This window comes from Diuraphis noxia, unplaced genomic scaffold (genome assembly GCF_037042655.1).
Source record: "Diuraphis noxia isolate RWA-SAM2 unplaced genomic scaffold, SU_Dnox_SAM2 contig0004, whole genome shotgun sequence".
Lineage (NCBI taxonomy): Eukaryota > Metazoa > Arthropoda > Insecta > Hemiptera > Aphididae > Diuraphis > Diuraphis noxia.
The window spans coordinates 38,371,227-38,432,174 of NW_028301714.1; the positions used below are offsets into that span (position 1 = coordinate 38,371,227).

A 60,948-nucleotide genomic window follows, 5' to 3' on the forward strand; every position below is an offset into this window, starting at 1 on the left:
AATTACCTAAGTAAGTAATTCTGCAATTTGTATAATAGGAATATTTTTTTTTTATCATGAATTAAATTTACTGTACTTAATACAAAATTAAACAAATTAGTTAATTCAACTAAATGCATTATTAGAAAAAATGGCATCCTTCAATAATTTTAGCCTTTTAGGATTATAATATATTTATTTAAATAATTTAAGACTACAGATGTTGGTAAATGAGGACAAGAACTGTGACTGAATTCCTCAGACCTATATAATATCTATGAAGTAAACATTTTTAAAATTTTAATAATGTAATATTATAATTCTAAATTAATAGGTATACGGGTGGTTGAATGGCAATTTAAATTACAGACGCGAGGAAAATGTTTCGCCAGATATTTGTCATTTCCAAACACCACGTGTATCTTCGATTTCCGACTATCTACGGTTTTCAGCCGACAGACTCAGTGCAAGAGTTTTAATTGATAACCATAACGTTTGGAAAACGTTCTTCTCTGTCCTTGGCCATTCACACCCTCCAACAGCAGGCTGTGGATGAAGCATCAATCAATCCACACATTCAAAATGTAATACATACGGATTTTTACTAGGACGACGTTGCAACTGATGGAACGAAATATGAAGAATCGGCGCTATTATGCCTTCAACAAGTTTTGATTAATGCATGTTCAAGAGGAGAGGCTTTGATCTACAAAAATGGTCGAGCAATTCCGTTTCCCTACTAGCAACTTAAACCACTTAAACAACGACAAACCGAGGCAGTGACTTTTTACCAGCCAGCATTACATTATTTAAAGGTACTGGAGTTAAAGAGGGAGCCCAAAAATGACACAATACCTTACAGTAGGGGTTCCCAACTTTTTTATCATCGATTACCACCAGGCACTTTTATAATCAATACGCGTACCACCTCAATTCTTATAAACTAAACACTAAACTAAACTAAATAATATTATAAATGCAAATAGTAATAAGACATTTTTTTCGCGTACCACCTACGAACTTTCCGCAAATCACTAGTGGTACCCGTACCACAAGTTGGGAACCTCTGTCTTACAGTATCATCCTTACCCGGTAGGGTACTTTACCTAATAGTGAGCGAGGGATTATGTCATCTTTTATCGCATCAATGGTACAGCGCCGCTGTTTGACTTCTGGTAAGCACTGCTAACGTTCAGCACAAGTTCGATTAATGATGAGCAAATTAAAAGTGTCTTCGGCGAGAAAAATATTGATTACCTACTACGATTTCTACACTACAGCAGAGCGTCACCCTCACATATCCGCTTTTAAGTTTTATATGTCTATAAATGTCAAAATGTTTTGAAATTGTATGATCTATATAAAATTATAAAAAAATTGGTTAAAATTTTAAGTATTTCGAATAATTTTTGGATTACATTAATGAGAAAAATATTTTGTATGATAATTTGTTAATTTGTGATGGGTAAATATTCAACGTCTAACTTCATATTACGATCATAAATTCGACTAAATGTAAGAAAAATTATGAAAAATATTATATTTCCATGAATTTACGCTCAATTGTTTTTTTTCCACTAACAATAACAACTTATGGGGAACGTTGTACTAATTTTCAAGTTTTTTGATGTAGCAAAATATTTTTATAATAATTTTAATATTTTTCGAAAACTGATTCTGAGTAAAAGTCTTAGTTTTTTTAATTTTTACGATTTTGAAAACTACTGGGAGTTTTACTTTTTATTAAATTAGATTAGAATGATTAGATTCACTTTCCCACCTGAATAGATGCTGAAGTAGAAAATCGAAACATATTTTTACTGCCCCAAAAAGTAATGACCGACAAAAAATAAAAAAACGCATGTTGTAAAATCAGTGTACGTATACATCGCTCTGTTTAAAATTTAAAATTTTAAAAAGTATTTGTACACATAATTTTTGTATAATGAATTGCAACGTATAATTAAAAATCAAAACAGTTAAAATATACAAAAAAGCAATACATTGTATCAAAATAAATACAATATAAAAATATTTATATCTTAAGAAATGATAAATAATCAATTGCTTTGTAAGCGTAACTTTTATAACTTATTCTTTCTTTATAGGTATAGTAGTTGATAAATAAAGACCGGATTTCGCATAAAATTAGGCATGTTGCTATATTTACAGTAAATGAGTGTCCACAAATCATTCATTGATTGATAAAATATCAAAATTTTATACAGCATACTTATGCATATTCTGACGTTATAGTGCATTTTCTGCATATTTTTGCATATTTTAACAAAATACCGTACAAATATACCTAACGATCCAAAAAGGTTTTGAGCAAATGATCTTGTTTACATTAGAGCACATTCTTTATGTATCGTTAAAAGTATCAAAAAGCTTGAAACCTCTAATTTATCCCTTGTAAACTCGTTAAAAATGTTATGATAAGTAGAAAACTCGTCAATGAACTTTCTGTTAATGCAAATAGTACAATAATTAAAACAAAATGTAAAAACAGCGGATTAATGGTTTTGAAAGAAATTTTGTAAATACTTCAAGGTGTTAATTTCAGCGATTTATCTGTTCCAAATTATTTACTGGATATAATAGCCAATTTTAAATATGCTCCAATAACCAGTGTTGATGTTGAACGCAGTTTTTCATCCCACAAGTACATTCTTTCAAATCTCCGTCATAATTTCACAGAAATAAACATGGAACATACTTTGATAACTTACTGTTTTTCCGATTAATATACTGCATTAAATTGTTTATACTTTTCCTCTATTTATGTAATATATACAATTTCATTTTAATAACATTTATCATACAATGTATTAATGATTAAAAACTAAATTACTATATAACAAATTACATTTTTGAATTGCATACTTACTATATTATACCTACATCTTACTTTTTGGCTATAAAAATTTTAATTAAATAAATAAATAATTATCACTGCACAATTAAAATTAAATGTAAAATGTAATAAAAATTGAAATTTATTTTTGCATGTTTTGCATACTTTGACTTATTTTAGTGCACAACTTACAATTTAAAATGCATATAAAACCGATCTTTGCTGATCAGGTTTGTTATCCATTTTTACTTATTTCAAATTTAGCATTTATAAGATAAACACTAGAAAGTTAATTGCAACTACGATTTTTATCTATTATCTATAATAATATCATCTAGGTATATAAGTATAATAAGTGCATACAAATTAATTGAATAACGCATCTAATTATACAAAATATGGTTGCTTTTCAATAGTTAAATTGCTCAAAAATGTTCATGTAGTACCAAATTATAGATCAAAAATCGAAACATAAAGTGTAAGAATATATATTATTAAAATGATGGAGTTCCCGTTTTCTAGAATACCATCATAAAAAACTCCTAACATGGAACCGTTTTAGAATGTGATGATAATCGCTTAAAAATTTAATGTGACAACACATCAGTGGCATATCTAAAACACTAATCTACTAAATTTAAAGTACGAATATAATATAATATTATTAAACTATTGTATATAAAGTATAACTTGCTATACACTTGAAAGACAAAGTAGGTTACATTTTGTAATTTTACCTATCTAGAAAGTTTAATTTCAATTTAACTTTTTAATTTTGTAGATTGTAATAATGTATACTATACCATATGAAATACTCTATCAGACATCTGTTAATGAAAATTCATAACCGTTAATAAAATATTGTCTATTCGATAATAATATAAAAATTAGGATTGACTAGAAATCACATTTTTTTTTTCTTATTGTAATTCTTAAGGTATTAAAACTGATTTCAAATGCATGATTGTTTTTCCTGACTTCTAAAATATTAGTTATATGTGTGTTCAACTAACTAACTACAAGACAATAAAAGAGTGCTACAATACATTTTTTACTTCAAGATACTACTTAATTAATAGCTTAAGAAACAAGTGCATTTTTAAAGTGATTCATATTTTTTTTGTTTTACAATTTGATATACACAATCTATACAACAACATAGCACAGTAAACATGTGTGATATTATAATAATAACATGAATATTTTGAATTAAGAAATCACCCATTGGTGACACTTGGCTGAGAATTAACGATATCTAGAATCTAGAATTTCGTTCTGTTTTTTTTTTTTTTTTGTAATCATATTAAATTCATATTATTAAAACTTTAAAGTTAGCAATAATTTAATTTAAAATAAAAGCAAATATATTATAGGTACCTATTAAAGTATTAATACTATTAATACAATTTATGTTTATCAATTCGAGTACCTATGTATATTATGAACGATGTACGTTATTGTATATATAATACAAGTTTTACCTCACATTGCAATAATAACTTTTTTTAATATAATTTTTTTTAAATAAATAAATAAATAGAATGTTATTTAACAAGAAATTTAATAATTTCAGTCAATTTTTGTAAAAATTATGTGGCACATATAAATTACACCGGAAAAGACGGGTCGTAAAAATGTTGTAAGAACTCCACCCGAGAATTTATTTCCATAGTAAAGGTCAGTAGTAAATTCCGCTTCTGATATTCATGTAATCGACAGTAATTATTAGTAGTTTCGGCTTTCATCTTCGCTCCGCTTTCTATACAATAACACTCGATTTGTGATAAAACATTCGACGAGTAGGTCAACAATTTAAAAAATAATTTTGTTTTGAAAATGGATTATATTTTTAGCAAATGTAATTTATCGTTTAACAGTTATTTTGCTAAAAAATAAATAATATAATATTTTGAATTATCTATAAAATTAAAATACAAAAGTTATAAAAGAAAGTTTAATATAAATAAATACATGTTTATATATAAAATATTTTGTTCCTGATGGTTCATCGATTTTTACGATTTTATTTTTAGAGATACAGTTTTTATATTTTGATATATTAATACATATTATTGATTTAACAATATTTCGGTATAGCAATAATATTATTGTAGTTACATGACTTTTTATACATCATACTTAGCTTAAGAAATTCTATGAATAATAATAACTATTGTTTTAATTTAACAAAATATACTATTTATACTTATTATTTTGGTACATTAGGACTAAGTACTAAAATCACAGTTAAAGCTTATAACTCTTTGTTTTATACCCTTTTAATTATCAAAATGTACATAATCAATAACATTTTTATAGTTATAAAATTGATTTTTTTACTAGGGGTAAAGAGTATAATAAATTGATAAAATTATGTATTAAGAACATTGTCCTCATATCAAACATCACTGATAATAGGTATTACGTGTGAACTGCAGCAGCTGAGTTTATACAATATATAATGAAAATAAATTAGAATGAAAACTAACTTCATTATGTTATATTGCTGAAAATCTCCGGCATGATTCTTGAAATATGTTTCATAACGTAAAAATCATTATGAACATTTTAGAAGAGGAACAACCGAATAATTGAATTGATAATATACATTAATAATGTGTAGAACAATGAACGATTAATTTAATCAATTGCCATTGATAATTTCACACGAATGTGCAGTGTAAAGCATAAAGATTATCAGACATCAGATAAAAGCAAAATTGCTCATTTTTATACTATTATAAAATAATATTCATTAGTTTCTTGACATGGTGTGTATAGTTATTATTAATCATGACAATATGGTTCTGCTACAGCTTTAATTTATATTTATTTAAATTAAAATGTTTTTCACTATAATATATTCATTTTTATTAAAATAACGACCATACAGTTCAGTTTGACTAAATAAATAGAGTTTCGTTCGTTACATAAAGGTGCCTACTACTCAACAATTTTTTAAGGTTAGATTTATTCCATTATAATTTTTATTCGAGTCCATTACATTACGTCGATTACCTCAACAGATCACACGTATTATAGGTATGTACTTATTCAATAGATATCAAACATCTATTATATTCATTAATGTAATTTGAGTAGGTATCCATTATTTATTTATTATTATTTTTTTTTTTTTTTATTTTAAATGAGCCTCAACAACAAAGGTTATTGGCCTTTAACATAAATATTTTTTTTTAACAATAATATATACAAAACAAAGGTAATAATATAAACAAAAAAGGTTGAGATATATCTAGGTTAAATAATTTGGTATAGTTTGGTTTGTTTTAGATAACTGATTAATTTTTCAACGTTGCTTGGCTGGGGACTTAGAGCTTCTTCCAGATTATCTTCTATGTTGAGCTTGGTTCTGATGTCGGTGAATTTACGGCAGTGGCATATTAGATGTTCAACCGTAGAAGTTTCACCGCAAGTTTGACATTGGTCAGGATCTGATCTGTTCATAAGATGTTTATGGGTCACCCATGTGTGACCTATCCGTAATCTGTTTAAAATTACTTCCTGGCGTCTTGGTAATGAGAAGAATGGCCATGGAGAAACTGTAGATTTTATTTTATTTAGCTTGGTATGAAGTGATGACCACGAGAGTTGCCATTGGGTTAAAATGTGTTTGTCGATGACGGATTTTAGATCGTGAAGAGTATAGGTGTGAATTTTGTAAGAGAGATGGGAGGAGATGGCTTCTTTGGCATACGTATCAGCCAATTCATTTCCCTGGATTCCAACGTGGCTGGGTATCCAGCAGAGAATGATGATCTGTGAATTGGTTTTGAGACGGTGTATCTGATTGTGGATTTTTCTAGATATGCTGTCGGGTTGGTGTAGATTTAGAATACCGGTTAATGTGCTGAGAGAGTCGCTAAAGATTATGGCTTTGTTTATTCTATTTTCGTATATAATGTCGAGAGCTTGGGAGATCGCAGTGGCTTCGGCTGTAAAAACTGAGCAGAAATCTGGTAGCTTGAACATTTGTTTTATTTCATTGTATACCACTGCGGCTCCCACACCCAAGTTTGTTTTAGAGCCGTCAGTGAAAAACTTAGTATACTCTTGGTGGTTGTCCGAGAATGCGTAAAATTCTTTCCTGTATACACTGGGCAAAGTATCCGCTTTGGGGAATAGGGATAATGTGGTGTTTATATTGATATCCATGATCCATGGGGGAATGTATGGATATTCGTGTCTGATAATTCCGGAAAGATCGATATTTGTATTTTCTAGCAGATTTCTGATACCTTGGTGTGAGGGAAGATTGTTTTGCGAACGCCTAGCGGCTAGAAGCATACCATTCTTTTTCCTTATTAGGCAGATGGGAGGGGTTTGAGTAATGTTAAGTAGGCTGGGAATTGGTGATGAACGAAATGCTCCGGAAACTAACCTTAGGCCGGAGTTGTGTATTGTTTCGATCATTTTTAAGTTCGAAGGTTTCGCATTGATGAAGAGAAAAGATCCGTATTCCAATTTTGACAGTATGAGGGATTTGTAAATCATTTTGAGTGAAGACGAATTTGCGCCCCATGAAGTGTGAGCCAACATCTTGAGAATGTTTATTCTTGTTATTGTTGCTTTTCTAATTTCTTTAAGGTGGGCGCACCAATTATTTCTAGAGTCGAATACGATTCCTAAGATTTTTAAAAATTTGGTGTTGTTGATTGGAACATTGTTTATTTTGATGTCTATTGTCTGATATTTTTTTTGGAGGGAGAAAATGATGCTCTGAGATTTTGAGGCAGAGAAACGGAAACCGGATTTAGTTGACCATTTTTCTAGTGATGAGAGAGAATCTTGTAATACGGGTTGTATATTTTGGGAGTTTTTCCCGCAGCACCATATGTTTAAGTCGTCTGCGAAAAGTGTTGATTTCACAGGGAATTTGATTTCTTCACAAAGGTCGTTGATTGCGACAAGAAATAGTGAGACGGATAAAGTGGAGCCCTGAGGCACACCATTTTCTTGTTTATATACCTGAGAGAGGTGGCCGTTGACTTTGACCTGGAAGGTTCTGTCCAATAAAAAGTTTTTAATAAAGTTTAGCATGTTACCTTCGCACAGTATTTTATGTAATTTTTGTATTATGCGTGGACGCCATGTGGTGTCATACGCTTTTGCTAAATCTAGTGCGACAAGGCCTAGGACTTGTCTGGTTTCAAAAGTTTTTATTATATCGTTTTGTATGTCATGTAGGTTATTATATGTGCTTTTATTTTTGCGAAACCCATTTTGGTGAGGGGAGAGATAGTTGGTTTTTTCCAGGAACCATCTCAGTCGTGTGTCTATGATCTTCTCTAGTATTTTGCACATTGTATTTAACAGGGATATTGGTCTATAGCTATCAGTGTCAAATTTGTTCTTTCCAGGTTTTAGAATTGGGATCACAAAGGCATGTTTCCAATGCTCGGGGATTTGTCCGCTTTCCCAAATTTTGTTGAATAAGCGGAGCATGAAGTGGATTGCTGACGATGGTAAATTGTGTATGAAGCTATATGGGATTTCGTCTGGACCGGGGGAGAGACTGGAGCAGTTGGATATGACCCAGTTTAATTCGTTCAAACTGATTGGAGAGTTTAAATATTTTTGTTCCTGGTCTGTTGGGTTAATGTTGGATTGAAATTCTCGGGGGTCGCTTGTGTTGTTCATGTTTATAAATGTCTCATCGTAGTTAATGTCAGAGCTGTTTGCGTAGAAAATATTTCCGATGAGATTAGCGACCTGAGTCGGGTTGGTGTGGAGGGTGTTATCTTTTATAATGTGGAGTTCTTTTTCTTTGCTGTGGCCTCGCAAGGATCTGACTTTGGACCAAATTATGCTTGGGTCGCTTTTGGGCCCTATTGTTGATGTAAACATCTTCCATGAATTTTCTTGGCTTCTTTTAACTAAATAGCGCGTTTTTGCACGAAGTTGTTTCAGAAGGATATGGTCATCGATGTTACCTGTTTTTATGAACACTTTTAATGCTTTATTTTTATTTTTAATAGAAAGTTTGATTTCAGGGTTCCACCAGGGTACTTTGGAATTTTTTGGGTTGGCGTTTGTTTTGCCTATTGATAAGTTTGCTGCAGTTATAATTGAGTTGGTTATGTGGGAGACATCATTGCTGATGGAACCGTCTGGAGGAGGGGGGTTGGAATGTAGGTATATTTCAACCATCTGTGAGAAGAGATTCCAATCGGTGTTTTTGAGTTTCCATCTGGGGGTTGATTTATTTAATGGAGCTTTACTTGAGAGTAAATCAATTTTTATTGGAATATGGTCACTTTCATAAATTTCAGGTAGGGTCGACCAATTCATACGTTGGGCCAAGGACGCGCTACACAGAGATAAGTCAATCGTAGAGAATTGACCATTGGTTGAATTTAGACGGGTGGGGTCACCATTGTTGAGAAGGGTAATGTTGTCCATTTCAGCGATTTTTTCAATTTGTTTTCCTCTGTCATCAGTTTTATCAGATCCCCAGTAAGCACTGTGACTGTTAAAATCCCCGGTTAGAAGGAAGGGAGTTGGAAGTTGTTGAATTATGTTTTCAATATCCGATGCATCAAATTTTTTTTGATTTGGTATGTAAATATTGCAGAGGGTAATTTTAGTCTCTAGTTGGACAGAAATGGCGACCACTTCCAGTGATGATTGGACTGGGACCTGAGAGCTTGGATATTCTGAGCGAACCAGAATAGCAACCCCTCCGCTTGCTCGGAGGCAGCCTGTCCTGTTGGTAGTGTAGGTGTTAAAGTTATTAATGCGGGGGGTAAAGTTACCATTAAGGTTTGTTTCTTGTAGGCATATAATAGTTGGATTGTGGTTTTGTATGATTAATTTAATATCGTTTAGCTTTTTAACAAAGCCGTTTATGTTCCATTGAATTATGTTTATACTCATTATGGATTTCAGTTCTGTGAGGGTGAGGGTGCTACTTGAAACAGAAGGTTAGATAATTTTGTAAGCCTGGCTTTAGTGGTCCTATCTTTTATTTCTTTTTTAACTTCATCGATTAAGTCCATAAGTACGATATTATCTATATTGGCTTCTTCGCATAGTGAGTTTATATTGATCGATTTGTTAGTAAAATTTTCAAGTATATATTTGAACTGGATAAAGGTTATCGGTGTTTCTGCTTTGGAAGTGAAAAAATCCTCTGCTGGTTTCAGAGCGATATCTATTTTACTAGCCTCAGCCTGTGTTATTACCATCGAGTTAGATCTGGAGCTAATTTTTAGTTTTTTTTTATCAGGTTGTGCGATAGGGAAAATACCGCTTGAAGCCGTAGGGGAGGTGGGGGACATTGGTGAGTTTGTGTCAGATAAAGGTCTCTTGGTAAGATTATTGATTGCGTTTTCGATTGGTGTTTGAGATGTTATATTACAATCAAAATTATTTTCGCAGTCGGAAGTTTTGGTTTCATCTTGTTTGTCCGAGTAACTTTGGAGGTTGGTTTCATCAATTAGTGGAAAGTCTGGAGGTTGTACGTCATCCAGAAGAAATGTGGGGTGCTCATCAATAGTATTATCTTGGTTCATCATCGCTTGGGACAGTTTGTGTGTTTGTATATTTTGAGGGTTGTCTGTAGATGTATGTTTATTGCAAGATGCAGATGTGTGTCCCACTCCTTTACATAAGAAACAAATGATCCTGTCGTCAGTGAAAAATATTCGAAACGATGTTTGGTTGTTGTTGATGACCAAAGAACCAGGGAGTTTATTTATGTCTTCTTGTTTGATAAACATTTGTCGACGAAAGCTCCGTATGTGTTCGAAGCCTGCAATGTTTATTCCGGCTTTTATATGATTAATTTGAGATACTGGGATTATGTCGATTTTTTTTAACTCGTTAAGAATTGTCTGGTTTGGTATAGAGGGGCGAACGTTAGATAGAGTGATCTTTTTTGCTGGATTAATTAACCTTCGCATGGGTATAGTGTGCTCATTTATTGAAATGGTTTCAGATTTTCCTAGAAGTGTTTCAAGGATATCCTTGCTTGAAAGAAAAACGCAAAAACGGTTGTTTGAAATTCTTGATACATATATTATGTCTTTTGGAGATATCAGTTTTGCGATTTCTAGAATGTATTCAACTTGGCGGATGCCATCGATAGAGTTAAAAACTAGTGCTTGTTCTCTAGACGGTGTTTTTTCGTTCGAAGTGATGGTGGCGAAACTAGGAGGTTGGTTGTGATTGTGATTGTGAAGTGTGTTGCGCTGAGTGTTATCGATGTCGGTATCGATTTCATTTGATTTATTATTGACGGTGGCGGTTTCATTGTTGATAACGGTGGCGATAATCGGGGAATCCGTAGAAGTGGTAGACGGTGAGTTGGTGTGGTGGGAAGTTGCGGTAGAAAGTGGCGTTGTGCTGACATTGTTTTTAATTACGACATTTGAGTTTGACTTTATGCTTTGTCTTGAGTTTGATGGGGTATACATATGGGTAAGTTTATTTGTAATTTTGTTCGTGTTTTTAAGAGTTGTCCCTATAGGAGTTGGGATATTCTTTCTGTATGAAGGTTTAGTTAAAGGCAGATTGCCTGTTTTATCTTTGTTATTCATTACGCAGTTTGGTCGATATTAAGTAATCGTCAAAAACATATTACCTGTTTATCGGCCGTCGGCGTATATAACGGAGCACTATACTGCTATCGGAAGCTATATAAATGCGCACAATCGCGAGAGCTATACACGTGCTTAACTGTCGGTGGTCAAACACGTACTGTTATTATTATTATTATTATATTATCATGTACATTGTATGTATAATATAATGTAGTTCCTAATAAAGGTTAGGTACACAAGGGGTGGCGATTGTAAACTGCGCCCAAGGTCCAGGTAAACCTAAAATCATGAATGTAAACTGCGCCAAAGTTTTTATCAAAAGTAAAAAGGTGACATGTAAACTGCACCCAGATAAACTTTTGAAAAATTAGACTAAATTATTAATCTAAAATTACAATCTTAATTCGTTACATCCATATAATATAAATAATTAATAGAATTAAATTAAATTAAAAATTAAAAAATAAATATAATTTTAAAAAGTACAATATTAGAACAAATATATATATATATATATTATATTGTTGATACATATTCATCAATTGGAGTTTGACCACTGTTATGAAATAAAATGTCTAAAATATAATTGAAAAAGTACACAATCATAGTGACTTTAATAAGTCAAAAGTTTTATATATTTTACAAATGGGGCACAGCTTAAGTCGTACTTTTTTAATATATACAGTAGAACCTAGATTACAATTTGAGTGCAGCTTACAAAAAAAAGGTCATTTGGGCGCAGCTTACGTATGCCCTAATAAAAGGAGTTACCAATCTGGAACTTTGGAATGTTCCAGATGTACCGGCTCTGTGACAACAAATATAAAACAAATTATTTAAACATTAAATAGGTAATAATTATAATATACAGGGCTCAATTGTTCAAAATTTCAAATAAAATTGAATGACTCTTATAAAAAATAAATTTCTTTAAAATCTTAAAGTGAAGTTTGGGTATATCATATCATCGTATGAATTTAATATAATGGTTTATGCATTATACTAATAAATTAACATCAGAGCATTAGATATAATTAAATATTGAAATTCGATAATAATTATTGTCATGTATGGTATTTCCACTTATTCATACTTTCTTCGACTTTAAGATATTAAAAAACCCATCGGAGAGATTCAATGACAACCGAATACTTGGAGTCATTCATATTGTTGGTAATTAAAAAACAAATTCTGTATAGTTTAAATAATTATATGATTATAAAGTCGATGAAGAATCTAAATAATGTTCTTAAATACTCTTATAAGTTATAGGTTATTAAATCTGTTCTAAGTAATGTATAAAGAAGAACAATTTTATATTCATTTATTTAATCTCTGGAACTACTTAACTGATTTTAAACATTTTTGATACCATTATAAAGCTATACTATACCAAGGATCTATTGACTATAATTTATCTCGATAAGTGGACCGTAATGTCTTTTAATACAAATTTAATAGTTTTTATAAAAATAATAGAAGTAATAATAAATTATAAAACCACATTTTGGTTTATTTTAGGCGTGAAATTGGTTACAACATTTAGGATAGATGAATAAGAAATATTAGTAATTGGTTATGAGATAACGGTTTTTAAAATTTCTATACGTATACAAAGTACACAGGATCAACTATTATTAAATTAAATAATTAGGTATTAAAATACACTTTATGACGTTAGTACGCGTACTTTTATACGAGTATATAATTTTATTAAAAGAAAATATTTAAACAAAAAATGTATTTGTTAATTTTATAAGTTATTATTAATATATTAGAGTATAAATTAAAAAGGTTTAACTGTTGATGACTTAGACGCAAAAAAAGATAGTGGAGGTAGGAGGTTGAGCACTTAACCTCTCCTTTTACACGGTTCTGAGACATATTATTTTATTGATTTTTCTTCGCATTAAGTTCCGATCCCTGCATAAATATCGATTCCTATAATAACTAACTATTGTATCAATTAGTTACGCAATTTAAATTAAAGTTCACAATTTATGTAATTGCTTAACATATTTATACTTACGATGAAATAAGCAAAGTTACGTTTAAGATTGAATAAGGATGGGAAGAAGCTTCGAGTGTTAAATTTTAAAGAGAATACATAATATGTGAAATGGTTTATATGGCCAAGTTCAAAACATAACCAATGTAAATCAGGATAAAGGATAGGATTATAATATAAATTTATATAAGTACTTAAAACTCAGAAGCCTTAAGAAGTAGTTAGGTATCCAGGGTATCCTGATAATCATGGTGTAATCACAATAGTAGTTGTATGTATCGTGCTATATGTATGAATGTACGGTCAAGCACCTTAAATCATTTTATTCAAAAACTATATGTTTTCAGGAATTATTGTTTGCAACTTTACAAAAAATATCCATAATTTCAAATAAAGCATAATATTGTGAAAATGTTAACTTATTGAGAAATTTGTTTTAACGATTCAAAAATGTAAAAATCGTGATTAAAATAAAGAAATAGAGTGTACATAATATTATAAGGATATTCATTTTGTTTTATATATAGGTACCTAAAAATAATTTTATATAGGTACGTCGTAACTGTAGAAGAATATAATATTTTACTGAAACGTATTAACAACAGATAATAAATGTGTAGGTATTTATAACAATTTGGGCTCCCACACACAATTTTGAATTAAAAATAGTCAATCTATTAATATATTCGTTAAAGTTTATAATATGGTGATGTATTATATTTTCAACAATATTTTACAATAAAAGCTTCTATACAAAACGTTAATTCATCTGACCCGTATAGGTACCTCTACTGTTACAAACTCTATAGTCGCACATCACATCGCTTCGTGTATCAACAAATTAGTTGTACCGTTTGAATAACAATCGTCATCAGTATTAAGTCTTGAATATGCAGAGGCGTATTTAGGCACAGGCCCTATAGGTCCGGGCCTAGAGCGGCAACATTGGAGGGCGGCAAATTTCAACAATTTTTTTTTACAAAATTAGAAAAAGTATTTTTCATTTGATGAAATCAAACTTAACTAATTTTTGTTCGCTCAAAATTAATCATGCTAGTTTATCTACATATATCTCAATGTATATTTTTTAATATAATATTATAATATAATAAATTGTATATTTAAATACGTTTTAGAAATAATTGTAGGAAGGATGGTGGTGGGAGGAAGGCGGCGAATTGGAAAGTGCCTAGAGGCGGAAAAACCTTAAATACGCCACTGTGAATAAGCCATACATATCTCAAGTGTCAACACGTAATAAATATATTATACGCCTGCTTCAACATTTTTATACCGTTGTTAACAGTTTGATTGATTATCAAAATTAATATAAAGTAAAAAAATACATTATAATGACTAGTGGGTGTTCAACAATCACAATTTTTATAATTTATCGGTGATCACTGATCACTTATATTCGTTTTGTATTACATTATACCGATTTGTATCATAACCCTAATCATATGATAATAAATAAAATAAAACACACACACACACACATTTTGTGATCACGCAGTTTTCAGTACGTTAAAAAAATTTATCTAACCAGTAAAATTTTACACAGTCAATTTACGGGACTCGCATCACTAAATGTCTCATCAAATATTTCCCACCCCCCTGAAAAAAAAAAAAATGTTTCTCCAAGTTAAGTCACTGGTTACACGTATCTTAATCATTATCTCTGTCGTGTCTGTGCATGTATCATTATTGTATTACATTATAATATTATTGTTTCCTCCCGCGAATAGTTATCATCAGTCACGACGCGCGCGCGTGTGTGAAAAAAATCACGATGTGTGCAACTATAGAGTGCCCCTATAATATATAATAATCATAATAATAATATATTATATTATATTAGGTATATACGCACAGCATCAAGCGTACCTCGGTATTAAATATTCTGACGTTCGCGTCGATCGGTTGAGAACTGCAGCGCGTACGACCGTTTTTCTTTTCCCCTTATTTATTAATTAACGTATCCGGCAACGGAACGGATACAACTACGATGAATGATGATAGTAATATTATTATACACAACAACGCCGAAAATAATAATAATAATAATAATAATAATACGCAGCCGTGTAGCGATATAATTATTATCATCGTTATATTAATAATAATAGTAACGTATACTTGTGTGTCCGTGTAAAAGTACAAAAATAAAAGTTTTTAATTATTGCGAGCTAACCTTCTCTCCCGCACACACGGCGGTAATAATAATATTCGTATGATGATAAATAATAATATAACAATATATATGATACATCGTACTACATGGGTATATACATACGTCCGTCGCACTCGTTATTATATTGTTATTAGGTGCAGTAGTTAGAACGCGGACTCGTGCGTAACGCACCTTTCTTCGAGTATAATAATATACATATATATGTACCTAACTATACATTACACATATCGATGATCAAATGGACCGCTTCTACAGCCTCCGTCGAATCGTCTTCCTAGCTCATCGGCACCACTGCCGCTAATGTCGCAGTTCCGGTCGAGGCCACTATAGGCACATATATAGGTAATTAATATCATATAATAGTCCCGAATCCTACACATATTTTGTGCTTATACAGTGAAACCTCTAAATACCGGGCACTCTCGATCACTGGAGTTTTGTCCGCTGTTTGGAGGTATTCACTGTTCACAGGTTTTGATATATGGTAGGTATATATGCTGCAGAGTGACCACGCCAAGAGTGCAGGATTGGTAAATTGGATCCTAGAAGACCCTTACTCGGTAAATTGAATTCCGGGATAAAACAGGTAGTAGGTAAGTTGAGTCCAGGGAAATAATAAGTAGTAGATAAGTTGGGTCCAGGGAAAAAATAGGTAGTAGATATGTTATGTCCAGGGAAAAATAGGTAGTAGGTACGTCGGGTCCCTGGGAAAAAAGATTGTTGGTCCCGGCTACTCGGGCCCGTCGCAAGAAATTTTCCGCCCCTTTCAATCAAAAGCTAAATATATTACAGTATACTGCAATTTTATCACATTATTAATATAATGAATAACATTTTACAAATTTAATTTTAAATTATTGTTGTATTTAATAAATTTCAAAAGGTTAATACAATATTGTTGTTTCCATAAATTAATAAACCAACGTCTTATACCTATACCTAATGATAAAAATAATAATCTTATAAAGTTATAATATTAAATAAATAGTTAATATAAATATGTACTTCAACTTGAGTTATAATGTTTACAATTCGCAGTCCACAGAAGTGTACTAAACTAAAAATTAACTTTCCTTGCTTTTTTTGAAGCAAAGTCTTGGACGATGTCTTCTAAATCCAATTCTTGCGCCAAGTCGGACTCAATGGATAAAAATAGCCGGGCTACTAATTAAAAAAATAAAAAATAAATTTAATTATTATAATTAATAGATATATAACGTATTCTATAAAAGTAAATTTCATTCTATTACATTACTACGAGAATGTTTTTCCCGTCGATGACTTTTTTGCGACAAATGTAATAGTTTTGTAATATGATTTATATAGATCGTCATACTCCACTGCAATGGGATGAACGCATTAGTTCATCACGTAGGTATCTGTATACCAAGTGATCCATTTAATGAAAGACACGCACTATTTCAATACTATTAACTTTTAGTAATATTTTTTACATCATTTCAAGTCATTAACACACAAATTTTTCTAAAAAATATATATTCTTTACTATTTTTTTATCGTCATCACTCATCATGTATTTTAATTCCTCATTCAAAACAGAATATTATTTAGAGAACTTAGACAAATTTTGAATTTCAGACTAGTATTTCATGAGTTAGATGTTTTTTCCAAAAAATATTATTTTTCAACAACGTAAATGTTTTCTGAAATAACGAGTGTCTTACTTTGAATGAATCATCCAATAAAATATATACTTATAGTTATAGGTATATTATAAGTATATGTCTATACTAACTGTTATTAACTTCAAAGTAATTAATATGCATTTTTTTATTTCTCTACGTTGAATTAACAATTATTATTATAGATAACCCATCCATTATCGTCGTATAAAACATAATATCTATGAGTACCTAATTTATGCAATGTACTGATAGAATTTATAACTGAGGTGTTGTAAGCTATACCTATAACTAATAAGCATCTATAACTTGATATACCTAATTTGGAAATCTATCTAATAAAATCAAATTTAAAAATCTGTTTGTTTTATAATGACCAAAAATCATTATTTTTAATATTGTTAATTATTTCTTATTAAATACTTAACAGTTAGTTTTTTGAATAATGTAAAATTAATTTGAACATTTTAATTGTTTTTTAAATTTTGGTTTGGTTGATGCAATTCAGATTTTTTAGTGAATAAAGTATGGTTTGTAGCACCATATTTAGATTATATTAAAAGTTGCATCAATTTATTACTTCCATCGAAAAGTATTCGTAGCTCCATTCGAAGTTATTTAAACTTAAGGTTTTGAGATTATTTTACTTTCTAAGATCCAGTAAGTGTTCGAATAGCTTCTATTGAAAATATCACGAAAGAGGGGAAAAAAATCATCTGCTACAGGGCCAGTAGGTACATATACTGCATATGTATTGCAATATAAGATACGTTCGTGCGTGCGAGTATAAATCTGATGCGTAATGACAAAATGAAAGGGATAATAAGCAGGATTAATGTGATTTTGGAAATGGACTCGCGGGCCGGTTCCCACGTGTCCCCGTCGGCCGTCTACGCGGCGGGTCGCTGGCGGACGAGCGACGGGTGTCCTGGTAGGGGAGTGCGGGGAGCAAGGGAAAGCATCTTGGGCGGGAGGGGCGGTCAGTCTGCATTCCACCGGGCAGGTCGGCCCCGTGACCTACTTATTATCTTCTTCTCGAATATCTCTATATATCTATGTACCTGAAGCAGCAGCTATGTAATGTTATATACCCGCGCGCGAGCACTATACGCGCTCCGGGCTTAATTGCCTCCCCTCTGTGTACTTTTTATTTCTCCGTGACACACACACACTCATAAGTCATCGTCATAAGTGGAACCCCGTTTTATGGGAACTGGATAGAGTATTATACATGTATAGGTATGTGTGCGTGTGAGAGAGTGTGTACGCGAGCCGCCACTCAGTGGTGTCGGAAGCGAAAGGAAGCCGCCGCCGCCGACAGGGGCTAACCGAATAACTACTTCCTCCTCTTCCTCCTATCGTGTGTTGTGCACGCGTATATATAACAACACGCCATTTGCGTACGAAAAAATGTTATGGAAAGTAAAATAAAAAAAAAAAAACCTACTATTAATGATCCATTGATATTATTATACGCACACACACACACGTTCTTCGGGACCACACGTAGGTACTATATATGTGTAGTATATATAATATGGATACAAGTTTATAAGTTAATAATACGCACAGGTTTAGTTCATTTTACGCGTACGTTATTAGCATGCCATTGATTAGCGTGGTGTGTATAATGTATACATACATAGAATGTGTATACAGATCAAACAAACGAGATCACCGCGGCATCTGTGGTCCTCGGTATGAAATAATTACTATCATTATATCGCATAAATACATCCACCGTTTTTCCGATAAAATCGTCGATCGAATATTTTATACACCAGCCAGATTTCACATTAATTTACAATAGGTACATATTGCAATATTATTACCTATATGCAGTTTATTTCGTTCGATTTCGATGTGAAACACCGGAAAAATCAATTTCACGCCATATTATTGTGTACTTCAAACAGTTAGTAAAAACTACATTGATATGCCGATCACCATAAAAATTATTAATAATTATATAAAAGTACTTGATTGTAAAACATAAAAACGCAAGCAAGTAGGTATATTTTTATTATTTGTTCAGATAGTATTCATAATCAAACATATTATTTGTATTGGTGTGACAAGATCATAGTTGTTAAATGCCAGCCAACTATGCGCATATACTATTACATTATATTCAAATGGCTTGTATAATGTTTTAAACGGTCTAATTATTTTCATTACAATAAAAAGACACACGCGTCATAAATAATTCAAATTTTTAGGCTGGCTAGTGAAAACTAAAAGTAATAATAATGTGTTTGCATTTGAAAGAATGCATAATTGCACGTTGAGGTTAGCCTAACCTATATACCTGACTCATTTTATTAATAAAATATGCAACTATATTATACAGCAGTGGATTACTGAGACCGTAAAAATATTCTCGTCGCGGAGAAACGAGGAGTTTGAAAAGTATAAGTTTTCGACCGCGGTAAATTATATTTGTTATAATGCCGACGACGCGCGACGGTTAACTGTAAAAAAGAGAAAGAAAAGGCATGTTTTTAAGTATAAATAGTTAATAATATGTTAATGTATAAATGATAATATAATATCGATCACTCGTCTGAGCATAATACACACTTGTATTTTAATTTAACCAAAATATGTTAAAGTAAATCGATATTGATGATAACAACACGTTATCAATTATAATTGAAATCGGTATCGATTTCGGTTTGCTGTTTATTGCCACGGTCGTTGTGCAACATGGGGTGCTTGAAATTGTTACTTCCGGCCCCGGTCTTCTTGTCTCCGGCTGCCACCGTTTTCGTACCGTAGTATAGCGGGATGACTGCGGGACTGCAGTCGTCCTGCACCATCGGGAACGTGTACTCCAGTTGGACGCCGTACTTGGGAAGTTTGTCGTGTACGTAACTGCGTACATTTACCGGCACTGTCCTGTTCCTGGACAACAGGATGCTAGAAAGATATCGCGGGCTCGACGGTTTCTCAGCGCAGTGTAAAAGCACTGCCCACGTGTCCTTACAGTCCAGCACGAACGTGTTGTAAACGCCTTCGTCTAGAAAATCACAAAGTTATCGTTTTTAAGTAACAAAGATTTCAAAATTACTTTGACGTGTGTTTATCGCAAGTGCAGCGCAACTAGGAAAATATATTTTCAAGTAAAATTATGATTAGAAAATAATTTATGTGTATTAATTCAGAGTATAGTAAAAAAAAAGGAATTTCATCATTAATATTTTATATTAATATATATATTGTTTACCAGATTTTTTTTTTTTTATTAAACGTTAAATTAAAATTGTTTATCTCCAATATATAATATTACGTATATATAATAATATAGCAAAATATACACCTCAGTCATCGGTACTTATTATGTACGAATGTACCACAATTTAAACTATATAACTTTGAGTTTCGTCACTAAATATCAACTTTAACCTTGTAAATGTAGTAGGTATATTATTATTATTATGTAATTCAAAATTATGCTATAAACGAATAATGCACGTATTATAAAATACTCTTTTATCAATTATGTAATATTATAATGTGCCATACATGGTGTTTCCATGTGAACCCAATGACCGGGAAATTCGAAGCTTGGTATATTCCACGTGATGTTTCCGGTTAGCATCTCGTTGTCCGGGTCGTCCGCGTAGCTGTACGTAAAGTCCATGGAAATCTCCGGCGTGTCCGGTGATAAATTGAACGTCGACCTCATGCATCTGTAGATTTCCACCTCTTCGGAACTCGCATAGTACTCGATCACGTTCCACGGACCTTTAATCTGAAAATCGGATTTCGTTTCATTTATATTGTTAAGCATTAATTTATCATGAATAATTCGACATAACATGTGATGTATAATATCGATATACGTACTCATATATTATGTTATTTTCGTAGCGTATCCCATATACAGATTTATTATATAATAACACAATTCGTTAGAAAGGATTGAGGTGTGCATTGTTTTGGAAAAAATAAGTAAAGGGTTGATAAAGATGTAAACTAAAATATAGAATGAAATAATTTCCCACAGTTTCCCCTCCACTTTGATCATTGTGTTTTATATTCTATACGAATATGGCTATGATGATAGAAAAAATAATATATCATTTTACTGCACACACCACAATAAGTAACGGTTACATGAACATTTGAATATCAAATAACGAAATTTATACGCACTTATTGGTACCAAAATGTATTACAAACATTTTGAATGTACGTAGGTACATATATTATTATTATATCTTATCTACATTTATATATTTGATTAAAACGATTTTATAATAAAATATACAAACATATTATCAAATATGTAATAATAATTTTTTTGCTTGTGACGCACCTAAAATTATTTTAACTGATTTAATAAGACACTTTTTTACGGGCATGAAATTAATATTCTTACAAAAATTAAATGTTGTTTAATATTATATTCTATCTCATATGATATTGAATAGTTACTTTCTGTTCCACAGAAATTGGGAGTTTTATTTTTAGAACAGTTATTTTTATTATTTAAATGATTTTTAACTGCCTAAGCTAATTTAATCGAAGATAAAGTATACACAAACCACATGTGCGAAAACATATATTAAAATATCATACTACATAATCTATTTTGTCTTTTAATTATTCAAGAAGCTAAGTACCAAATAATTAACTTAAGTTCAAACTTAATCGATGATACTTATACTTAAACTTCCTAAAATATAAAAGTGTTCTTAAAACGTATCACACTATTTCTTAAATAGTCACGGGTAGCAGAAATGTGTCAGATGACATTCTTTAAAAAAACAATGGTATTAATTAGTGTAATACTTATACTTACTTTAAAAATATAATTGTTTACCACCTACATAGAAAAATCTTAATCAATTATGCAATTATAGCGATAATTTATTTTCTATAAATTATAATAGTTGGAACTTGATGAGTGATTGGTAAAACTGTATGTTTTAGATTCTGAGTGGAGCGATTAATATATTAATTTTACAATTATATATCAAATAAAATTTTTTTCACTTTTTGGATCAGTAAAAATGCTTAGATTTTCAAACGTTTCTGGTAAGAAAGTGAATTTATTTGGTGATTTGGGAAGATTGATACAAAAATATTCAATTATTTTTTTTTTTAATGACCGGATAAAATGAAAATAAATTTTTACCCAAAACCAGTTTTCGTCATAATTGATTTTTATTTTATGGTAATTCACATTCAAAAAACCGTGGGTACTAGAAATTATACCATTTGAATAGTGTAGCTCTTGGATATATCAATAAAATATCATCATTTTCTGTTCATTTTATAATTTCATGATTTTATGGTGTTTATCGACATGTGAAATTTTTAAATTTTTTTTTAATATAGACAAAATTCGTTAAAATTGTGAAACTTTTAAAATAATTTTGTAGTTAATAATAAAAATATTGTTTTTGAGGACTTAAAATTTTTACGAATATAATTGTTATTGAAACATTTAAGATTAATTTAATAGTATTTCTTATGATGTTATTTCGTTATAACACAAATCCATAGATTTCTAGTGAATATATTCACTCCGTTTTGCGGTAAGATAACGTCGCACCACATATAATATATTGTCGCCGTCTAACTTACGCATAATATACCAACATTTACTTCCAGTAGTTCCAATTTTATATTGGTAGGTAGCTTAAATATTAGAGTGAAATGACCTAACTATTCTCCTATGTCGATGGCTCGAAACTTTATCCTCAAATAATACCATTCTAATTAAAAACACACTTAAAAATGTATTATTCAGTTAAATATAAAAATAAACCTAATTAGTATGACCTTTACACTCACTGCATTACATTGTTTAAATATAATTGTTATTTATATTTTCGCTTTGTTTCTTATACAATTTATGTTAGTATTTAATTAAATAAAAAAATTGCTTTTATTGTTTTTATTTGTATAATTTATTTGCTATTTCATAGTACACCTATATAGACATAACTAAAAACTAAAGTTTTTACAAAACAAAATATTTTACAGTCCTCTTCATTCTGGCATTGAAATAATAATCATAAGCTCAATAAATACCAAACCAAATCATGGGCATACTATATTATACATTTAAATATTAACATATTATGTGATTAACAGTAAGCGAATAAAGTAATGTTTTTTTATGACAGACACTAAGACACATTTACAAAATTTTAAGCCCTCAACGAATATTATATTATCATTACTACTTACTGTACATACATGTACTTTGTTTTATATAACTATGTTTATTAGTAGTGAATAGGTATACTATATCATATACAGTTCTTACTGCGTCTAGATCACAATTACTTCTGGCCCTGACTTCTGGACACTTCTCATCGTTTTTCGATAGTTTATAACACGATGTCGAATGACTAAGACCAAAAATAACACAAAACAAAACTTTTATCACTTTAGAACACGCCATAGTAATAATATAATACGACGATGAATAATATGCACTTGTTAAATTGTATAATTCCTGAAAAAACTGGTTCAACAACGGCGAACGAGTCGCTGTAGTGGTACATAATATTATGTTTTATCAGTTATCTCCCGATATCCGGTATTCAAATGCGCACAATAATTGTAAATAATAACGTCGGGTCGATAAATACAAATATTTATCACCGAGTCTACATAAAAATTTCGACATTTTGTGTATCTGATCAAAGTTTTCAGTTGCACCGATAGTAATATGTCATAATTATTCAACAACAGTTCTGGAAATGTATAGGCACACGTTGACCTAGTTTTCATAGTGCCTTAAAATGAGAACTGGAAACGAACAGGATGAAATTAATGGTATTGGTCTATGAATAGTATTGGTGTGTATGTGTGTTATTTTTTCGGGAGGCCTCTTTAAAAAAAAACTGGTTCTGCGTTGGCCATTAATTAGAATACTCGTTTAGAGCACTGGAATTGCTGTGATTCATTTTTTTTATTTAAAGTTTATTCCAGCTCATTGATATCGTAGTCGGACACCAGTTTAACACCCATTATTGTTAATAACATATTGTAACTATTTAATTTTAGTATACCTAATATTGGTTTTAATCAGTAGTACTGCATGCTGCATCCGCTGCACCACGCGGATCCCACAAACAATACTTTCGTGGTATTTTTATACTTACAGGTGCATATAGATATGTTTTACAACGATGGGCTGAGCTGATAAACTCAAAGAAGAACTACAAACAGTACAAACACCAAGCAAATAGGTATGTGTATGTCTCATCGGAGAAAGCTCAAAAACGTTTAAAACGCGCAGTGCACACGCACGCGTGTGTGTACTCAAGAAGTTTTGTTATATGAAGGCAGTTCCCGAATAATATATATATATTTATTTGTGCTCATAATATTGTGGACAAAAGGTCATGACAAAGATGCAGACAAGTAGTCTCATCAATTCGAGATTGTTACAAACATTTATAATGATATACAATAATTTATGATCTTATTGTATATTATGTACCTATGTCCTGTATTACACATATGCTATGGTGGTCATTATTTATTGAACAAAATTAAAAAATTGTGATGTTATTGTAATTTGTTACATCGAATACCAATTAATGCACGTTTTATAGACACCTTAATACATTTTAGGAAACAAATCAGATTAAGAGATAAAATATTTCTGTTTAAAATATAGAATGACTTAAAAGTTCTAATTAGTAAGTAATTATGGTAATTACAGTACCTATATAATCATTAATTTTAGTTGCAAATGCGAGATTACATTAATAACATAAGCATTAACTATGGCTTTTGTATTTTGGAGTAGGTTCTTACTAGATAGGTACCTAGCTAATATATATATAAATATGTTAAACTCAATGAGTACTAAGGTTATTCCATGCTATATTTTAACTAACGTTTTGAATTTTATTACAAAAATCAAAAATCGCGATTATTCACGTGTAAACTTGTAAAACTTTTAACAAGACATTTTAAATATCCATTTAAAGTAAATAAATTCTACTCTAAAAATAAAAAAAAATTTTTACAACTCTTCAAATTTAAATAACAACAATAATTATACTTACCACATTCACTGGTCATTATCATACCCGAATATATCAGACTAAGTTTTTAAATTTATATAAGAATGATTGGCTGTTCATAACGTCTACCTGAACATTTTAACATCTAAACATTTTATTTCAACTTAAAATATTGTTAAATCTATAAACAATAAAATATCTATTATCAATATAATACACTAACATTTTTGTCAATAAGAAAACGATACGTTATCAAATTACATCATACGAGTGCCTAATTAATGAGTCCATTTGTTTTATTTGATAATTTATTAATGAATCGTAGTATACTAATACCATATCAATCATATTATATTTGTATTATATTAAATAAACTAAATTATAAAAATATTTTTTAATTTAAGTAGCCTAGACGTATTTTAAGGGAAGTGGCCAAACTACTACAATTATGTCCCACTTTCTCAATGATTCTACTAAGGATGCAAGAATGCTCCGAGTAATTTGTCCCCTTTCTTTTTTACTAAAATTGTATTTAAACGAAATTACATGTTAACAACTATTAAATAAACATTTTGTTAGTAAAATCAGTTTAATAAATTACCGTATTTGTTTAATGTGTTTACGTATTAGTTTTTATTATTAAATCGTATCCACTATGCAACAATATAAAAAAAATCATAATGTAGGCAAAAAAGTATTAAATTAATATTTATAATGAAATAATAACTAAAATAAATATGATACATATTAAAAAGTGTTCAATATTTCAGCTTTAATTTGAAATTTAAAAGAATTATCTTTTAGTATTTTACATGTGAAATTTAAGCGATACTAAATGCTTCAAATTATTTTTATCATACCTCATAAAAATAAAATTTAGTATTATGAGTAATAATATAATATTATAATGAAGCTATGATATGGATAGCTTAGATTAGGTTTTGCAATATTTCATAAAAAACGAACCACTACTGATAATAAGACTAGTCTTTCACGAGTTCTTTATCAATATACAATTAGTTTTTTAGAAATAAAATAAATATTATAATTTTCGTTAACTTAAGTCTAAAAACAATCTATATATGACGAGTGTAAGTTCTACATTGATAGAAAAAAAGTGATTCTAAATATTAGTATAAAATAATGAATATAAAAATTCAAAAACAATAAATGTTGCAAAAATTCTGAAAAATATTATTGTTTGAATTTAAATGTATATTTTGACTGAAAATAAAAATTAATGTTATTAGTTAAGATCGACTTATTCTTATTGCTATCTAAAACAATTTAAAAATTGCATATTTGACCTGGAAATGTTTCATGATGAACTCGAGTTCTAGGTAGGTATATCCAAAAATATACTACAGTCTAAAACTATAGTCATTTTCATATATACATTGTAAATATTGTGTATACCTATATACTTACAATTTATATTAAATCTAATATATATTAGATGTTATTTAAATAATATCTTTGTTGCGTTATCTTAGTTTATGATTATAAGCTTATAACTTATAGCTTATATAGGTGACTACAAACTTATTAAAATTGATTAGAACATAAATTATTTATTTGATTTTAGAACCATTAAGTGTAAACCACCTACGTATATAAGCATGCTGAAATATAGATTGCTTTTCCCTTATTTTGTTTTTTATACCTACATTCCTATGCATAAAATACGTCTAATTTAAAATAGACAACTAATAGCAATAATACAATATTACAACTACATCTTATTTCAAAGCACTAACATAATCTAAGGAAAAGTGAATTCTTTTTTAGTTCATGGTGATTATAGATACATTCGTAGCATATATTTTTTATTCATGAATGTGGACCATGGGTAATAGGTAGGTAGTTATATTAATATATACAGTGGCAACTGGTATGAATACGCAGATAAACAACTTATGCTTAGTTAATGTTCTTTTTTTCGGTCAGTTCAAAATTGTTTATAATTTATAACTCCTGCTTAATATTTTTCTTTTAATTTGAAAGAACATATTTTTAAATGCATATAAAACATATATTAACATAAAATATAACATGATATATTAATTTAAATCAAATTTGGTCACTGTATAGTTCAGGGTTTCCCAACCGGTGTGTCGCGGCACGAAATAAAACTATAATAGAGTTATTATTATTTATTTTTTATCACCAACTGTTATTGATCACCACTTAATACCATTTTTAAACTCAAATTATTTATAACTCTAATTAAATTGAGAAAAAAACATTTTTAACCAGCCGCTGTGTATTACAAACACATGTGCAACACACTATTTTTTTTAGACATAATACGTACCTAAATTGATATTTTAGCACGATAATTTAGGTGTTATAAAGTTTATGCAAGTTACATAAGTACTTGCAATAAAAATAAAAATAACAAACATAAACAATTTACTATGGTGAAAATAATATGAATTGTCGACGTTAACATATCCTAATATATATAGGTAACTGATTTAGATAAGCACACAGATACAATAATTACCTATATTTTAAATCTACAGCAGTATTCTTGAAGAACCTGCGAAGCTGTTGTACTTATATTTCATAAAAAGCACAACTTCTAAATTTAATGTACAAGGTTTTTAAATTTTCACTGCATAACACATAAGTACTTAGTATCTACCTAACTATGACAAACGTGATATTAAAATTTAAAGTATTATTCATGATACCATGTAGAATGGAAGTAAGAGGTAGATATTATACTACAGAATGCCAATACACTATAATATGATGTATTTAACATATTTATGAAATGTCAACATTTTTTTAAGCAATAAATAAACTTTATAATTTGACATAACGTTTCTTAAAACTTGTTTTTAAAAATAATTAAAATTATTGAAAGTAAAAAGTTTCGATTTGTTATGATTGTTGATATTATGGTATTTATTTACTGTTCATAGTTAATGTACATAAAAAATATGCAATCGAGCATTAAGCACACTCGCAGATTGAGCTTTTCTAACTTGTTTAGTTGTATAGTAATTTGAGTTTAAATTTAAACAAAATTAGATATACCTATAACCGAAAAACAACGTTTTAGTTAGAGAGACTTGAGACTTTTTGGCTTTTGCCATCACTATACTATATTATTATTATTATTAATTATATACACAATGATATTATCAATATATTAGTGTGCTATGTACAGTATAAGTATTACTAATAGAAAAATATATACGATATCTTTAGAAATATAGGATAACAGACCGTCTACGCTCAGAATCGTTTTCATATACAATGATAATATATCATTATATCCATTACAGTGACCTACACAATGACGGGGTGCAGAGCTAGTTTCCTGTTTTATAAAAAAAAAATATACGCTGTAGTTGTACTACGAAATAATAATAATCATAGTTAATATTATTATATGATTAACGTATAAAATATCTGAATTACGGACAATTTCCCCCCAGACATTTTCTCAACAATATATTTCCGATGCGGACATTTTCCCCCCCATTTTTTTAAGTTTCCTATTTAGAAGTATAATATTATTTATTATTTAATAAGAAATTTTTTTTTTTCCATAAATATAATCAATAATTATGCTATAATTACCTATTATAGGTACGATTTTTCATACAAAAAAAATAAATATTACCTAAGATTACGAAATATGTAGTTTTATATAACAAAAGAATTAAAAGTTAAATGTTTTTACAAAATATATCATTTTTATGTTGAAATTTTTAGATTATATTAATTTGTTAATACTTTTTAACCTATTTTACTTATATACACAATTTTTACGTTTTATTAAATTTATGAAAAAAAATTTAGTTATTTTTATTTGTTATATTAATTATATTTTATATAAATACCTATATAAAATTACATTTACAATTAAAATTTACTATTTTTATGAAAAAAAAATATTTTTTAAAAAATTAGGGGGAAATGTCCGCAACGAAACATTTTCGGGGAAAAAATGTCCTACTACGCCAAAAACAGCCGTGAGGAAATTGTCCGGTTACCAAAATTATAGTAATTTTTATATGGATATTAAGAACCCCATTAACAAAGATCAGAGAATAACTGTTATGACGTTATATTACGTAAACAAACGTCTACATTTTAAGTAATAAAACGAAAATAATACCAATATTAGATTTACATACTTAGTAGGTATGTTATTGCTCTCTAGTAGATAAATATCCAACTACAGCATGCAACTTGTTATAATTTACACATTCTACATTACTAGGTTGCAGCAATGCAACATGTACAGAATCATTAAAATATTTGATTCAGTATTTAAGTGGCAGATAAATTATATAATATTTATCATACTATATTATAATAAATTTAAATACTAGGACAGGCAATGCCCAACAGTGAACTTAATAAATGATTCCTATTAAAAAGCAATTTTATAATTATTTATGTTATTTTTAACTTACAGTTATTCAGTTATAACAATTTAGCGTACTATAAATAGTAATATGTCCATTTTTATGTTAACTATGGATGATGTTTTATTTACCGGATTTTCTGATTGTATTTGACTATTTCGTTGTCTTTGACAATGTTTTTCTGGTAGGTTAATAAAAAAGCTTCAAAACTTTTGTTTCACTAATAAATGTAATAAACAACAAATTATATTTTAACGATGCAACACAAGTTACTCTGTTGTTTAAGTGTTTTAACTACTCCTTGAACCAGCGACTGGGACCTTCATGATTTTATCGGTTTCGTTTACTACCGGTTTTAACACTTATTATTTGAATTTTGCTTTTTATTTTATTTTTATTAATTTAATAATATAATATCATTACAATACACGCCGATTCGTTTAGACTTTTATGGAATATAAAATAGTAATGAACTGTCGACACACTTGGGTGACCCATGTTTCAAATTTCAATTTAATATTATTACACTTTATACTTTATACACTACAGTTTTATACGTTATAAAAATATAAATTTTAATTTTTAACAATAAACATAACGGAAATAACATTAACCGGTAACGGAGAGGGAAGAACAGTTCAGTAGACAACAGTTTATACGGGTATAGCCGTTTTCGACCAAAAACGTATCCTCCACTTTTCGGCCGATTCACTTTTCGACCAAATTTAAAAAAGGTTGATTCCCTTTTCGACAAAATTTAAAAAAGACTGATTCCCTTTACGACCAAAAATAAATGTTTTTATAAAATTATGGCAATTATATAATTATGTAATTTTGACAAATTATTTAAAGTATAAGTTGGTACTGAATAGTACCAAGAAATTTGAATTCGATTTGAGAAACCTTCAAAATTTAAATAAATGAAATAATAGGGATCATTTTTAGAGTGTGTGTAAAATTAATATCGTTTTGTAAATAATTTTGTCGCGAATTGTATTTTTACGAGTATTGTTATTTTACAACATTTTATGCAACTTATAAAAAACTATATTATGTAGCAGTAATTATTTTATTTGTTTTACATAGATTATATAAATTTTTGTTTTGGCCGAAAAGGGAATCAGTCTTTTTTAAATTTGGTCGAAAAGTGAATCGGCCGAAAAGGGAAGGGTACGTTTTTGGTCGAAAACGGTCTCATACAGAGCATAAAGTAAAGAGTAATTAAGAGTAACATTATACCTAGCTATTTTTAGTGGTATCAATTATTATTAACGACGCCGACGGGCGATAAGATGTCAATAATGCAGCTGTGAAATTTTCGATAATATATTTATATCATATTATATGGTTGTTACTATAATAATTGTTTATACAAATAGTATTAATGTATTTTAATAATGGATAGATGAGGGAGTATCTTGCTCAGATGTATAATAACAATAAGACAGTATATATTTATGTTCACAATATAAAATATCTATTGGATTTTTGAACCGAAAAGAACCGTAAAAACGTCTACATCAAAATATAGGTTTCGGTTTCGGTTACTAAAAAAATATATTTAAGGGTTCCAGTCCGGTTTCGGTCCCAAGTTTTTCAAAAGGTTTTGGTTCAAAACCGGTCCATTTCGGTACAATTCCAGTCCCTGCCTTGAACATAAATTTCATTACATTAACATAATATAAGATACATGCATTTTTTGTAATAATTTCTAATTAGTAAAAATTTGTGTAGTAAAGATCGTTTGATTAGAGTTATGTTATGTAAACCGAGAATACAGATATATAATAATTAAAACATAAAAAATATTTTTTTTTTACTTAAATCAACATATCTTCATTAATGAATGCTAAACTCTAGACTATCAATAATTTATGTAAAATATGATGTGTATTTTTTTATTCGTTCCATCGCTTTATTATAAATAAAGTAAACTCATACAGCAAAAATGATTTCTCACGTGTTTCCTTTAAAAAAATAATAACGTATTTTTTCTGTGATGTTATGATATAATATCATATAGGTGCGATTACGATAATCTTGGTGATTCGTAAAAAAAATGTTTAGATATTTGAACTGCTTTTTATATAATTTGCGTTAAAATAAAAAATACATATAATTACCATTGAATAAAAAATACTTAATGCTATCACTAATTACTGTATAGAATATACATTATACATACAAGATATACTTACAATTAAATATTATGATACACGAATACAATAAAATGAATTTATAAAAAAAATCATAGGTAGTTCCAAAAGTACAAAAAATGTGACAAGTACAAAATAAATTAAACGAGTTGATGGAAATTTGTCTTGCAACCAGTAATTATAAATTTTCCGACTGTCAATATTGTCTGCTACAGAACAATACAGAATTCGATTTAATTATGTCATTATTTTCATCATCAAAAACCACAAAATGTATTGTGTGAGCCAAAATCATAAATCTTATATTGTAATTTTAAATTAAATGTGACATCTACTTGAATTTTATAACATTGACACAGACATTTTAGACTTTATAATAAAAACCTAAACCTTAATTTAAATACAAATTAATGCTTAATATACAATAGTTATGAGTACCTATATTAAATATTGACAACTTTATGAACTTTAAAATGTCTATTTTTAATATAAACATATTAAACACATAATAAAAAAAAAAAAAACTATTATAAGTACTTGCTTGCTACTGTAATAATAGTAGTTAGGTAGTCTTATAATTTTTCAAATAAAATATCTTCAAAAGTACAAATTATAAAATCTTAGATAATTAAAACATCATTCATAGTAACTAATATTACATATTAAGTAGTATAAAAGTTTCTACGAGCAAGAATATTGTTACATTTCTATAGTTTATTAATTTAATACTATTTATAATTTTCTTATATTTCTAGAAAATATAAATAAAGTAACATTTAAGTATTTCAATCTTCAAAGCTTCAATACAGTAGGTGTAGCAAAATTTAATGAACCTATGTATTTGGATCCCTTAAATGTAGTTGAAACTATAATTAAATACTCGCATTGTGGTTTTAATGAAAATAAATCAAAATACGGCACCTAAAACAATATTAAACGAACATTATTAATTTGAAATACAACTAATTAACATATGATAGTATTGTATCATAACATTAAAAACCTTAAATAATTTACTCACTCGAGTTCTCGCTCTTAATGGCTTACTCTCATCATTGCAATCTTTTGATGACCACGACAATGAGTAATGGAATTTCTTTAATGTCATAGTAACTGGTCTCCAAGATAGTCTAGCGTTAATTAAATTGCGGCTGTCAGGATCTCCTACAACCACAATTTTAAGTCCTGTGATTTGTTTAGAATTTAAATGTTTTTTCCCTGAAACAATAAATCAAAAATCGTTTGTTTTCATAATTTAATTATAATATCATATTTTAATTTATTAAAATTTGTAGAATAGATATTAATTATTTAGTCTAACCTCCAATTACATGTCCTAATTTAAAATATTTAAACTATTTAATGAGAACTTAAGAGTATATAATGTTAAATAAGATCGATAGTTCTAAATTTTTTTGATTGGATTTCAACAAATCGTTACAAGTAATTATCACATAATGTACCTATTATTTAATGTATTTTGATTTTAGGAAACAACATAATTATGGGACATATTGAAGCTCTCTAATAAACGGAATTTTTGTTCTAACACATTTACGATACTTTAAAAACAATAGTTCTACTTGTAGTTGCACACTTGAACCATCACTAAAATGTAGGCACCCAATACAATTTAAGTAATAGTTAATAAAATGAACATTTATTTTTTCGAATAATTGAAACAAATATATAAGAATAATTAAAAATATATTATTTTTTTTAATTGGTCTTGAAATTTATACAATTTCTGCTTCGACTACTAGGTCATTAGCATATCACTATAAACATAAATTAATTATACTTATAATAAGGAACAGAGCAAAGAAATAAGAGAAAAAACAAAAAAAAATTAAAAATATAATTCAGGTGATAGTAAATTAAGGTAGTATATTTTATGAATAGGGTATTATTTTTTCACTGTAAACCGTAAAATAGAACTTAAGTTAAAGTTAAATTTAATTAAACAAATTTACCTATTAAAAATTTTTTATTTTTATTTTTTGATAATTTATACTTCAATATTATTGTATTAAACTTGATTTGTATTAACGATATGTCGAATTAAAGTTATGAGTTCTAGCACATAATAAATTGTATTTTAATAACAGAACTATACGCCTGTAACAACTATGTTGTATGTACACTATAACAACAGATTGAAAAATAAAAATAATAAAAATGCATTATATTAGGCTGATAAACCTTAAATTATTAAACTATACAAACACATACTATTAAAGTGTATAATATGGTTAAATAGGTACATATATTACGTTTTCATTCACCTTTGGTTTTCAGGGTTGTCGAAGCCTTTTGACCAGCGAATCTTTTTCTTCCGAATTCGCTAATGGCTTGCACTTGAAGAAAATATTCGGAATTTGAGTTCAGCTTTTTGATTGTAAACCTCAAAATATCCTAACCCAAGGGGAAAAAAGTATATAATATAATGTTTTTCATACAGATAAATGACGTCATCGTGCGACAAAATAATAGTTGCAAAACACCTATCTTGTTACGTGGTCCATTAGGATAAGTCGAGGGTAGTTCTATTGTTATATATTGTTAAATATAATACTGTTCTATTTATAGTGGAGGGATAGTTCACGAGACCTCAGTACATTCATTTCATTCGAACGATGCATGTTGTCTTGGGCAGTATTTCGATTTGGACATTATACGTAAGTACATTTTTTAGGTAAATTTTATAAATTGGTTATTTTAAATATTTTAATTTCATTCAATAACTACTAGATATCAACAACAATTAAGCTCTAAGAAAAAAAATCAACCCTGAGTACATTAATAAAATATTAGATTTTATTCATTTAAATAAGGATCTTAACTTTCCAAAACATACTACTTAATTAAAAAAAAAAATTCTAAACAAGCACATTTTTTATACCTGCTGAATGTAGTTTATGAATTTCCCGAATTAAGATATGTATCTATTATGTCATGGCGTTCATTGAATGTTCTATACTCTGTATATAATATGCTGTATACAAATTTATAATTTCGTCCGTACATTAGTTCTTTTCTTACTCATAATAAATTATTATTAAGCTTTCAAAGTGACTAATAATATTTATATTATTTTTTTTTAATAATAAAATAAAGTATATAGATATTCATGAATATATTATTTCCATTTATACCTATACGATTCTATGATGGATTAAAAATAAAATAAAATATTTTTTAATGTGTCTGGATCATATTCCTTTGATAAAGACTATACTATATATTGTTTTCCATTAATTCAAAGCTATTTCAATGCAACGTGCAATTATTTTATTTTTTTACCACGACTAGCAGTAAACGTATAATATATTTTAATATTCTGGAATAATGAAGTTGGTTGTGGTTTTAATTTGACTTCATGATCACCATATAAGATTGATTAAGAAAATGCCTTTGGTGCAAAAACATTAATAATTATTTATCCTGATCAAATATTATCTTTAATTAACAAATTATATTTTAAATAAACGTATCAAGTAAAGTTAAATATAAAATGACGAACATTTCCGAGAAGTTATAGATACGTTCCCTACAAAAACAATCTTAATTTTTTACTATCAATCGTACTCACGTAGCGTAAATGAAACAAATAGATATGTGTAATTTTTTTCGACTCTTAATTTTCTACCTGGTAACTTAGTAGGTACTTAATCTACCTACTTAAATCAAAGCACTATTGCGTATTTTATGTTTTTATCTATCTATAACATTTACATTTTAGGTACTGTGAATGTGTTGGTTTTATGAGTTCTTTAACATTAGAAAGAAGTATAAAATATAGAAGTCAACGTGGTAAAAATGTTGTCATCTATTGAGTGAAATCAGCTCAATTTATACTTTTCGGAAGTTAATTAATATTTTTAATATTGCTATGTAACTAATGTTATAATTATATTATTGCAATTTTACTATTGAAGTTACATTAATATGAATTTTTTATAGTTCTGCCCTTATTGTTATATCGAATCATTAACACAAAAAGTGTATTAACAAGCTAACGTATATAAATAAGATTATTTATTTTTCGTTTTCACAATAAGAATTTTTCCCCTCCACTCCTGAACACTAGTACCTACAGCTTTATAATAATATAATGTGTAGGATTATATGGATAATGACGGTAGATATCTGTGGGTGGTGGCATTCTCCTAACAAAACTCATAATGATATAATGGTTAATGGTCGTATTTTTGATGTTTTGTCACCAAGTATTCATTAAATTCAATGTGTTGAGATGTCACTTATGTTAATTATATTAGTCTACATAACATTATCATATGATTCATAACTTAAAAGCGGGTCATATATTTAGCCTCTCTCATTTCCCTTAAAACAATTTTTCATCAAGAAATATATTTTATATAGGTACATTCATATAAATATAATATAAATTAACCTAGATTAAACCGATTTTAGATTTAACGTATTCTGTGTTATTATACGACTTATAATTTAGTATATAATATTAATTGTTTTGGATAGTTCTCTATACTTTTCTTACACCAAAAACTGATAAATAAAATAAAACTCAACGAAAAATTGTCGATATTGTTATTATTATTATTATTATTATTATTGTTATATTATATAATATACTATGACGTGATCGCAAATATAGCAACGTCCAGCCAATTCGAACGCTACAAATGTACCCACCCCATCGCGATTATTGTTCGTTCGACCGTTTTTTTCTTCTTTTCGTGTTGATATTCAGCTTATTCCTTTCTCTCCCCAAAATAAGTCAAAAAGTAGCAAATCGTTATTCCCTTGTTCAAAATGGTCATCAAAACGTTATATATACTTTTTACACTTAACTAGTAAGTTATAACTTATAATAGTGGTCTTGCAACGGGTGGTCTATACCTTGTTGATGGTTCATTGCCATGCTCGAATTGTAAGTCCTCTTTTATACAACATTTTCCACACTACCGGCTAGCCGCTATCCTTACAGTTTCGGGATCGAAATCTATTTAGTGAATTTCATGTCGACTATATGGCTGATGATTCCCAGGTGGTAAGCTTCCTTTCGGGTCGTCATCGCCTAGCTGTGACTTATACCTATGTAATACCTAATCACCCCTCCCCCAAACCTTAATATTAATGGAATAATATTTTTCGCGTGTGAAATTTCCAGGCGTTGGTGTCATGCGTGTCGGTCTCATGTCTATCGATGGCCAAGAAAGTGAGATGGGAACTGGTGTACGACCCAATGGCGAGCGACGAGTTCGATCGGTTCACCGCCGCCGACCACCACGCCACCGTCAACCTAATACAGCAGCGGGACGAGCAACAGCGACAGCGGGACGAGCAACAGCGACAGCGGGACGAGCGACAGCAATGGCGGTACCAGGACGAGCAGCAGCAACGGCACCACCACCACCACCACCGGCAACAGCAACAGAAGCGGGACGAATGGCAGCAGCGCCGCGGCGGCAATAGCGATCCTCGGTACGTCGCGTCCGAGGTTTGCAATTGCACAGAAATTCCAAAGATCTACAACCTGACCCAAAACCACTATCCCAAGGAACTCATGTCGGTCACGTGCATCGGAAACTGGTGCAAGACGGCCTCATACCACGTGCCGGTGTTGTTAAAATCGAACACGCAACAGAGCGAAAACCAAGACGACTTGCCGGACGAGCTACAGCAGAACGTCAATCACTGGAAGTTCGACTCCGTAAGAATCCCGGTCGCCTGCTACTGTTCTATTAAATAAACGATATTTTTTTTCCGCCTTTGACCTATATATTATACCTACATTTTAATATACCAAGACGCATAACACGACATTTTCACCGTTTAGTTTTATCCTGCATCCCCTGCCTCATCCTCTCATCCCCCTCGTCCTGTAGGTATCATAAGGATAATATATAATATATTATATATGAAAAATATCGATTATCGGGGCTGATTTGAAAATTGTAGTAATTAATATAACAACTAATGATAAATCAATCAACATTTTATCATTTATAAGTTTGTCACACTTATTAGTATAGGTATAGTAAATAGTAGGTATTTATATATTTCATAATTATGTTTAACCATTTTTAAGGACTATTATATTATCTTTACGCTAGATAAAATATATACTAATAACTCAGAAATTTTTCATTCGATTTTTTTTTTAGATAAGTATATCAAAAAATTGAAAAAAATTATCTGCTTGAAAAATTATAGTAAATCAGATATGTTCTCATTTGAAAAAAAAAGTATTTTTTCACCATAGGATACTCCTTGAATGGTATAAAAAATCTAAACAAATTAAAATATTATGGTCTTTAAATATACCTGAATAAATCTAATTTTGATAGTTATAATTTTGATGAATCTACTATAAAAGACGTGGTGTGAAAAACTATGTACAAACTATATGAAATTTTAGTCTATCATCACAAACTTGAATATTTCATACAAATCATGATTTTAATATAGGTAAGGATACGGGTTATGGCCAGTGGTTGACTTGGGGGGGGGAGGACTGAGAACCTCAACTAATTTTTTGGATACGCTAGCGTACCCCTACTTCTTTTTTAAAGGGGAACTCATCATGGGACGGATTGTTATGTAAACTTTTAACCCCCCCCCCTCGCCATGATTATGTAAGTTTTATTAAAAAGCTAGGGACACTACTTTTTAAAAGTAGCTAGAGTACCTCTACTACTTTATTTCCAAGTCAACCACTGGTTATGGCTTGCGTATAATGCATTCATACATAATTTAAAGAATATTTTAATTTTATTTAAAATTTCAGCGAGGGCTGCTCAGACCCTGCTCGTCTCCCCTAAATGCGCCACTGGATGGTAAAAACTTCGGAAGTGTACCGCGACAAGTCGTTACGGTGTACTATCGCAATACCATAATAATATTTTATATCAACTCACTGCCGGGACCACATTCCGTTTGTGGTAAACGTGCGGTCCGTCGCGTACGCTGATGAACACCTTATACTTTCGTACGGGTAACACGGACACTGCGGGTGGTGCCCACGACAGCACGCATTGCTGATACTCCTTGTTTGTCCATTTCAATGACGACACCTTCAAGTCTTGCGGTGGTCCGGGTGGATCAACGTCTGCAACGAAATAAATAGAACGTATTATAATATTATATATTATATCACTTACGAATAATACACACACACACAGTGATACCTTCAATAATCATAGTATATAGACTATAGGGTATAGTAATATAGTTAAGCAAGGTAATACAATTCACGGAAATAATGTTGTGTATATATCAGTTCTGTTATCGTGTGAGATACATTTGGTACAAAAACGTAAATCGCTAAGTTCCCGAATAATAGGTATTTGTTAAGTGTTATTCTAAAAACATATTTGAAAATGATTTCTCTTAATATTATTTATTTGAAATTTGTGAAATTAGTTTATATGAGGGCAACCGAGTAATAGACCTCATAATATTATGATTTTTAATATCAATAAATTTAATTTAATTGTATTTTAAATAAATATACCAAGTCCAATTTTGCAACTCACTATATAACGACAATGAACAACATATTATATATACATAGATGTATATATATATAATACCATTACAGTACACGCACATCGATAATTATTTATGCCGATATAAGTATGTGTGTATGTGAAATGCGCGTTACACGTGTAAATGAAAAAACTGTACATTGTTTTCCAGTTTTTTTTCTTTTTTTTTAGTGGGCGCACGTGCCTCCCATAAATCTATACCATTACATAATATTATATTAATTATACATTATTGTCATTCTATGGCTATAAGCCTATAACACGCATTACAATCATTACATACATCTATCCGTTTTGACGTAATAATTATTATTGTAAAATCACCATACAAAATGATGATAGTCGAATATTGCAATTGCACTTATTATTACCTAAATATAAATTATCGGATGGGGTTAAAAGTGGGCGTATAATAACTAGTCTCACTGCTCTCGGGCTTAAAAATGCTGGCGTTGATCGGGTAAACTAACATTGACCTATGAATGTTTTTATTTTTATTTATTTAATTTTTTATATTTTAGTTTAGTTTTTATTTTATTTATTGCGTGACTCGGCGTGTCATAAATTATAATACCTACTTGTATAAGCTATAACACTAATACATTTCATCCTTCATGTTTATTATTGCTATTAAGTATAGGTTCATTTAAAAATTTTCCAAATGCTTTGATACAAACAACAAACATGATATTTCTCAATTTATAATCATTGTCATACGATAAAATTCAATAAAACAGCGTGATTGGGTGAGAGCCGAACGGACGATAGATCCCCACCATGACCTTTTACAAAATGTATAATAACTTATGCATACATATGTCATATATGTAGATACAAAGCGGTAACTATAAATTATATTTTTAATGGTCAAAATAAAGTGTATGCTAAAAAATCAGATATCATTCATCGGAGTTTATCCACTATTTATTTTCTAAGTCAAGCTCTGATTATAAAGAACTATGTACATATATTATATATACTACATAGATAATATCCAAAGTTGACTACCACTTTTATAGGAGGTAGGTTCTCGGGGTGGATTTGTGCTTTTAAGGTAATACAGTAAAATTTTCACCAATGGACACTTTAAAATAGCTGATGGTTTTTCGAGAACAAACTACTATAACTTTCTACAGATTGAGCCCATTGAGTATAGCGGACAAAATGTCCATTTTTAGTCAATCGCACTGATTTTTCCAGGCTATCTGAACGATATACATCTTTGCGTCAATGGATTTATCGCAAATTAAAAAGGTACACATATTTTGCGCCAGTGAGTAGGCGAATTGTGAATAGTGAATAATTGAAATAGTGAATTGTGGTAAAAAGCGTAATATAGCTAATTTTAAACTAAACTAAAATTATTAGTGTTGATATTTTCTCTGTAGCTGATTATACTCTAAATATATTATCGTATTAAATTTGTTTTTGAACAGTAATTTGTAAAAATATATCTCATTTTTATCTGTTATATACTATGTAATATAATATGTATGGCATGACATGACCGATGGCATTGAACTTACGCGGTCCGATCTCAACGAAAAACTGCTCGGACGGAGGCGAATATCCGCTGGTTCCGTTCTCGTTGATGGCGGCGACGCGGAACTGGAACCACCTTCCGGGCATGTGAAGCTGTCTGAACTGTTCTCGTGTCCTGTCGGTCCTGGTCACCATAGCCCACGTGGTCATGCGCTCCGGTACGTACGCTGCGCCCACGTGGTGCCGTTCCTGGACCACGTAAGTGACGTGACCTGCAGATGTGCCAAGCGACGGCGCTGACCACTCCACCGCCAGAGCTTTACCGTAGTCCGACACAGCTACGACATTCGGTACGTCCGGTAGACCTGCAGCGGACCGTAAAAATAGAACGTTATTAAGCAAGCACCTGGACATAAATATCTTCTTTTTTTTTTTAAATTAAAAGCGTCAGCTTCTAAGTCATTAGCCCCCTGTACAACACAACTGCTACCTCGTATTTTCTTATAGCTAACTCGATACCTTCAATCCAAGAAGTTGTCTAAGGAAGTGTACAAATTTAATACAGTGCAATATAAAATATTTGTAGTAGTTATGTACTTATGTATAGTTGAAGGGATGCAAAATAAACAAGTGAATTTGTTTTAAAACGTTTATAGGATTCAACAATAGAAAAAAATCGTTGTATTCTATATTCCTACGTAACTTGTAAATTGTTTCGTTAGAGATCATTAGTCAGCATTTATACGATATAAAAATATAAGATGTTACTATAATATTACATTTTGGTATGAGAATAGCTGTTTATAGGTCAAACCACGAAACGAAAAAATATATTTAAAACAAAAAAAGTTTTAAGAACATTGTTTTAAACACGTTAAAAAAAAATATTTTAAAAACTTTTTTTGCAACCCAATATGTAGTTGTTTCGGGTTTGTTTGAAAATTAATATATTTTTATATTTTACTATCACCCCTATGATTTTGATTAATTAATCAATAACATTTAATTATTATATAATAAAGGTAGAAATATAATTATTCACGTAAAGATCCATTTAAGGCGAGATATATAGTGAACAATAATAACTTTAGCGAGCTGATACGCTCTTAATAAATCACCATTTTACACTACATGCTAATCTTTGAATAAATCTGTTTATTCAATTTTTTAAACAAATATAAATACATTCAAATATTTCAAAAATGTTTTGTTTCTAATGCTGAAATAAAATAACTAGATTCGCGAAATTTAAAAATAAGGCTGAATATACGAATTGAGTCCCAGTATAACCTTTTATGACGAATTGTGTCTCGAGTTGTTTTAGGATATATACTAATTGAGTTCAATGAAATTTTAGGTATAGTACTTCCATTTTTTAATACTTACTGAGTCCCGTTAAATTAAAAAATAAAACATTTCCCCAATTTTTACAGAATTAGGACTGTCTGTGACAAAAAATTCTACAGGTATGGTTAAAAATGTGTTACAAGTATATTGTATAAATTAAATAAATATAGATAATAAAATAACATTTTTTATATTGGTAAAAATATATGGAATAAGTATTGTATATATTCAAATCTAGTTATTGTGTTCGATTGCAATAGCGAGGTGCATTCGATTACTGATTTCATTTTATTTTTATTTTATATAATTTCTTGTATTAATTTTAAGAACACTTTTAATTTTCATATACGTAATTACATCCGACAAAATATTTATAAATTTTTTAAATGTTTGGAAAGACTGAATAAAACATTAAATATAAATAAAAATGATACGTATATATAATTCATATAGGTACCTATATTCATCTGGAGCGGATTTTGACACGCGGCACGGCTGTGACATAATTTCCTCTACGTTTGGACTCTGAATTGTTGGTTTTATTATATTTTACTCAAAATTATCATCGGATTAAATTTTTGTGCTATTCATTTCTTAACCCCGGACTCAACTAGTATATTTCCCGTTTTGTACTCAATTAGTATATTATTATTTTCTCGTTCGGGTATAGGAACTCAATTAGTAAACAGCGAAAAATAAAATGTTATACACTCATAAATTTACTGGAATATATGTATATATTTTTCTATACTTTTTGTATAGGAACCAGTCCTTGAAAATAGGTCCTGAAACATTAATGTAATAAATCATTGTTAAATTGTTCGTGCAATATGCCCAAAAGTCATTTTCGATACAAAATTCATATTTACTGCCATTTCCAAATACGGTAATAAATTACTATGTACCCAATAATAACGTCATAGGAGTGGCCGTTTTTTTTTTTTTTTCAATATAGGTAGGTACCCATACGACATGTTAGTGCGAATATAGAGGTATATTATATATTATGTGCAATGCAAATACATCAAAACTGAAATCACCATGTCCTTTACGAGCCCGTAAAAAGAGAAAACGAATAACCGTAATGGCGCCCAAAACGATTAATATTTTACGATAAATTGTACGGCACATTATGATGTTATTATACAGGATGGTTCGCGTTTTCAGATAAACGGATAACATGAGGGATTCACTCGGTGGCCCGGAAATTTAACTTATTTATTTAATAACAATTAACTCCATGTCGCCATCTAGTTTTTCTGAACTTATATTAAGTAATGGTTATGTACCTAAATTGAAGTAAATAACATTTATAATTAATAATTAGATGAAAAAAATTTGGATATTTTAAGAAGAAGATTAGCCAACATTAGCTTTTCCACGCAACGACAAACATATTGGTTTTTTCCATACCTAGAATGAAACGTTGGGATTTGGAATGGGACAGAACAACCTGTGAAGGTAAGTTTCTTTAAAATTAATTTTTTAATAGTGATAATCGTGTAGGAAAATGCATTTTGTCATTGAACACATTTATCATATATTAAATTCGCTTCGCACTTACGGGCTACGACCGATTAAAAAATGTAACTGTTGATGTGCCAAACTGCCAACACAGGACAGTAATGACGGAGGTGATCAATTTCAAATTCATAGCTGACAAACCTCAAACCTCGACATTTTTTATATTAACAAAACGTCCTAATTACACCAGAGTCCCTGCAAAAGACAGTAACGTCAAACCATAGATATTTTAAAATTTTTCTGACAAATTACTACTCGTTTAATATAGATGTTTTTTAATTTAAACCGTAATAACACATCTAGCATTGAACATTGTCATACGGTACTAGAATTAACTATTAAACAAACAGACGGCATAGACATAAAACGGCTAAAACTGCAGAACTCTATTTTAAATTATTTGGTCTCATATTTGTCTTGAGAAACTAAATTTAGATAAGAAAATTTGAATTATTGATGGCTCAAGTTACCGAGAATCAACTGCATATAATTACGATATTGTGGTGGATTATAAATGTATAAAATAATATAAATAATATTATAATTAAGTAAGATGTATATATAACGTAATACCCGGATAGTGGTCGGCTAGGCCAACGGGCTGTTGGCACGTAATACCACAGCTGTGTCGGCAGCACTTGTATTCGGCGTGACAAAAGTCGTCGGAACTGCATTGCTCCAGACACGGTCGGTCCAGCGAGGCGATGCTGTCAAGGTCGCCGACCGGACACTCGCCTGGCTTATTTATCCACCGCTCGTTCAGACAACCGCTATAACACTGCGGATAAAAACAAAACAAAACTATTAAAACCGCGATTACAGCACCTATCACAAAACTGGCCGAATATGGTGTATTAGGTTAATATTGTTATTATCATTACTAGTATTAGGATATTTATTATACATATAAATACGGGATATGGCAGTAATAATATAGGTACTTATTACTTACCTACCTATTATGCTTTAAAATATAACACATGTACATCGTACAGTGAGAGCCTTACTACACCTTAGTCTTAATAGCATACACCATTTCTGACTTAAAATTAAAAAATACATGATTTACTTAGTGTCCTAATCCTAACTGTCGTGGATGCTATTTCTTCTTCAATTTTGATATTTTGTTGTAAATTATCAATTAAGCTTTATCTATCGACTTTCATTAAGTAATAATTATTAATAATATAGCACATGAACTTACATCACGTAAAATATAATTAAATTATATTTACCAGTATTAATGTCAGATATTATATTGTATAACCATTAACGACTGCAGCAATGATTAACTGTAAGGGCAGCATTCGACAATGGGGATGTGTAAGATTATTTTGCCTACATATACACTTGTTAATAGGTCATAAGCGTGCGTACGGGAGATTTCACGGTAAATTGAAATCCAATAGTTAATCCTTTGTCATCCTGAGCTATTAGTTGTTTTTTTTAATTAAATTTAAGCAAATAGGTTTTTTTTAAATATGTATATTTGGTGAAAATACTGGAAATTGTGATGATCAGATTATTTTTATTTAACTATATTGAGCTACATTTAAAACCACTGATAGCCTCCACAAAACAGGCGCGTACGTCCATTGACTGAATTTTTTTCTTTTGGGTGTGGTGAGGAATGGGGTGCAATTACACATTTGCATCTCTTGGTAATATTTTAGAAGACAAATGGGTTTCATAACAGAATATGAAACATTCCGATTCAATTTATTTTTATCTTCACTTCATGTATAAACCTAAAAATCAATCACCCTGTATATACGCACGTCATTATGGTACATATACATTAACGCAGGCCACCTATAAATGCTATACATATACATAATATATATTATAATACGTATACATATTTTAATGGGCACAACGGACGACGTAAAAAAGACTCAGGGGCGTCGGCGGCAAATAATGCGGTTGTGGCGAAGCCTGTCCCGTTTTTTTTTTTTTATAACCCCGTCGTTGTAATCGCGGAGACTATAAACTATATATTATATACATATATTTTTTGTTATTTATTCTTATACACTTTAATACACCAATAACACCAGACGCATATTTTACATACCGCGATTTTTTTTCGTTGTTATTTCTACTTTTTTTCGCCCGTCGATATAATACGCGACAACGTTTGTGTAAAAAGTGTTCGTATATTATAAAAAATACCAATACATAATATTATGCCACGTGCAATGTGCATAGACTATAATATACAATCAATCGATTTTATTTACTAAAAGAAGTAAAAAAAAAAATTACGGAAAATAACCACCGGGGAAGCGCGTGCGTATACGTGTTGTGGTTAGCATTATTATATTGTATATTATATGGGTACCTATATATAATATTCGCATATTATACACAGCTAGTAATATTATATAGTATCATAAATTTACGATGGCGTATACCATACAACATAATATATTATTATAACGACAAACATATTGTGCCGATACGACATATTATTTTATATACATCATTAATACATCACGGGATAATTTTGTTTTGTTTTTTTTTATCATGAGCCAGCGATTTTTGCCGAAGATTTTAATAGTGAATTCGATTTCGGTTTTTGTCAGCCTGCATTATTATATTATACCTATTTGATATGAATATTAAATCGTTTAAGATTTCTAGCTGCTGCTCATCGGTTTCTCATTTTATAACATTGTGATTTTTTTAAAAGGCGATCTGTAATAATTTTAAATTATGCATTTCAAAAACAATAGTACTTCTATAGTTATATAGTATTATATATTTAAAATTTTTAAACATAAATCAATGCTTAACTAAAAAATACCATACGTTATTTTTAGTTTAATTTAATTTATAACTACTATAAAATAAAATTAATCACCTAATCTATATTTCAATAATGATACACAATATCTCACTGGGAAAATTTGTTTTGAATTTTTCAATCAGATATAAATGAAGATACCTAGTAATATATTGATCACGGTTGATAAAATAAATTAAATTAGACTATGAAAAAATCATTAAAAAAAAAAATCGTTCTTTCTCGTATGATTAAAAAAACAACCACTATCAATACATTATGATGATTATATATTATTTATTTTATTTCTGTTTTTATTATAATATTATATTGAACATATTGTAGCCTGTGGGCATTAAAAACTAATTTTAATTATTTTACTATATTAATTTTAATATTATTCAACAGAAATAGCACTTAATGCATAATATGTTTAGATAGAGTGTCTGATAGACTATGTGACCACCATCTATCAACCTGACGAGCAAACTTTCACCGAGTACAAAGAATCACAGATAAGAAATCATTTCAAAAACGGCAACAACAAATTTATTTTTCTTGATAACTAATAAGTACAAATTTCAATATTAACATCTAAAAATAATATAAAATATTTTAGTCAAATCATTAATTTATCAATGGTAATAATGGTATAGTATAATCCAACAAAGACTGAAACTGTTTCGGAATATTATTAGTAGGTAAACTGTGACATCGATATAGGTATACGCAAGTGATTCACCAAGCGTACTTATCCCCATTTTTTATTTAATTTTTAGTATTTTTGGATGTACCTAATATGAAGAATGAAGATTATATTTTCAAGTTACGGAAATTGTTCATAAGAAGTATAACCGCCCTTTTATAATATCGTAAATGTGAATTATTTAGTAGATTCTAACTAGTGACTTTGCAGCTATTAAAATGTTTATTAAAGATACCAGTCCATTAAAATGGTGTTACAAAGATATAAAATGGATATAATATCGGATCTAGTATTTATTTATAAGTACTTGTATCAATTTAATAAATCATAAATATCTATAGATTGGTAATAAATAAAATATAAATTATAATGCTATAGGTAATGTTCATATTGCCATAGCCTACGGCCTATCTTTAAAATCTATTATCATGGACCTATTATCCTTATTCCTTAAAACAAAAATTTAAATAAGAATAACTCAAAAACTACTTACTTGCTCAGATTTTATTTTTGATTATCAACATTTCAGAAAAATTATAGGTAGGTACACTAAATAACATACTATATAAAATAGAGGGTTTTATTAAGAAAATTGTTTGTATTTCCACGGGACACTGTTTCAACAGCACGAAAAATCTCTAGAATTTAAAAATTCCAATAATCTGATTTTGAATAACTGCATTATTGAAGAAGAAAAAGGAGTGAGCTGTGAGCATGCTTTGTAAATCACCCTATATAATACATTAAAATACATTTCATAACTGACAACTACTTAATAAAATAAATTAATATTTCAACGAAGTAAATATAACACACAAATTCACAAACATCAAACAGTGCTTTTTTTGTTTTAACCAAAATAGTTTGATCCAATTTTCAAATTTGTATTTTGTGCAATATTAGCTTTTACTAACATTAAGTTATTTATTTATAATATGTGATATAATTAACTACCTACATGGCTACATCATTTTTTACACACTTTTTGTAGTTCGTGCATAGTTAAATTGTTTCATAAATAATTTACAGTCATTTTTATTGAATCAATATCCTATACCAAAAAATTTTATACAATGATACATCATCATGCTATATACATTATTTACATATTTTATGTTTTAATGTTATCGATATATTTAGACTTAGAAGTTTAGAAAACAAATTCACACATCATATCGTAATATTTATTTTTTTTTTTTCAAGTTACTGTCGTTACTGCCCCAAATGCACTTAATTTCTCAACAGTTATAAAGTGCATATCATTGCATATACTCTCGTATATTTTAGTGATTCTACCAACTGTTATATATTTTGTTCTTCCTAAAAGATTAAATGAAAAATGCCCTCACCCTGTAAAAATATGTATACAAACAAACAATCAACCCAAAACCCACAATTAAAATTTAACCTGCCCTAACTAATCTCCTAAAAAATATATAAAACTTTAATTATATTTTCTAAAATAAATTCAAAAATTGTATTAGCTAGTTAAATAAATAAAATTTTCTTGTTAAAATTGTTGTTTATGTGTTTTAGAAGTACAACTATTATAATATAATAATATATACTTATTGTTATTATACAAGGTTAGTACTTTAGTAGGTTATTTTACTTTTGGAAAAAATATGTTTGTGTTTTTTTTTTTAACATCAAATTAAAATTTATACCACTAGTGTACACACACTAAGGTTAAGTAAGGTTAGGTTTCATCCGAAAACAAAACGATATATAAATATAATAAATGTTTCTGTTACGTTTGTGATTTAATGCTAATGAATCGATTTCCAAATAAATTCTTTTGTGATTTGAAATCTAAGAGCTATTGTATGTTTTTAGACAAAACTGGTTCTTTGCACTGAAATTCCGCGTTATTATGTTCGTACACACCACACTGCAATATTTTTGCACGTTTAGCATGCGATACAGATATCGGACCTTATTAGAGAGAGAACCTGAGAAGGTATTATAATAGTATATTTTATGATACATTTATAAGGTACCTACTGCAGCAGTGCAGTCTGAAATTATTGCTTACGTATTAAATTCTGGGTAAAACCAAAGTCAATAACAATATTATGAAGTTATACCTATATAGGCTACCAAAGTAACCTATAATGTATTCCAAGACTGAGCGTTAACGAGTTAAGTTATTTTTATGAAAAATTTCGTAAACATTTTTATAGATAAAAACTAACATAGTAATGTGTCATAATATGGATTAGGTATTAATTAATAATAATATAGGGGCCACCATGACAATTAGTTGCCCGTATAAAAACATCAATAGATACGAGGCCACAATTCATAATATCAATTTAATATATAATATACTCATTAGTTGTCACTTATTACTTATTAGTTATTATTTATTAATATTTAATACAATTTATTATTGTAAGATTATCATAAATTGTGTCAATTTCAATTAATACAATATTTTAATTGTATTACAAAAATACCTATCTAGTACTTAACTATACTGGTGTATTATACATTTATACATTTGTAGTTAATATGGTTTTTATTAATTTATTATATGCATTTAAAGTTCAAATTTTGAAAAAAAATTTATCAAAAAGATTTTTTCCATAGCTAACATTAGATATGTTGATAAAAGATTACCAAACAAATTATAATATTAATTATTGTAACAAATTGTTCTATCTTTAATAAAAAATAAAAAAAACAGACCACCGGAATGTTACTCTAATTATACACTAATTATATACTTGACAATAACTTTTTTTTAATTATTAATTATACAAGAATTGTTTATAGACGAATACAATATCCTCTCTAAGAATCGTTTTTTGTATGCAATACTCTAATATCATTAAATTCAAATATAACCCATCCATTAAAATGACTTGCTCGATGCCCGAAAACTACTATATAGCGTTCCATCTTTTTTCTCTTTAAATTAACTTAAATTGTTAAGTTAAGTTAATAGTATTTGTTAACTAAATTAAAACTTAATTGGCGTATCAATAATGTCAATTAACAAACAGGGCCTGAATTAATAAAATAAGGGCCAAGTGCATACATTTTTTGTGGGGCCCCCAAGTCTAAAAATGTTCTAGAAAAAATCTACATAGAGGAAGGAATTTTGATAATAATAAAAAAATATTTATATGTTAAGATATTAATTTTTTTTATTATTAAATTAAATACCTATATCTCAAAACTCATATAATATTTGTACATTATTCATGTACATAATAAGTTCATATTTATAAATGACTAAAAATATTTTTTTAGATTTAACTATTTCATAAAGCAAAAAAACAACAAGATATAAAAATTAGTTGACAGAAGATTAAAAAAAACTGATAAATTTGACGTTTATTTAGTTTTTAATAAATTTTAAACAAGTAGGAACTATTTTAAAAAAATTCACTATAAAACAATTAATTTAAATGAACACATATTTTTTTAGATGACAGTGAGACAGTGAGACACTCGTTAACTTAATAATCATATTACATTTTATTTTATGTTTTAGTAACCTAGCACTTACCTAGTATTTTATTAAAGAATCGATCCATAGACCACCAAAAATTAAAAAAATGAATTTCGAATATTAATTATCAAATACTCACCAATTCAAATACACGTGTGAGCGTACAAATGTATATATCACGGTACTGGCAGATATCAATATGAACAGCTAAAGCATAATATTCATAATAATAAAATAGTAAAATAATAAAATAATAAAATAACAAGATTTTTCTACAACTTACGGGACCCCACAGAAATTGGGGAACCAGCTAGTGCAAGTGTTCCATCTACACTTGCGTAAATCAGGGCCTGTCTATTAATGTAACTTTTGATTTAACTGAAAAAAAATACTTGACTTAACTGAGTAAAAGAATATTATTAACTTGCCCAGTCTTAGTCTACGCGAGGTTTTGAGTTTTGATATTGTTTGACATCACATTATAATATAACGAACTTATTATTTATTACGGATTTATAAAAAGACAATTAGGTATATTAACAAATACATGTTAAGGCACAAAATATAAAAGCCATAGAACGTAATAATATGTCGAATCTTTATGACAAGTAAGTAAACAACAGAACCAATTCAATAGTAGGTACGACAAAGAATTTATAAATTATTGATGTGTATCAGATTAGATCCATTAGAAACACTATATTTTAGTAGTTATTTACAACAGCCATGCCGTGCGGCGTGCACAAGTTAGTATGATGACTACATTTAACAAGTAATATCAGTTTAAATCACAGTTTTATACCATCTTTAGTTCCTAACCAATTAAGATTATATCATATGATATGACGTGTATTATATAAGTTTAGGTAAATATTTTTAGTAGTAAACCCTTTTATTATTTATTAATACATATACAGTAGCTAATGAAACCTTATTGTTATTTCTACCAATTTATATCGTCTGTTCAGTGATGACAATAATACTTTAAAAAGAAAAACGATTTTTATTTATATTTGTTTACCTAATATAAACAGGAAACACTTGAATCATAACAATATAAAATATACTATAGACATCGTTATAAAATAATAAGTTAACCCAATTATACACTATAGCCCATAGTATTATTCATATTTCTTAATAATAGTAGGTAGTAAACGTTGTATGTTTATAAGTATTTAAATTTTCAAAATTAAAAATGCCATAGTACATACCTAGACAATTTTTTTAGTTAAAATTCGTATTTACAATTGCAGTATACTTCAAAATTTTTTAGATTTTGAGTGGAGCGAGGAATGTAATGGTCTTACAATGATGTTTATTTCTTTTTCTTTTTTATTCTGTAAACACTTTTTTCCCTCTAAACTTGGTAAAAAATATCAAGTTTCGTATATTTTCTGAAAGGTAATGTTCTTGAGCTGGTACTTTAGAGAGGTTAGATTTTTATATTTTCGAAACGATATTCGAAATAAAAGCGGTTAAAGGAGAAAATACGTACGAATTCACGATTTGATAATATTAAAGAATTACGGACGACGTTTTCTATCAAAAATATTGCTTCAAATGAAAAATGACAAGAGATCTTTTTGTTGTATTTTAGATTTTGCTCCTTGCGGTTTAAAGTTCTGAAAATTTTTGAGTTATTTATAGACATTTTAATTTTGGGAGTTTTTTTTTTGTAATTTAGTTAAGAACATTTGTAAAAACTTGAAATTTGGATTGTTTATTACTTATACTAGCCTTACCTAGACATGGTAAAATTTTCAAAACATTTGAGTGACTTTTTTTATAAGCATTCAATGTTTGAATTTTGACAACATACATAAAAATCACGAAAATTCGCAAATTATTTTAAACTAGAAATTCATAAAAAATGTTCTTTTTAAATCTAAGATTTGAAAATTTTTTTAATAATCTATAATAAATCCCAGATAGATAAACCGTCTTCGCTCAGAATCGTTTTTCGTAAACAATGATATAATATTATTGGATTCAAATTTAATTCTATCCATTACTGCAATAACCCACTTGTAACTTGTACAGCAGAGCGACATATACGACTTACCCGCTTTTTTAAAATTAAATATTTAGGCATTATCTTTGTTGCCCATTATCTTAAACGGAAAGAGCACGTCATATTATATTATACTAATTACAGTTTTATAAAAAAAATATTTTATACATTTAGGATATTAAAAAAATTATTAGTCTTCATAATTTGCATCACATCACTAGCTCAATCTATATATAATTAAACATGGGATAAGAATTTGAGCTGAATTTTTAAATCACACCTTTATTCACTGTTCATAACTTTAAATAACCTGTAAACAATAATTTTAAACTATAGACTTTACTCAGTCAATTTTTTGTATTTCAAACTGAATGTTAATAATTTTAACTCCATTTTCACAAAAAAGATAATAGACTATTTTATTAATTCAGAAGCATAAAATTTAATCATAAATGTAATACTAGAAGTAAGAAAGTATTAAATTTAATTTTAAGGGTAATCTATTTTCTACACTACTACTTTTGGCAAATGTAACCATATATAGTTTTATATGACATAGCAATAGTTCCACAGTTATGGATATGTATAAGCAGGAATCGATCTCATTATAGTCACAGTTTTCTCGATAAATTTTATTTCATGACTGATGTGTATAGGATGAGTGTAAAACTTCGTAATTTAAATCAACCGTAAGATGTAGTGTAAAGGTAAAATACTTAAGTTAATATACTTTAGTATACAAAACATAGTATCATTAGCCCACGCGATATTTACATTGTTCATAGAAAATAAAGTTTTGTATATTTGAAGAAAAGATAATGAAATAATGTATTTAATTGACTTTTCTTGTAATTTATGCATAAATGGTATTATACAAGCAGATAGGTAGTTCAGAGTTTTAGACCATTGAAAACTAAATTTTGATGGACAGATGTAATTCTACCCGTAGATACATTTGTAATAAAAACTCGACAAAAGCAGGTAATAAAAAAGACGATTATAACTCGGTCCGATAATGTTTATACCAGGTCCTATACTATACCACGTTAAAATTAAATATTTATTTATTATGTAGGTATACTCTTTACCCGTATTATATTATACATTAGTGCGGTCGAATAAAGGTATCCGACGGGTGACGACGCATATGGTAGGTATATACCGCTGCGGCTATAATCAAATAATGTGTCTGGCAATATTGTAGTGAATTTTGTTTTATTTTTTATTTTACTTATCAAAAGTAATTTCCATTACATTTTTGGTACTTGGAAATAATAATAACGAAATTACGTATCACGTTACTTTTGTTACTCTACTAATCTACAACTCAATATTGATATACACTCACAACTCACACTCACTTGTTCAGAAACTTAGAAACAGAACTTTTAGTCGGACGTTTGATGGTTTTTACGACGTAGTCTCATAGTAAGTGTTGTAACATCAAATTTAACGAAAAACTTTCAGTCAGTACACGTCCTCCAGTGGACATTAACTAACGATTGGAAAGCTTTAGGAGTTAGGACGCAAATACCATTATATTGTTTTTGACTATCATTACAATTGAGTATTTATTACGAAATAACGACAGCGTTATCTACGCATGGTATGGATACATCGTATTTTTTATATTTAAATCTTAACCCTATTTGTAAAAGACCGTTGTACGTATAAAAAAAGCGTAATCGACGGTTGGTATTCTTACACTTACGTATTTATGCTCAAAATTTTAAGATTATTTGATACAATCAATGGCAACACATAAATAACAACGTTAAAGTAGGTTCACAGGTACGCCTTTCGTTGTGTCGCTTCCACAAATTAATAATCTCGACCCAACCAGTAGATACCTAGATGATGGTTAGTATAGCGAATAATGTACCATTATTACAACGACCAATCGGCGGAATACGAGATAAAAGGCGAACTACACGACAGGTGACTTGGCTGTGAGTGCGGTTTAAGTGTACACATGCGTGGGTGTGTGTGAGTATACGTACTTTGGGTTGTTCAACGGCGATATGACGGTAACACTTGGCGAAACAACGCGCATCGCGCACCGGATCGCCGAAGGAGGCTGCTACTGCATCGGTGTTGGTGGCCGAGGCGGCGGTGGCAAAGATCGCGGTCGACAGCACGAGGTACCGCTGCAACGAGACGGAAGACGATCGCATCCGGAACGTCATGACGGCGCAGTCAAAGTGCAGGCGCTGGTCTGATGCGTTTCTGTCGCGTTCCAAACAGGTGTATACGCGTGCGTCGGTGGTGTGCAATACGCGGCGGCTGCAGCCTATAACCATTCGCGACGGCGACGGATGCGTTAGCGTGCGTTGTCGGCGTCGGCGGGTATTCCAGACAGCACCGCCACTACTATACCACCACCACCGCCGCCGCCGCCGATGCCGATGCCGATGCCGAAGACGGCCGACCGATCATCCAACCCACCCACCCACCCACCAATCCGCATCGTTATTAGATTATTTGCGTGCGTATGCGTGAGTGTGTGAGTGCACTTGCTGAATGATGCTGCAGGACTGCAGAGATTGCGGCAACGATATTATTATAACTAGGTACAGTTACAGTAGGTAGTAGTTTACGGTGCTGATGGTATTATTTCAGTCTCGTGCCGATTATTTATGTATACGAGCATATTTTTTTGTTCTTTTTTTTATTTTTTTTTTTCAATGCACCTAATATGATAATATTATTGTATATTTCGTCTATTTAATATTAAATAGATTAATTTATTGTACACATTTGGTAGGTATGTATAATGCAATGCATCACTGCCGTCGCCTCCGGCCGACCACATTTTATCGTAATAATATTATAAATGCGCACCACCGCTCCAATTTCGTAGGCGAGAGCATTTTATCGTGTAAATGGAGTTGTTTGATTTTATTTTATTTTTTAAGTATCGATTACCCACTATAATAATAAATAATTGAACGTCGCAGGACATCGTCCGTTAAACGACGGGAAACACGCAACCGCGGAGACACGACAATAAACGCTCAATAATAATAAAGCGTTCGTGTTTTCTGTAATAATAACGACCGTATAATAATACACGTAGCGTCCGTGTTTTGGTATTCGGTGCGCACAATAATTATATTATCATATATAAGTTTAAGTCCTACACGCCATTATTTTATTTACGTTATTGGTATAGAGAGGTATAAACACGTATCTTATCTCGGCCCGTATATCTCGTGTGTGTTTCGATTTATGTATATAATAGACCGACGGCTGATGGCGAAAAAAAATTGAAAAATAAATAGAGTTGTGTCGAAAATTCTGTACACGACGTGCCCGAAGAAAAACGTATGGCGTATAATATACAACATAATAATATATTATACATATAGAAGACACGCACCCATAACATTTAATATATAAGTACATATTTTTGTAGATCCACTAAAACTCAATATCGGAATACATGACGCGTGTAGAACAGGTAAATATATAGACACATAACACATTATAATATTATGCGTCTGGCTGCAGCAATAACTATGAAGTGGGTATGAACACTATGAACTCACCATATAGGTATCTATATACAGCATAAAGCAAACGATTGAATACGATCATTGTGATGTGTATGTGGTGAACGAGATTCAATATAATATAATTTAATATCTATATTGTATGATATATACCGGTACACCGCATTCTGCAGCAGCGGCGCCTCTAGGTATTTCATATTATAATACCTATAGGTACCTATATAGTCTATATAGTATACTGTTGAACGCAAACTATATAGAAAAACAAATTCGACATTTTTACTAACGTCCCGCGTACCTATATTATATACACACATTAAATGTATATATGATATTTGTGCCCCGAGCGAGATATATGAGCAGTTTCCCCGTGTAATATACAGTTCCCCTTGAATGGATCGGATAAGGATCGAGCAAGACGAGATATAGTTATCTCATTTCTCTATGTATATTCTCACGAAATCTATCAATTTACGTCTATTCACACACCGCCTTAATTATATGATATTGTTGTATTTATTTATTTCACTTATAATATTATACCACTATAACACACAGGGTGATTCACAAAAAACATGTTCAGTGATCAACAATTTTTTTTTTAAACATATAAATACAAATATATAAAATAGATATAATATTGGATCAAGGGTTGATTCTACTTGGACCATTTTTACAAATTATAAATGTTGATGAATTCATATAAATTACCTACTAAAATGTTCGATTCATCATAGCGCCCTTGTTTTTCAAACTATTTACATGAATCTATTATCCATGGTACACGAAATTAAATAACACAAAAAATTATAAATTTTTTATGAATTTCTAGCTTAAAACAATTTGCGATTTTTTGTGATTATTACGTATTTTGTCAAAATTCAAATTTGAATGCTTATAAAAAAAAATTGTGACTATGAATTTATTTTATTTTTCAACTGCTATTGTAACAATGTGTTAAGAGCCTTGTATTAAATCTTCAATATTTTCTACCCAAAAAATAAATTTTTATCGATATTAATTTTAAAAAAAACTAATAATGATCGAAAATTGCATATACCTATGAATAGTACAACATAAGTCAAACATTTTTGAAAATTTCATGGCGGATAGAATATACTTATAAAAACATTAGGTGAAAATTTCATGTATCAATAGTAATTTGTTTTAAAGTTACATCAATAATCAAAATCGATTTTGTCGAAAACTGATTGTGCGTAAAATTTCCCGTTTTTCCCTTAATTTTTAGTTTGTTTATCCCGATTATTTAGAAAAATATATAAGAATTTTTTACTTTTGACCACCAAAGTACCAACAAGATTCACTTTCTGATCGAATAAGGTACTGAAATCAAAAATCGAAGCACTTTTACTACCCCAAAACGAGATGACAGACACAAAAAAAAAATATTCATGGTTTTGACGAATTTTTTTCAATATTTGAACTTCAAATGCTAATAAAAAAAAATTGTGCCTATGTATTCTTATAATTTTTTAATCACAATAAGAATAACGTATGAGAAACTTTGTATTAAAATTTAAAGTATTTTGATTGGGCCAAAAAAAATTTATCGACATTTCAAAAACAAATTTTTAGTAAAATTGAAAATTTTAGTTGTCTATAAATATCTCAAAAAAAGTCAAAATATTTTAAAAATTAAATCATATAAAGAGAATGCCAATCTAAATAACTGGTAGAATTTTCAAGTATCTACGACTTATACTTTTTGAATAATCACAAATATTTAAAATCGTTTGAGGATAAATCGCTATCGTTACGCTATTTCGAAAAAATTTAAAATTCCAACGCACTTAACATTTTTCCTATAATGATGTTTTGAGTTTTTATATAGCTACTTGAAGGAAAACTTATGGAAAACTTAGTTTTGTATTTTTAATTCTTAGTTATAAACACAAAAAATTTTATGATTTTAAACTTCAAAATTACTTGCAATTTTTTGCGTTTTCGACAGATTTCGTAAAAATTTGAAATATAAACACTTATAAAAAAAAATTGTGACTTACGATTTTTAATTTTTTTTAGCTACAATAAGAACAACTCATAAGGAACCTTGTATTAAATTTTCAAGTTTTTTTGTTCGTCCAACATTTTTTTACCGGCACTTCAAAAAAAAATTGAAAATTTCAGTGGTCTAATAACTCAAAAAAAGTCAAACATTTTTGAAAATTAAACTGTATATAGATATCACTAACATAAACATTTGGTGAAAATTTCAAGTATTTACAGTGATTAGTTTTTGAATTGTCCATATAAAAAAATCGATTTGGTCGAAAACTGGTTTTGCGTAAAAATTCCAGTTTTTTTTTTTGTTTTTCTCGATTTTTTTGAAAACTGTTGGAAAATGTTTACTTTTGACCTCTATAATGCACCAAGAATATTCACTTTTAAATCGGAAACCACCCCCAAATTATGAAATCGAAGCATTATTTCGACTAGTTATGCTGTACACAGACACAAAAAAAAACACACATAATTGTAAAATCAATACATTCATCACTTCGTTCAGAATCTAAAAATACCACACTTAATATTGGACTTATGCATGAGTATCATTGAGCATATTTTGAGTGCATGGTGGCCAAAAATGGCAAAAATAAAAATTGTATGCTCCAATGAATGATGGCCAAATATAGCACCAACAAACTTTTGGTGCATATAGTGCCATAATTGGCACAAATTAAACTTTGATCAACTTTAAGGGGAAGTTTGACTCAAATATTTTTTTAACTATTTTTCTCGTGATCCTGATGTCTTTTACTATAACCTCATTTTTTTTTCAGGGATAAATAAAAAGTTATGCATGAAGGGGTTAAACAAGGTAATACCTATTTACCTATAACCTCTACATTTGAACTTGCTTACTCCAAATACGAGCTATGTTGGAGGGTATCAACATTATTAGGTGTTATAGCTGGTGATATTAAAGTTATAAAGTATAATCTTATCTATAATATATTAATATGACAGCCGAGGGTCGACATAACTAAAATGGTTGTACAAATGATTAAAATCAACGAAATTGTAATCAAATTCTAAAAAATTTTAAAAATTGAAGTATAAACTTTTAATTTTGAGTTTATGCTTACACGACACGCATTTCAAATGTACATAATCATAAATTGGAGCAGTAGAATAAAAATTGTAAGTGCAATGACATCCACGATCTAAATTAATATTTGAAATTAAATTTATTTATATTACTCCTAACACTAATACGGTTATGTAACTTATTCTACACTACATATACAACGTCAATAAGGCGTAACTTAACTTCATTAATATACATATATACATATTAATAAATTATTAGGTTTAAATGATAATGCTAAAATCAAATTTTTATTTTTAAATTGTATAATAAATAATTTTACATTCATTAATATAATTTAATAATCTAAATAAAGATAACCTAACCAAAATAAATACCAAACATCTATAAAATATTATATTACACACATTTAAATATAGTTAAGTAATAGCTAAAAAAAATAAGCGAAAATAAAGAATTCTACAACATTAATTGTGATATTTCCTGTGGGGCCAATAAATACATAATATATATATTTAGGAGAAGGTTTCATCGACTCCGTCGTTTTAATATCAATTCCGTCGACAATCGATTCCACCATCAGATATTTTTTTTTATATTGATTCCGTCTACTGTTTATTAAACAATAACCGATAAAAACATTTCAAAAAACAATTCAAACATTGTCGTCTGAAAGGGAAAATATTTATTATAATAATATAACTCAAATACTTCATATTTTTAAATAGATTTATCGAACTACAGTGGTCTAACTATAAGATTTTTAATCGAATCTATGTAAACGTAACGATTTGTCTGATCTTCCCTAGCAAATATGTAAATTTGAAAAAAAATGCATTGATCCTATGGTTGGAATATTAGCTGAATAATTATTATTTAATTAGGAATTAAACGACTATGAAAATGAACTAAAATTAAAATATATGTAAATATCTACTAATAATTCTAACTTATGGATCTTGTTTTGAAATTAGTTACGGATGTGATTTTTTTAAATAATAACTGCTCATAAAAAGTAGTTAGATATATATTATAGTGCAAGTACTATTGTAGAAATAACTAAAACATAAACCTAACAAAAAAATTGAAAAATTGATAAATTTAGGAAATCATCAATACTCAACATTTATACTAGCTAGTAGCTACTAGCTATACACATTTTTTAACAATGGAAAAAAATTTTCCATGTAAATGGTAATGCTGCAAGTATACAGTATCAATTATAATTATGAAGGTTAAATATACTTTAACTATAATATAATATCAAGAGGTTTTTTTGATGTGGAATTAATATGAGAAATTATAAAAATTATATGAGTTTTTAATTAAAATTTAAATCAATATGCTCAAGTATGCTAGAATCTATAACCATTTATATACAAAAAAGAATACTAATTTCTATAATATATACTATATATATTATTATATAATATATACTAATTTCTATAATACTAATTACTAATTACTACATCTATTTTATCTTATTCTATTTCTATTAAAATCTGCAACAATTTATAGAAAAGGGTTTGAGGACATGGAATTTTTAAAATGAGAATTTTTGAGGCTTTATTCGTAGGGACATCGTAAAACAAAACAACTAACCAAATTTCAGACTCATAGCTTCGATGGTTCCGGATAGACGATGATGAATCATTCAGTTAGTCAAGACAAGTTCTTTTATATTATATTATATAGATAACTGATAGAGACTACCTTAAGCGCCT

The 60,948-nt window shown here is 29.2% G+C and overlaps 3 protein-coding genes across 3 annotated transcripts; 1 reads left to right on the plus strand and 2 right to left on the minus strand.

Annotated features, from left to right (window-relative positions):
* Positions 1-19,741: 19,741 nt before the first annotated feature.
* Positions 19,742-23,771, minus strand: Karl (lipocalin/cytosolic fatty acid-binding protein Karl). Its single transcript, XM_089226112.1, has 3 exons — positions 23,529-23,771; positions 20,771-20,999; positions 19,742-20,264 (listed from the first exon to the last, which is right to left on the minus strand). Exons 1-3 carry the CDS (start codon positions 23,664-23,666, stop codon positions 19,888-19,890), a joined length of 744 nt encoding a protein of 247 aa, XP_089082238.1. The 5' UTR covers positions 23,667-23,771; the 3' UTR covers positions 19,742-19,887.
* Positions 23,772-31,691: 7,920 nt separating this feature from the next.
* Positions 31,692-55,001, minus strand: Kal1 (anosmin-1 Kallmann syndrome 1). Its single transcript, XM_089226111.1, has 7 exons — positions 54,643-55,001; positions 44,251-44,455; positions 40,851-41,171; positions 38,695-38,885; positions 34,075-34,204; positions 32,811-33,007; positions 31,692-32,710 (listed from the first exon to the last, which is right to left on the minus strand). The coding sequence occupies exons 1-7, from the start codon at positions 54,940-54,942 to the stop codon at positions 32,582-32,584; spliced, it is 1,473 nt and encodes a 490-aa protein (XP_089082237.1). The 5' UTR covers positions 54,943-55,001; the 3' UTR covers positions 31,692-32,581.
* LOC107171201 (uncharacterized) lies at positions 34,363-37,599 on the plus strand. Its single transcript, XM_089226113.1, has 2 exons — positions 34,363-34,467; positions 36,945-37,599. Exons 1-2 carry the CDS (start codon positions 34,426-34,428, stop codon positions 37,524-37,526), a joined length of 624 nt encoding a protein of 207 aa, XP_089082239.1. The 5' UTR covers positions 34,363-34,425; the 3' UTR covers positions 37,527-37,599.
* Positions 55,002-60,948: the final 5,947 nt, after the last annotated feature.

What these genes read in the sequence shown, in the direction of transcription:
- Karl (XM_089226112.1), bottom strand. Translation starts at nt 23,666, where the DNA reads ATGGCGTGTTCTAAAGTGATAAAAGTTTTGTTTTGTGTTATTTTTGGT. An exon ending in GTAATTGTGATCTAGACGCA is followed by an intron (nt 21,000 to 23,528) that starts GTAAGAACTGTA and finishes TCCGATTTTCAG; the next exon opens with ATTAAAGGTCCGTGGAACGT. An exon ending in GGTTCACATGGAAACACCAT is followed by an intron (nt 20,265 to 20,770) that starts GTATGGCACATT and finishes GTGATTTTCTAG; the next exon opens with ACGAAGGCGTTTACAACACG.
- Kal1 (XM_089226111.1), bottom strand. Translation starts at nt 54,942, where the DNA reads ATGGTTATAGGCTGCAGCCGCCGCGTATTGCACACCACCGACGCACGC. An exon ending in TCGCCGTTGAACAACCCAAA is followed by an intron (nt 44,456 to 54,642) that starts GTACGTATACTC and finishes TTTTATCCGCAG; the next exon opens with TGTTATAGCGGTTGTCTGAA. An exon ending in TTTCGTTGAGATCGGACCGC is followed by an intron (nt 38,886 to 40,850) that starts GTAAGTTCAATG and finishes ATTTCGTTGCAG; the next exon opens with ACGTTGATCCACCCGGACCA.
- LOC107171201 (XM_089226113.1), top strand. Translation starts at nt 34,426, where the DNA reads ATGCATGTTGTCTTGGGCAGTATTTCGATTTGGACATTATAC. An exon ending in TTTCGATTTGGACATTATAC is followed by an intron (nt 34,468 to 36,944) that starts GTAAGTACATTT and finishes TGAAATTTCCAG; the next exon opens with GCGTTGGTGTCATGCGTGTC.